The 72089-nt window shown below is 37.5% G+C and overlaps 4 protein-coding genes and 1 non-coding gene across 8 annotated transcripts in view; 2 read left to right on the forward strand and 3 right to left on the reverse strand.

Annotated features, from left to right (window-relative positions):
• Positions 1 to 2337: 2337 nt before the first annotated feature.
• On the reverse strand, positions 2338 to 13554 carry LOC136240092 (histone demethylase UTY-like). The gene is made up of 32 exons (XM_066030938.1): positions 13051 to 13554; positions 12627 to 12711; positions 12466 to 12577; positions 12368 to 12417; positions 12210 to 12268; positions 12020 to 12140; positions 11091 to 11145; positions 10945 to 10979; positions 9954 to 10174; positions 9703 to 9801; positions 9336 to 9467; positions 9222 to 9271; positions 9011 to 9098; positions 8865 to 8952; positions 8163 to 8318; positions 6403 to 8070; positions 6239 to 6344; positions 6118 to 6188; positions 5984 to 6054; positions 5863 to 5929; positions 5392 to 5456; positions 5225 to 5330; positions 4943 to 5045; positions 4583 to 4697; positions 4387 to 4409; positions 4211 to 4332; positions 4057 to 4150; positions 3780 to 3870; positions 3227 to 3353; positions 3056 to 3169; positions 2637 to 2702; positions 2338 to 2576 (listed from the first exon to the last, which is right to left on the reverse strand). Exons 1-32 carry the CDS (start codon positions 13107 to 13109, stop codon positions 2571 to 2573), a joined length of 4425 nt encoding a protein of 1474 aa, XP_065887010.1. The 5' UTR covers positions 13110 to 13554; the 3' UTR covers positions 2338 to 2570.
• LOC136240099 (transmembrane protein 33-like) lies at positions 13533 to 30236 on the forward strand. Its single transcript, XM_066030947.1, has 9 exons — positions 13533 to 13668; positions 13855 to 14053; positions 14775 to 14869; positions 15963 to 16050; positions 18001 to 18103; positions 20437 to 20504; positions 24192 to 24325; positions 29330 to 29413; positions 29988 to 30236. Exons 2-9 carry the CDS (start codon positions 13979 to 13981, stop codon positions 30133 to 30135), a joined length of 795 nt encoding a protein of 264 aa, XP_065887019.1. The 5' UTR covers positions 13533 to 13668; positions 13855 to 13978; the 3' UTR covers positions 30136 to 30236.
• Positions 30237 to 30759: 523 nt separating this feature from the next.
• LOC136240106 (transmembrane protein 33-like) lies at positions 30760 to 49001 on the forward strand. 4 transcript variants are annotated; one of them, XR_010693658.1, is made up of 6 exons: positions 30760 to 30980; positions 33244 to 33377; positions 38582 to 38665; positions 39252 to 40958; positions 45958 to 46041; positions 48753 to 48794. XR_010693658.1 is itself a non-coding variant. In XM_066030959.1 (5 exons), exons 3-5 carry the CDS (start codon positions 40930 to 40932, stop codon positions 48898 to 48900), a joined length of 261 nt encoding a protein of 86 aa, XP_065887031.1. In that variant the 5' UTR covers positions 33199 to 33377; positions 38582 to 38665; positions 39252 to 40929; the 3' UTR covers positions 48901 to 49001. The 4 variants fall into 4 exon arrangements, 2 of the variants coding, with proteins under 2 accessions (XP_065887031.1, XP_065887032.1); XR_010693657.1 differs by lacking the exon at positions 30760 to 30980 and having other exon boundaries at positions 33194 to 33377; positions 39252 to 39630; positions 39681 to 40958; XM_066030959.1 differs by lacking the exon at positions 30760 to 30980 and having other exon boundaries at positions 33199 to 33377; positions 48753 to 49001.
• Positions 49002 to 53202: 4201 nt separating this feature from the next.
• Positions 53203 to 72089, reverse strand: part of LOC136240100 (DNA replication licensing factor mcm7-like) — a 99164-nt gene continuing 80277 nt past the window's right edge. The window contains exons 18-22 of the mRNA XM_066030948.1: positions 71423 to 71547; positions 70129 to 70314; positions 57558 to 57722; positions 54413 to 54604; positions 53203 to 53410 (exon numbers count right to left, since the gene is read on the reverse strand). The gene's annotated coding sequence lies outside the window, so the exon portion shown is untranslated. The remainder of the gene's footprint in view (positions 53411 to 54412; positions 54605 to 57557; positions 57723 to 70128; positions 70315 to 71422; positions 71548 to 72089) is intronic.
• On the reverse strand, positions 70478 to 70550 carry Trnav-aac (transfer RNA valine (anticodon AAC)). Its single transcript has one exon. It is a non-coding gene; the product is annotated as a tRNA-Val (tRNA).

Genomic DNA, 72089 nt, shown 5'->3' on the forward strand with positions numbered 1-72089 from the left:
CATACTGCTTTCTAAATAAACTACATTGAAGTGACAGTCGTGAGCAGACATTTCAGTTAGCCATAATTATTATGGACTTATAAAGACTTGGAATGGCATACACAAGACCATGTGCATTTTATTTGCAAAATATCCTAGACTATAATGTGGGATAGTGCTGCATGCAGATGCTAGGTTCTTCATACTCATGCAGCAACTATGGAGGATTCTCAATATTGTTATATGTAGTGACTGTTCTATTAGAGTATTTGACTGACTGCTCTATAGTATCTCACTCATGTATCTTCTTTTTTGGGGGGAGGGGGTGGCATGTGTCTTCTGTCTCCCTTGGATCCACCACTGAATGAGGTGGTCTTATTAATGAAGTATATATAGCTCCCTTATATGTGACTCAATTTTTGAAAACCATCTTTTCTGCATGTGCAAAAGTTGTAGGAAAACTCAGTGAATTTTGGCAATATTTTAAAATTTTTTGTGCATTAGATGAAGCAACTATTAAACCTTCTTGCTGTGAAGTTTCACACCCAAAGCTTCTTTCTGCTAGGAGATATGGATAATTATATCAGATCATGTAGAAATGTGTGGGACACCATGCAATGAACTCAGTTACAAATGGATGATTTGTTCAGGTGATGGAATGGAAGTCTTTAAACAATGATACGTGTTATTTAATTAAAGAAAAGCACCAAGAACACTTGATTTAATTATCAGAAATCTCTTTCTATATATTTTAGATGGTAGAAATGGAATTAGCGTTTGTCAATAAAGTGATTTGTCACTATTTGTTGCACTTAATCACTCACAGAACTCAATGTATTATTATACTATTAAAAGTTAGTTTGTGCAGGATTGTTTCCCAAAATTAGGTCACAGTTTTGTGTTGACTTGGTCATTGTGAAAAAGTGACCTCTAAGCCAAGAGTGTGCATACAGGTTTAGGATAATGCACTCTTAACATCTTAGCTAACTATGTTTGGATGGTCAAATTTACTGATTAAAGCTTTTCATTTTTTTGCCTTATATACCGTCACACGTAGACTCATAATCTACAATACCCCTAATAGCACTATACAGACTGCTAGTTTTTATTTTATTTATTAGTTACAAAACAAGCCCACTAGGGCCACACAAGAAGGCTTAGTACTGCATTAATATGCTGGCCATCTTGTTTGTTGTAAACCCTGGGAACCTCAATGATAGTTGTGCACCATGGTGACATCATTCAGTACGTGTGAAGTGTAGTGTCTGAATTTCACAATACTGTTGGAGTGTATGGTCACGGTTGGATGATAATATTGCTAGAAATTTGATACAGTGAAACCTCACTTAGTGGCCACCTCAGTAATGAGGTCACCTCATTATAGTGGCCAGGTCTAGCAAGTCCAAACGTATTTTCCATTATATTACTTTTCATTATTAGGGCCACCTCATTATTAAGGCCAGTGGCTACATACTACAGGACCAAACTGGTAAAACTAATACGATGTACCAGTAAAGAGGCCAGTTGAGCAGGCAGCCAAGGTATCACTGCAAAAGTTGCTGCTCTAAAGTGCTATTATTTTAACTACTGAAAGCGGTACCCATTATTCTGGCAGCATACTTCATGCTTTTCCAACCATTATGTCTCAAGTAATGCTGGAATAATTGGTACAATGTATGTTCCTACCTTTTTCTCTGTGATAAACTCTACACAGTGTGTTTAGATCAGTAATATTGTAAATTGCTGCTATGTACAGCAAATAGGCAGTTGCTGGTTTAAAATAAGGCCACTTTGTTTTATGGCCGCATTAATGAGGTTTTTGGTAATAGGGCCACTTATCACAGGTCCCATAGGTGGCCCTATTCACTGAAGTAAAAGTTTTGATATCAACAATGACATGACTATATCGTGTGATCTGCATTAGCTTTGCTGTTTTAAAAAATATATACCTGTATGTATACAAAATTGAGATATACTCTAATAGAACACTCAGCTGTAAAAAACTACATAACCTGTCAATATCCACTTGCCAGTTTGGGCAATAGAGCTACTTTTTGGCTGGCACTGTACCCGTCTATAATCTATGACTGTAGTGTTGTATACTTCATAATTGTGTGGAGGTCATGATTGTAATTGGTGTACAATGGTAAGAAAATTTCATCAACAGCTTTTTTAAAATTATAAATACTCTAATAACATCTGCCTAAAGCAGCAGCCACCTATCTAAAGTTCTTACTTTAGTCAGTGTATGGATCTTTATATGAATGCTCTATTAGAGTACATGAAAATGTCATCTGTGTATTAATCCTACCCTGTAAAATATTGTACCCACCAAGTGTCGTTTTGTTGTTGATAGAATCATAACACACACCATAAATGTAGTATAATAAAATAACAGTACAATAATAAATATACACAAACAATACTAAGACTTTGTGGTATAATAAAATAAAGCACCTGTATATTCCTGCTGTGAACTATTTGACATATATATATACAATAATAATAAAACACTACTAAACATCTCAATACTAAACTAAATGATATCTGCTAACACTAAATAGTTCTGAATCACTGAGCCAACCTGTGTCCTAACACTGAAATAGAAAAGAAAAAGGAGTTAATATAGTTTACTGGTATTAAGGGAAGTTGCATACCTCTTTTGTGGTGTCTGAATTAAGTTTAAAGTTTTCGATGATTTCTTCAAGCTCCCAAAGAGCATACTACAAGAAAAGTAGTAGTAATGTAAACATCATACACTGCTGTATGTAAACACTTAGTAGTGACATGGTAAGGGCCACCCCTTTAATGGACCACTTTAGGCCTAAAGTGTACTTCATAATTTCATTTATAAGACCACCTCATTATAGTGACCATGTCAAGTAGGTCCCAAACATAGCTAAGGTGTACTTCGACCTCATAATAAGACCACCTCATTGTAGTAACCATGTCAAGTAGGTCCCAAATGAAGCAAAGGTGTACTTCATGACCTCAGTAATAAGACCACCTCATTATTTGGGCCGTACGAGTTCAATATGTGATCATCCACACATGTGATTCTATTGTAATCCCTAACTTGTTGAAGCACAACGTAGCGTCGCTTCTTGCTAAACTGTGAAGCACAATTGTAGCAGTAGACATGATGGACGTTCTTCTTCTTCACAACAAAAAGAATATTAAATACTTCATCCTACACAGGAAAACCAGCAGTTAGCATAGTAGTATTAGTATAATAGTGCTAACTTACAGAGCATGAGTTGCAGTAAGGAGCTGGTTCATTCTCCTCTCGTCCATGCCAGTGTATGGGGACCTTGTTACTGATCAGCTCCCCTAATAACTGCTTGCTCTGGTCATAAGTGCTCTCCAGAATTGACCTAAAAAGAACATAACAATGTATTTATAATTGTTGCCACACAATAAGTGAACTTCATGACCTCTTCATGACCACCTCAATGTCAAAAACAAATCAAGGTGTACTTCAACCTCATGGTAAGATACATCAAGTAGGTTTCAAATATAACAAACACCCACATATTGAGGCCATATTTTTGGTGGCAAGGTTTATAGAAACAGATTAGTAGTTCATCCCATTTACACCATTCATATCAGATTTCCTGTTATTTTTGGTTATAGGCACTGCAGCATACACAAAATCTCATTTACCTAACACAAAATGAAAATAAAATTCCTGTCCCAACTTTGTATTATTACGACAATACAAGTAAAACACAGCAAAAAGTCAGTTATTAAGTTGGTAAGAGGTGCCTGGGTCACATAGAGCCACTATTATGTGTACTTACAGTATAGGTAAGTGTAACTCAGGATCAGTGATCTTTAATGCCTTGGCTAAATTCCACGCCATCAGAACTGCTGGGACAATGGACTGCTCCTCTGTAAAAGATAATGCCAGATCATTACCTTATAGAGCAGAAAAAGACATATACAACTATGAGTTACACCATTGCCTGCAAATAAATACTCTAGAACATTCACAGACAACAAAATAACATTTGAATGTTCAATTTGAATCTTACACCTCCACATAATTTCATTGTCTAAAAAAACAGTTTTACTTACTCTGCACTTTATTCCACTCGTATCGCTCCCAGCACATTCTAAATTGGTGGGGAGTTATGGGGCCTACGTTCCAAGCAATGTTGTTACAAACCTCCTGTATCAAAAGATAACGATAACACAGCACATGCACATACTAATGTACGGATTTACATACATTGGCCTGTACCCAGTGTACACTTCCTGGGTTAATCCATACAATATCACCCGGCAGTTGATCAAACCGGTACACTGGAATGTTGTGGGACTCCAGTTCTTTAAGAATTGGCCACCATGATCCTGTATAAAGTGGATTATAATGAACAAGCTCTTCAAAAAACACTAAACACTTACCTCTCAAGAATGTAACTCTGTGCCTAAATTAACAGAAAACAAAAATGATTATATAACAGTATTACATACAAGTACTGCATATGTGCTTAAGCACATCTAAATTTCTAAGTAATACTAGGCCTGGCATAGACTTAAAATTGACATTTTAAAAGCACAAACACACAGCTTGTGGAACACGCGGAACTTGTGAACTTACTTTTCACACAGCTTGTGGAACATGCCCCAGTACTGGCTGGCAGTACAGTACCATTCACATTTGCCAGGCCCAATATTGATGTTGACTGAACAGAAATTGTTGTTCTCTTGGTGACCTGCGATAGAAGCACTAATAATTCACTTTAACACTCTATAATATTTTAAATTCTATACTATAATATTTCTATACAATGAAGCCTTACTAAATTACATGACTAAGACTACCTCAATATAGTGACCAAATCAAGTAGGTCCCAAACACAGCTAATATCTTATTGTGACCATAACAATGCTTTGGTCAAGATTAACAAATATAAGGTTTCACCATACTCTTGTAATCTTACTCTACACAACTACTTACCTGTAGTACGTGAGCCGGGTACCTTCAGGTACAGTTGGACAGTGTTCATCCCAAGTACTGTATGACCAATGTGGTTAAGAAGGTTAGCCTCAGGGCAGTTCACCTACAGTAACACATAAAATTTTAATGGTTGATAATAAACTTCAAACAAAACAAAAATATTTTATCCTTATAATTAGGTATTAGAATGCATAAAGAATTCATGAGCTTTATTCCCAAGAGTCCAATATATACTATTGCCATTACAAAACAATCTATTTCTAACCAAATGCACATACTTACTCGTAAAAACTTGGGCAGTTTCTCAATCTCTGCCAACTGTGTGTACCATCGTGTAGCATCAGACAAGTCACCGTTTGTGGCAAACCTCAAAATCCTACGACTTTTGCTGTTAAAAAGAAACACTCATTAATACAGCCATCTCACAACTCCCCAATGATAGAAAACACCTTTTCTTAGAGCAAGATGATACATAACCTGCATCTTCATCTTGTGGAGGTGAATTAATAACATCCTACAATATGAAATTAAAATAAATTGCACAGTTATACACAAATACACACACAGTAAAGCAAAAAAAGCTGTAAAGAACACATACAGTCAACCAGCACTGGGATACCTGTGCACTGTTCAGGTACTAGAGTCAGTAGATACAATTTCACACACACGCACACAAAGCAAGGTCTATAGCACCTGTGCAAACACAGCTATTGCCACCCAGCAAACCAGTATTGGGTTGCCTGTACACTACTCAGGCACTCGAGTCATGTGCAGGCAAATTCTACTGGGGCAGGACTAGGAGGTCTCGTGGAGAGAAGGTGCAGTCCCCAACAACCCCAACACCGCCAAGACAAGGATGCACGCACGCACGCACACACACACACAATATCAAAACAAAGCTATATTCACAAATTTCTTACAGTATCAGTGACATTCCAATCAGCATTCTCTTGGTATGCAGCATACTCCTCAATGGTTGTACTAGACCTGTACAGCAACATGTAGTGACCAATTGTGACTGTTACACTTTATTCTGCTTACCTTGAACTCTCACATCTCCAAATTTGTCTTTTACCTGAACCATCCCAATTTTCATCAGAAGTCTGCAACATCTAAAGCAAACAAAATGAAACAGCAAAAAGATCATTATAAGTAAAACTTTTGTAACTTAGTACCTGTTCTCGAACCTCCATTGGTTGCTCTCCAAAAGTCTTTACTAATGTCTTGGAAGAAAATTGAGTGAGATCTGTACACATTTGTAACAGTAAACAAACATATTGGTTTTTATTCACTAACCAAATCCTACGGCATCAGTAACACCTCTGATAAGACATATCGGTATCCTCGGGTCAAGACAACGATTATGAAGCCCTTGAGACAATGCTTCTTCAAATGACGATGCCTAGATACAAGGAATAAAGAGGTATAAACTAGAAAATGGTACAGTATTATATATGTACCTCTATTATAGGAACTTCAGGAAACAGGTTGATTTCAATATCAACAGGAGGCGGGGATGGTGGAGAAAGAGGGTTTGGCTTCATGTACTCAGGAGCCACAATTTCTGCTGGTATGTCTGGTACAGTTATGGGAATAATTTTGTCATTGATTCGACCACTCTCTGAAGGGCATGAGAAGCGACTTGAAACTGACAGTGGAGTTGGGAGGTGTTCAAATGCATCGCTGCACTGAGATGAGAGAAATCTGGCACGAGAAATCGGTTGACTGCCTGAAGATGACAAAACAGAGCCTCTGATTTTAATCGGTGAACTATCTGACATGCTTTCTGCTGATTCCTGGGTTGACTGCTGCAAATCAGCAGCATCTTGACTACTTTGATCCGTGTCTTCCACTAGAGGGAACACATTGTCATCAGTCAAGTCAAAGTTCTCAATACTCTCAACTGGAAAAGACTCAGAGCATCTATTGATCTGGAAAGGTGAGCTGGCAACAAGAGACCCGCTGTTATCCTTCTGAGATGCAACATCTGTAAGAGTGGAGACATCTGTTGTAGGAGGACTAACAATGGAATTATCTTTATCACCGTCTGAACCAAGCAGTAAACCTTTAGAACCAATAGACAATGCACCATTCTTCCCTGGGCCTATACTGGTACTGCTGCCTTCGTTTCCAGGAACAAAAGGAGTGATAGAATTATTTTCATTTAGCAAGTCATCAGAGCTAATTGAAGGATCAATGCCATCAAAGTTATCCCAATACTCTACACTAGAGTAGGAGGCACCACTGAGTATGTCCAAAGCCTCACAATTAGACTTTAGTAAGTGATCATACGGGACTGAAGAATTTCCTATTGGAGGGATAATGCAAGAATCTGGAGTGCTGGAACTAGCAGCCGTGCTGGTAGAAGACTGCGGTGTTGTCTGTGCAGAAAATATATCAATTCCACTATTCATTTCCTGAGAACACGGAGTGGGGATTTTCCTAGCTACTTGTCTATGCTTTGCATTTGGCAAGACATCTAAACAGTTGGGTCTCTTCCGATTGCCATCAATACTTGAAGGCCCACAATCAGACATCGGTGTGAATGGTGACTGTGAATTAGCCAGGTCAGTGCTTGGTGAGAAGAAGCCATGCATGACATTATGGCTGTACGAAGCATCTGAGAATAGAGGTGAATTAAGTTGGCCAAGATCAGGCAGCTCTTTATCAAGGGTGGCTTGATCCAGTGAAGCATTACTCAAGTACTTGTTGAAATGAGAATCATTAAGGTGCATTGCCATACGATTTGAAGGAAACTCATTTGGCAGTGGAGCAGAAGTTGGATTTGTAGGAATTGGATGCTGGTTGTGGTTGTATCTGCTATCATAGAATTGGTTTCCATAGTGAATTGTATTAGTGCTGGTACCGGAGTAGCTACCATTGCCACCAGAGAAACTAGCAAACGAAGGAGAATCTGATTGCAGTTGTCCGTATGGAGGTAGAGCTGTCGGCTGCGGTGGTGGTATTGGAACGGGATTCAGATTCTGTGGAACAGGACTTGAGTTTGGGAGTTGTATGTCAGGGATGGAAGTTGGCTGTACTCCACACATAGGGCCCATAGGCATCCCCATCAATCCAGGGTCTTGCATTCCCATCACACTTGGTAAAATGATTGGCTCCTTAGGTACCTGCAAACAGTAAAGACAGGCAAATCACCTAGAGCTACACTACATTATACACAGCACACAAAACACACACACTTCAAGGAAATAACACTAACCTTTCCCTTTCCATTCTTACACTTGCGTCCTGGAGATCCAATGCCATACTTGGCAAGATTGTAGCAACCAAACCAAGTGCTTGGCATATAGGATGCAACTGCCACCCCTGAATGATAGGGACTAAATCCTGGTAGATGATCCAGTCCTGGTATGTACTACAAAAGAGAACACAATGTAATTGACAGTATATTCACTAATTATCCACTCACAAGTACAAAGAAAGCCTTATTCAAAACATCAAATACTATAATATGGGGTGTATTTACAGCTGGATAAAGTTATTTGACACATACCAGAAAAAAACCTATTTAAAACAATGGAAAAACAAGCAAACATACAGAACAGTTGGCAAGCTACAACTCAATTCCCAGACAGTGGAATTTTCAAAATTTGTTTGCTCTGTTGCTTACAGGATATACATGATTTGTTTAAAGCAGATTTGGACTTGGCGCTGTTATCACTTGAGGGGATGATCACTGACGAAGAAACCAGGCAGGCGCATCAACTTGTAAGTTACTATGTTTGTTACACCTGAATTGGTGCGAAAACCTGTGCTAAACATCGTTTTAGCAGCTTTATTTTGTTGTTGATGTTTGCAGCTGTAACAAAGTAGCGTTTTGCTTGTAGCAGCAGCCAGCGCCTTATCGCCCCCTCCTTTATCTCTATAACACGAACATGTACAAACAAACTTATGGCTTTACCAGCAAAGGAATCTCCTTGTGAGAGACTTTCGACTTTACACTGTTGGGGACAAGATCCATCCAAGCTTGCTTAACAGAAGGTAAAAATCTGAATAATAGTTACAATGTTAACATGCATACATCAATATAATTGAATTCTTTCTTACCTTTGTGCACAAGTCAATTGCTGTCTGTTGGAAGAAATGAAACAGTGAAGGTGCTGGGCTTTGGGTAACACCAACTTCATGGCTTTATCTGTAAAAGGAGTTGAATAACCACCTTTGTACCCACAAGCACACAACAAACAATGGCCCCAACTTTGAACCAATGAAACTATTCCTTTATAGACAAACACTGAAAGGGGAAGACAAGAGTTACCTGAAAGGGCTCTTGTGTTCACAGCATTTTGATAACAGATGTAAGCATCACTAAATGGCATCACAAAAGGCAGTGTTAAGTACAAGAAAGGTTGTACAGTACAATAAAACTGACATTGGCTGTTCCATTGCTTCATAAAGCAGACCCATGTCAGTCCAGGAAGCTATGTGTTTAGGGTCCAGGTAGACTGCACTGATGTATGCTTGGAGACTGTCAACAGGTTGTCCCTGCTGCTGGTATAGAACACTAGAAAAGGAAGAAAGAACAGGTATGATTTATATGTGTATACAAAACAAGTGAAGACTTTATCACATCTCTTTGTTAAACAATGAAAGCATTTCTGCAAGTAGCAATTGATTTAAGTGGATAAACTATACATGCTACAAGTGTTTCAGTTTAAATTTAAGGTGTTTCTCTTTTGTTTTAGAAGTAATTGCTATACTGCAAGAATGGTAGTGTGAATGGTGCTGCTTGTACTTACCCTATGGCACACCAAGTGTCAGCTTGAGCTCCAGGACGGGCCACAGCTTTTCTGTACGCCATGAAAGCATCATGGATACAACAGACTGAAGCTAGAACACTGTAGGAGAGACCAAAACACAAAGGTAATCTGTACACTTACTCTATCAGTATTACGTAAATAATTTAATGTAATAGTACATCATACAGGGCTAGGTTAGTCTCTCTATATATAAAAAACACGATTTGGAAATAGAATATTTAGATACTTACCGTCCAAGATAATACCACGTTTTTCCACAACTTTCGTTTATGCTCAGTGATTTTCTTAGTAATTCGATGGCCTTCATCTCGTGGTATTCACCCTGTGCCAAATCAGGGACATTGTGAATCAGCCATCCCATTTCTCTAAGTGTCATTGATTTTACAGAGCTTGATAGGTTTTTTGATGCCAAAATAAGATCGTACACTTCCTTAGCAAACTTGTACCGTCCCTAAAATAGAATACATGCATTTATGACAAATATTATACAAGTGCCATATAAACCATCAGGAGTTTGAAAAGAATGTTTTTGTATGAAACAGAATTTGGTTCACTACAGTTTGAAAACAAGTAAGTGTGCAAAATCCCTCCCAAATAATCACCCCTATTTGTTGGCTTCATCAGAAAATTGATAAACAACATAAATTAACAGCCAAAACTGTTACAATCATTGGGTAACCACAAAACATTACAACTTCAGTGATGTTGAGGATGGCATGGAAGGTAATATTACATGCTACAGTATTTGACCAATGCTTATCACTAACTGTACAAATAACAACACCAAGTCTTCAATTATGGACTACAATAAACCACAGCCTAAGCCAGTGACTTAACAACAAACATATTAAAATATACAGCTTTACCACATATCTATTTCAGACTACAAACTCAATAACATTTAGCCACTTTCCCACTTTACTTCCTACCTTACCATGAAGCTGTATGGCTACTGTTTGCCAACTTTGTTTAGGGATAATGTCAATTATTAAATCATTAATGCTTTTTACTGGTTACTAGATTAACATTTTACAATTTGGTACTATTATGCAAACATATGTACAACTGCCTAGCTACCCAGTGGGATGGATGTCTAAAGCATTTAGTAGTGCTTTGTTAAAACATACATTGTGTGCACATGCGTGTATAAGTGTATGTGCATATTGTGTATGTGTGTCTTATACGTACTTGAAAGGCACAAAAACCAACATCAAAACATACCTGAATAGAATGTATATGTCCAATATGATATTGAACTAAAAAGAAAAAAACAAGAAACATCTGAAATCACAACCACGCAGTTACACTTACGCACTACTAAATAATAAATGGATCCACAAGACATATACATAGAAATCTCAACTCACTGTTAGGAGATGGCATGGTACAATTTGTAGTGTCAGACAATGCCTCCATGAAACACTGTAATAATAATAATAAGATCATTAACTTTATTACAATACTGTACCATCCAGTCAGCAATACCTTTGTGATGTCTAATGACAAAACTAATTACCATACAAGATTGAGGAAATCCATATAAATGTTATCATAGGATATTATTGCCAGTATAATACAATTTTTGTATACTCTATAACAAAGAAGTCCCAACAGATCTGACTTGTACATTTTTACTTCTGAAAGAGGAATACCTCTAGCTGTATTACAGTAAATATATTTTGGTTCCCAAAGTGCCCACCATACATGATGCACTACACATATTGACCTTTCAGATGCTACTTCAAAACCTGTTTGTATCTCCTCTGAGCATGTTTCCTTTCCAGGTTTAAAGGTTATGTGTGTGTTTTTATAAGGGAATGGAAGGCCTAACCTGGGTCTTTTATTCTGTAACCACAAAAGGTTTCAGCTATGAAAGTCCATCCACATCCTTAGGCTGGCCACTGCCGGAAAAATAAATCAAATCGAATGGTTAATACTCCCTCTAGCTTTATGTGAGATTCAAAAATTCTGTTATTTCAACAATGTTTACTTGCAAGCTAAGTAGATTATGTTAATAAGAGAAGAAAGACTACAAGCCTATTGTAACATGGATTAAGTGATTCCATTTTTACTTTGAAGTCACCTTTATACTATTCTTTGATCTTTCCATACGCTATAGCGATTGCACTGTACATAACTCTAACCTCCTTTGTTACAGATTTATTGTTCATTTCAAAAGTTGATAAAAAGAAAGGCAAAATGTTGTGCATTGTATAAATACAATCTAGCTAACTACACGTTTAGTTATATGAAAACCAGCTTGATTAACTGGAATGTTATGATCTGTAAAACTTACCTCCAGGCTGGCAGCAAACTCCCCCTTCCATTTATACATGACACCCAAACGGACGTTCACTTCTTTCGCTTGTGGGAACTTTGGGTCAAACAGTAGTAGTCGCTTGAAGGATTCCTGTGACCTAGATATTATCACAATAACACAGCAATGTTGAGGATAGACAATTAATTCAGTAATCTTAATTACTCACCACTGGAATGCATTATAATGGAAATAAACCAAACCACTGCCATATAAGTACAAGGAATCCTATTGAATAACACATAGGGAGATTACCACACAGTCAAAAACGGTACTTAAACTTCCTGGAAATGCTATAGCACAGCCCATTTCAACCAGCAAACATACCTGTGCAAGTTCTGGAGTAGCTTTTGCATAATGCTGGTAAGCTGACAGAGCTGGAGTGAAAAATGTCTTAGTAAATGGTTGAACTAATTAGCTTTTACCATCAGAGAATTCTCCCAGCAGTAAATGCAGGTGACCGAGCATGTTAAATACGCCAGGGCTAACATCTGTACTGCACGAATCATTTGCCAGCATCTGATAATGCTTGATGCCCTGCAGAGCAGTAGCAATATACACAAACTCAATACTTATAACTGCATACCTTTCGCAGCAACTCCTGTACAGTCATTGCAAGATCTTCATCAACTGTGACTGTGGCATCCAGGTCAATAAGACCATAACTGGAGCTAGGGAAACACAGGACAAGTTAGAGACAAGGAAACGGTGCATGTGAACAGGCGGCGCTGTTCCCATTAAAGACTGTTTACTGTAGCCAAATTAAAGTATAGCTGTTATTCTGTCAACCACTTGTAACAAGTATACAGATTTAGGGTGCACAAAAAACAAACGGCATCGCTTTAAGGCGTAACCTTGCTTAAGGTGACAAAGGCGCCGCTGAGACACAAATTGCTGAGAAAATTGGGTTTTGGTGCCATAGTTAACAAGTATATACACGTCGGCTGCATATCTTGAGTGTCCTTCTCTGCTTCGCCTTTGTCACGATTACACCCCCGCTATCTCTTTACCTCGAGTATTTCTTTAGCTCTTCAATATGCTGAGGTGTTAATCTCGTAGAATCATCCATTATACCTATAGTAAATCAGCTTGACATATAGCGAAGCTAAACTTCCATGGAACTAAGTTTCGACCGAGGCTAAAGCGGCTCTATATATTCTTTCACATAATTTCCTGCTTATTATACTGGGTTACAGCCGCGGCGCTTTGTTTGTGTGGGTACTTGAAAGGATGCCTTTCTTTTATTATTTAATTGAGGCCATAATTCTTGTGAGCGCATTACACGCCGTTGTATTACACTATTTTACATAATAAAGGTTCCCTTTGTGAACAGTTGTACTTGCAAACAGGAATAGATTAGATATTCACTTTGATACAAACAAAATATACAAATACATAAGCAGTTCAGTAAGATAGCGACATCTAGTAGCATTCCACTAAGCCCAAGACAAAGCCTAGCCAGATCGCATGGGGCCGCTCCTTTGCCATGGCGTTTTTTTTCACAAAAAAATATTGCTTAATGGCGCGTAATTTAGAACAAGACGCAGACGGAAGTGAGGCTAGACTGATTCGTATTGCTAAGTCCGCTTGCCTGAAAGAAACTTGCGCCATTCAGTATTGTCTCCAAGGTATTGTGAATTGCCTGGCAGTACATTTTAGTTATGAAATGGCTTTAATTGTATGTTTTTCTAAATTAAGCGCACTAGTGAAATAAACATCTAAGCACTATCACTCTTGTACTAAACGTCTTGTGTTTGCTCATCTTGTGTAGGTAAAGTGTGTGTGTATATTTATATGTTTATTTATATTGTTAGCTAACAATTACCAGGAGAAACGGTGTGAGGCAACGATCAAGGCTTGGGAGAAGTGCTGTGAACGGCTAAATCCAGAAGTGTCAAAGTTTTCTGATAATTGTCAAACGATATTACGGAACAAAGAATGAGCAGTGAACCAACTTCTACCACAGAAGAGCCTCACAGTACAAGTGAACCTACTCCACCGAAAACCCTAAAGGTAACAACTACTTATACTATCAACCTAACACAGCAAAGGTGCATTTCATGACCTTTAACAAGAGTACCTCATTATAGTGACCATGACAGTCACGAACATATCTAAGATGCACTTTATGACCCGACCACCTCAATGTAATGAGCCAAATAGGTCCCAAACATAGCTGAGGTGTGCTTCATGACCTCAGTAATACTCGTTATTAAATCCATAGTTTCAGTGAGGATACATAGACTTTACATATACCCTTTAATGTGGCCACCATGATAATAAGAGCACCTGTCCATTGTCCCAAAAGCTGTATCATGCATTTTTGAACCCTGATGTCAGGGTGCATGCCTTCTTACATTAAGTAAAAGTTGCAGAGTTGTCTACAATAGAGAAAGGGGGCAGTGTAATATAAACCAGTCACTGAATATTGCTGATTTTGTTCTATATGGAACTAAAAAGTGAATCATAGACATGCATGATATATTGAGCCAGACATGCAACATTATCTCTTCCTTTTGTAACGAAAAGTCCTCAGCACCTACCGTAAGTATCAATTTGATAATGACATTAATTATAAGATACATAACATTGTTAATACAGTATGTATTGTGTGTCTTTTGATGTATGTATGTTATGTGTTGATCACCAGGAAATAGTGATCATGCTATGTTCCCATTTGTGTGGGGATTTTGTTGTTGTGTTTGGTGTGATGCTTTCTTGTAAACTTTTAAAGGAGTATGCTCTGAGGGATCCTTCTGCTGCGATTTGTTGTGTGGCCAGACTGACAGTGATTGTGTTTACCTTGTCTACTGTTATTCCGATATTTGTGTGAGCGTGTGTATTGTAGTGTAGTGTAGTGTGTGTGTGTGTGTGTGTGTGTGTGTGTGTGTGTGTGTGTGTGTGTGTGTGTGTGTGTGTGTGTGTGTGTGTGTGTGTGTGTGTGTGTGTGTGTGTGTGTGTGTGTGTGTGTGTGTGTGTGCAGTGTGTCGGTCTGTGCGTGTGCATCAGTATGTGTGTGTCTGTGCGTCAGTATGTGTGGGTGTATTAGCACATGTGTTTGTGTGGGCTGCCAAGCCAATGTCTTTCTTTCATGGCCACAGTTCAATTGTTCCATTGCGATGGCATTCAGTATTATTGGTGCTGAAAGCAAGTGTTAAACAGCGTGTTAACTGTTTATTTGAATTGCATGAGTGTTTGTGTACCACAGGCCCCGCCTATTCATTGTTTAAATGTCCTTTATTTATATTGGCTAAACTATTGGATGTTTGCCAGAGTGCTAACTGACATTGTTTTGTGAGTTTTTGTTTCTTGCATGCCAGGGTGAATTTTTTTAGATGTACTAGTTCTAAAAATTCTTTAAGCAATTAAGTGTACCTCCTTGATAAATAAAGCCAGAAGCTTCCACAGTTGCTTAAAGACATGTGTTCTTAAAAGCAGATGTTTCCTATGGTACTAATGATAATCAATGGTCCATTACAAGGAGACATCCAGATATGAAAGTGATGTTTGGAAGCTATCCTGTAGTTCTGCATGGCATTTTACAATTTTCTAAAGTTTATTTGGAGTTTTAATGTACGTTCTATGCTAGTTTGCTGCATTGCTTCATTACTTCTAGTGATTGTGTGACCAGTGACAGTGGTGTAGTTGTATGTTAGAATTTTGTGTGTGCGTGTGCAGTGTGCTGTACATTTTTGCACTTAGATCTAACACGTGTGGTTGCAGCTAAGTATATTAGATCTTTCTTATGTACATATGTAGTGTGTGTGTGTTTTAGTGTTGTGTGCCCATACATGTAGTGTATTTGTGTGTATGTGTGCGTGTCCATGCATGCATGTGTGCATGTAGTGTGGTGTGTAGTGTCAGTGTGTGTGTAGGGTAGAGTGTATAGTTGTGCTTATGTAGGCGATGTGTACGTACACAGGTCCGTGATAACTTCATACAAGGTAGCATTACAAGCATCACTGATAGTGTTCAGCACAAGGCTAGCAGAGAGACGTAGACGACAACAGGCAAGTAAACAAAGCATCCTACAATGAGGGGTCAAAATATTGTAAGGTCATTCACCTTCAAAGTGTGTCATTTGTGTACAAAGTAGCATCCCAAATGTAATCAACTGTGGTGAGATAATATATCTTAGCATTTTTTTTTAATAGAGCAAGAAAGTAGTAAGTATTGTCTGTCACAATGTGAATGGCTTGTTATCCTTAAGGTCATGTTATGCCTGCAGGGATGTGCCCACAATGGTCGGCAGTGGTCGGGACCAACCACCACTCAGATAAAATAGCCACCACTCAACCAAAAATAACCACCACTATTACTCACCATTCAGTACAAATGCACCACTAACTTTTGTAATTATAGCCATCCTAAACCTCAAGTCTGTTTTATAGCCACCACTATTCTAAACATGGGCACATCCCTGTGCCTGTTAATACTTGCATAGTTTGTGTACAGACACACTCACACACACACACACACACACACATGCATGCACACACACACTAATACTTACATGGCTTGTGTAATGTATGCTACACACACGCACAGACACACACGCACCAAACACACACATTAAAATACTTACATAGTTTGTGTAATGTATGCCACACATACACACATAAAACACACATACACACACACACACACACACACACACACACACACACACACACACACACACTACAGCTGTACGTGCAACATTAACACTCACCACTGCATGTTCAGCAGTCCCATGGAAGTTATCCACCTAGCTAGGAGATACTTGGTACCTAGGCCAAGTGACGGGGGAGTGGACAAATCTCTTGTAGGGCTAAGTCATTGACCTGGTCTGAATCCCCCTGCAAAAAGAATATTTGAATGTATGTATGTATAATTTGCATGTACTATACCAGTGTATGTAATGTCATGTTGTTGGTGTGCAAGGCCACCCAGACCCTGACTGGTCTCCATTACATGTCAGGGATGGTGATGCTGCCATTAACATGAGACCACATGCCCACATATGATCACAACCATACGCTTGAGTGTGCCTTAGCTTATAATTATTAATTTGGGAAAAGCACTGACAATTTTCAGTTGCGTGCTTCCACTATGGTTTCCTAATCAGTCTTATGGCAATCCAACATGTCAATATGCTTGTAATCACTTTTCTGGCTTGCCATTGCTGATGTAAAATTACCTCACTACCTGACTGAGATTATTAGTGGAGTGATATGGAAAATACTTTAGAAGGCGTTTGTCATATATTTTTCGTGTGTCCCTCTGATCTCAAAGAAATGTTTAACTTGCAGTGTACAGTCAACCCCTAACAACTCAAATGTCTGTCCCTGATACACCCCATAATTCTCACCAGACTTGCTTTGGTTACCTTCACTACAATACATGGTTTGGCTGGCTAAGAGGTAACTCAAGCGGGAGCCATGTAGCAAATATCGGTGTCAATACCAGGCACAATGTTTGATTGTACCATCAAGCATGTTAGTGTGGCTTGAGGCTGCATTGCTTAACTGAAGGTCAAGGTGAACCTCAAGCACATCAAGTGTGTGGAATTTGTGCCATTTGGAGGGTTTCAGTTTTCAAAATGTGATGAAACGTACTGTAACTGGCTGTCTTTAGAAATCAAGAAAATTCTCTGACTATAATATAACTCTATTTTAAATGAGGTACAGTTGACTCTCCTTTACAATGAACATTTTGGTACTAAGAATGTTTAGGTAGCGGTTGACATCTTTTTGAGGTAAAAACACAAACACAGGGCTGGCTAGCCCTTTTTAAGGAGGTTGCTCTTTTTTTCAGAGGTAAAATGGTATTGGTAGAGGTGTTTAGGGATCTCAAATCTGTCCTTTATAGAGAGGTGACTATAAATGTATAGTATCATTTGTTTATAGAGTATGTGTATTGGAAAGGGACCAAGGAAGAGATCACTACTGTCATGTCAGTGTATTTTATTTCTTGTGCAGGTTTCATTCTTTAGCCGACAATTTCTGACTTTCATGTTTGCCGAAGACAGTGGCCACTATTTGTTCTATTGTGGTTTCTACTATCAGTACTACCCTACTCCGTGTATCCTTCATTGTGTAATGTGTATATGTGTGTGTGCGTGCGTGTGTGTGTGTGTCTGGTGTGTGTAGTGTAGTGTGTAGCACATTTGTGTTTAGTGTGCCTGTATGTGTTTTTAGTGTGTGTGCATGTTTGTGTTAGTGTGTGTGTATGTTTGTGTTAGTGTGTGCGCGTGTGTGTCTATCTATAATGTGTGGTGCAGTGCGTGTAAGTGTGTGCGTACAGTGTGTGTTTTAGCGTGTGCGCATGAATGATTTATCAAATTAATATTCAAACCTTGGCAATATTTCTTTGATAGGTTTTTTCTTCGTCCATCATCCCTGGCATCTGTGCTATGTTGTAGCTTTGTTTCAGGAGTGTGTGATAGCCAAATAAGGACCATCTTTGTTTTGAGCTAAACATGTTTTTGCTTTGCTGTAAGTTGAAAGGACACTCTTAACATTATTCATCAGCCTGGCTTTGTCTGGAAGATGTATTAGTGGTGAGAATTTGAGCTGCCTAACATTCTAACCTAATCTTGTTGCAATCCAATTGTTTTCTTGTTTTGGCACTTATATATAGCCCACTTGAAATGGGACCCAATTATCTGGTTTGTTTGTACTGGATAGCCTTGTCTCTCAGTCTGAGACTTGGCAACCAGTTTGATTTTAAATTTTTTTACAAGCTATATACATCAACAAGTAAATAAAGTTTTCTATTGGATGGTGTGTACGTCTGTATGTTTGGCTTGGCTGACTGTGTAAATGTTTTACAGACTATGTAACTGGTTCTGCCCATACTGTGTAGCAATGGTGTAATGACAAATACTGACCAATACCAATACAAACAACCATGTGTGCACATAGCATTGTACAATCCAGACACTTAGTTAAGGTCACGAAAGTACATAACCTGAACTGGAGCCCTGACAGTCAGGCTGGTCCCAAGCTAGGCACAGGTTCCACTTGATGTGTATTCTTTAGTACTGTAACTTCAGTACACCACTCAAGAATTTTAGACTCATCTATATGTATGTTCCATTAGTGATCTATTTCATGAATATCATTTCTTTTATCAGTGGCACTATTATAATCTTTGCTGGGTTGTTAGGCAGCTGGTACTGATTTGTCATAGTGCATAGACACATGGAATAGTATAAACAGTCAAATTGGGTTAAACTAATGAATAATACCATGGCAACATGACATTTGAATGTATGCATGCTATTATCACTCAATAGATCAACTGTCAAAAACATTTTATTCTCATTTTTTATTTGGAGTTTTATGATTTCATGTACAAAGCATCAGCTATCATTAAAGCATTCATTAGCTATCATTGTTAAACAAATTTGATTTGTCTTGCGTTTCTCAGTACAACTTTACTTGTCTAGAATTTTAAACTGTCTCTGACCCAGCCTAGTTTATTCACTTGTACGTTTCTCCATGGTATCCACAGGGTAGACGTCTCTTTCACACAGTAGTTCACTCATGTGTGAAATTACTTTTGATATCACTAAGGTTTGTCACCATAAATGCCTTTGAGCTTGTCCACCATTGCTTGATCTCTGTCATACTACGTGGGACATTTGTAGCCATAGAGATTGTTGCTATAGATTTACATGTTTCGATCTGCATAGCATTTCTTGTATGTGTAAGATGAAATGTGGTGGATGTATTTCATATGTACAGACTAGTGTACGGTAGTATGCAGGTGCACAGTGTACTAACACACTACCTACACACAACGTTGTGTGTGTCATATTTTAAAAGAATCCACCTGCAATCTTTAATGGATTTTCCAGTTTGCACAGTGGCTTGTGGATTCTCTATTGGAATTAGCAATTATTGAAAAAGAAGCGATAGCTAGCAGTAACATTATCCGCATGATGTAACTCAAAGAACCCATTCCTTATGCGTGCTTTTAATTGAGATAAGTGTGCCTTAACTGAGATACGCGTGCCTTTATTTGAGATGTGTGTGATTTTAATTGAGGCTGGATGTTGCTTAGTTAAGGAGTAAATGTTTGTGGCCATTAAATCAACTGGTGGTTATTCTCTGAAATTGTTGCAACATCAAAATTTGTTAGTGCACTTTCTATGTGGTTTGTATTGTGGTTGAGAATAGGTTCTTGGAATAGTGGCAAAGATCAAACCATTTACCATTTTTGTAGCATTGTTGTGTGTGGGTGTGTACTGAGTTTATGTATTTTAGTGCGTGTGTGTGTGTGTGCACGCATATGTGTGCGGGTGCATGTTTGTGTGTGCGCATGTGTGTGTGTGTGTAAACACCCTGTGGCACTTTTACATTCTGGGTATGTGTAGCAGGTAAGATCACATCCTTAACAACAATGTCTAGTCATTTTAATACCACTTGTGATTTATGCTGTTATTCAGTCATCCAAATACTTGTACAATGCAAGAGAGGTGAGTTGTGTGTTGTGTAACTCTATCCCTTCACCAAAACTATTGCTGGAAATAACAAAGCAATTAGGAAGTTTAGCATCCTTAAAAGCTGTGGTGTCCAGTGAATAGTTAGTCAATAATCTGACACCCCTGTAATCTGACACTATTTGTTGTGTAAGATCTCTCTAACACATTTTGGCACCACCGAATATATTGGATTGTAGTGGTTTCACTGTACTGCCTAGGTTACAACTAGTGCTGAGCAATAGTAAAAATTTTACTATCACAATAGTTACTCATTAAATATCACGATAGTGAATACTATCCCGATAGTTTATGAAACACTTTGCTCTTAACAAGGTCTTAGTTGTATAGCCATGATTTGCAATCATGCACAGTACATTTGTTAATTAACTGCGTGGGCGGCCGATGAATATGGACTTTTGGTATAGCTTTTACGGGCCACTCCTTTGTAAGAAAGCTGGTAATACCAACTGTAAAACAGTATAGAAAGGTTGCTAATACCATTTTAATTCAGATCTCAGCTTATCATAACTATCACGATAGTGATATCCCTACTATCGCGATAACGATAGTGATTTACTATCGCGATATATCGCACTATCGATACTATTGCTCAGCCCTAGTTACAACCTGTATCATAAAATTTTTAAGTTTCGTAGTATATCATGTGATTTGTCTAATGGTAGCATTAACACACACACACACGCATGCATGCACACACCATGGCTTCTGTAATTTTAGCCGTCCTTCAGGTTTCTGTGTACTAACATCATTACCCTGAAGTGGAGTGATATTCAACAGCAAACACAAGTGGTGTTTTTAGAAACCTCTTGTACATAGCTTGCATAAATCTTTGGTAATTTTTTGCAATAAGACTTCTTAGTTGCATCTACTATGAAACATATTTTAACAACAGGACTTAACTGAATGACACCTATATTAGGACAAAGCTTTTATCCCAACCATCCACAAAAGAAAAAAGTCTTGTAGCAAAAACGTACAACAAATTTTTGGTCCCAAGGTGTTACAGAGGCTTTGTTGTAAGGTAGTTTGGCATTGACAAATCCAATAGTCTTGAGGACACTAGAAATGCATTGTTTGTGTGTAATGATATATTCATCCTCTGTAGCACGATACAGTAATGTACCGTATAGCCTAAACATTTTGAGGAAGAAAATTTTCACTGATTTCGGGATTGTCAGTGAAAATTTTATCCTTAAAATGTTTAGACCTCCATATAGTCTAATACATTTTGGGGAGTGTTTGGAAATCCGCGAAAAATTTATGTTTAGCAGCATTGCTCAATCTCGAAAGTTTACCCCTCTAAGTATTTAGGCTATACGATATTGCATGATACAAAGAGGAATATAAAAGCATGAGTATTTTTTATTTTTAGACAGAATGACTATCAGTCATCCTAGAATTGTTGCCCATTAGTTCCACAAATACAACACTACATACATACATACTATTGATTTATCAACCACTTGAATGTCTAAACACTGATTCTCAATATAATTATTTTACAGATGCAGCAATGTAATAGTATTATTGTCACTGTACTATGATACATCAAGGCCATGATAAATTCAATATAAGTGGAGTGTATTTGATAGCTCCCAGCAAAATTAGCTATCTTGTGTGGTCGTTTGTTATTAAGTAAAGGATACATTTTGTCGTAGATGTACAACCATTAATAGGGATTGGAAATGACCTTCAGAAATAACCATGTTTTGAATGTGGATGTGGCTTTCATACAGTGTAATTTGTATTGCATACCTCATCACGTACTACCTTTTATTGGCCCTTGATTTGAGAGCGATTTATAACTTGTGAGTGAAATGTGCTGCCATCCTATTAGATTTGCTTTGTTTTAAACAGAAACACCATGGTGTAACAACTTTGAGCCAAGGTGTAACCTAGGAAATATGCAGCGTTTAGACTAGGGGTATGACTTGCACGTGTAGACCATACTGTTAAACTCTAATGACTAAAGGGTCCTGTATTGCTTATTCCAGAAGTGTGTACAGAGGGGCTACAAGAGATGAAATGTACCTTGGTGTTAGTCTCGCGTAGCCAGACCCATCTAATGTGCAGGTCGCTTATTGATTAGAGATTATAAGCGCCCATGCTGGATGGGTCTGGTGAACTGAACATATAAAATCTGTCCAGGCTTGCCACACCTATCAATTCACCAAGAATCTGGTGCATTGATAGGTGTAAAATGCCAAACTGACCGAGGTGACTAATTCCACAGAGTGCGCACGCTAAACCTGATGAAGATACAGCCGGATGTCCATTCGACTGTTGTGCATGGTGTTGTACGCAACAGCGATGGAAGCACAGGAGTTACTTTGTCCACTTTTTTTATCTTCCAAAGACTTGCTAAAGGCTAGAATCAGAGGACAATAGCACGTGCACTCAGTGGAATTAGTCACCTCGGTCAGTTTGGCATTTTACACCTATCAATGCACCAGATTCTTGGTGCAAGCCTGAACAGATTTTATACATTCAGTTCACCAGACCCATCCAGCACGGGCGCTTATAATCTCTAATCGATAAGCGACCTGCGTGTTAGATGGGTCTGGCTACGCGAGACTACCTCGGTGTAGAAGTATTACTGAAACAGCACAATGTGAGAAGTTTCTTGTGTGGGAAAGTCCAGTCAGTAGGGGTGTTCGCACTGTTGCTATAAACCGCTTTTAAATCGGTTACAAACCAGTTTAATTCGTTCACACTTAAAGTGCTTTATTATAAATTATTTTCAACTCGCCTTCTGATGTGATTTGAACCACCTCAAACCGCTTTGAAACAATCCACTTTACTCAGCTATAAACTAAACATCTATTTAAGTGTTATCCCACTAGGGACTCAGTCGTGGCGTGTCCTGTACCTGATTAGTCTCGCTCGCCTTTGTCTCAGGTAGTGCAAAACACACTTCTTCCTTGCTAGTTCCTTTTGTTTTAAACTTCTAGATTCTTCGCTGCTTTCCAATGCATTCTTAAGCAGAAAAACATCGCCAAAATTAACAACTCCATTCCGCTAAAGTCGCTTAACTATTAGAATAAATAATTATTATAAGCGCTTTCTGTTTGAAAGTAGTTTATCTTTTTGCTGGTGTGAACGCGTGAAGAATGTGAAGCGGTTTGAAAACGGTTTGGATCAAACCGATTTGATGAAAGCGGTTCAAGTGCGAACACCACTAGTGGCTTCCACCAAAACAGCTTGTATCACTCAACCTTAGAGAACTTCATATTATACAGAACATACAATAATAGTTTATGGTTAGTAGAGGTGCTAATCTTTTTATGCTCTTCAAAGCGGTAGCACATAAGCTCGTATTTAACCAGTGATGTCACTTGTACAGTTAGTACACTGGGCGTGTAATGCCATTTCCAATCTTTATTAAAAGTTGCATATCTATGATGTCATGAAGCCTCTAGTTATGTAGTACACCTGTATCCTCCTGTAGCGTCACTTGTATGTGTCGCGTTCACTGTAGAAACCCCACAGACAACCAAATACAATACATTTGTATCATAAGTTATTTAACTTTATGTAAGAAAGCTTGTAGTCCCATGGATACCTTTTAAATGAAGCCAAACATGGTTTGATGTAATCTTATATTAAATGTATTTAATTGTTGAACAACATGTACACTCAGTTTAATGTTTTCTTCTGTAGTTTTTGTCACTTGGGATACAATCGTTTGTCATTGCTACTTATCAGAAGGTCGCTGCTAGTCAGGATAGCTTGTATCGGTTTGTTGCTGCCTCAGAGATCTTCCTAATGATCATTGTATTCCTCAACACCACACTGTAAGTGATGTGTGTGTTATCTGTAACATCTCTTGGACTTTATGAATTGTACTGGACAATGAAACCTTACTTAGTGGCCATCCCTTCAATACAATGTTTTACGGTATTTACTTCTTGTGTATATTGTCCTAGCAACTCCTGACCACTAGAATGTACTTTGTTACCTCTCTAATTAGACCACCTTAATATGGTGACCATGACAAGTGGGTCCCAAAATCATGACCTCATTATAGTGACCATGTCAAGTAGGTCCCAAATATAATTCATGATCTCATTAATAGGATTACAGCCATGTCCCAATCATAATGAAAGTATAAACAGGAGAAGTGAAAATACATGTTCTTCTATAGTCAGAAGCACCGTTTTCTTTGCCGTACAAATAGCTGTAAGCTGTATTAGTCTCAAGACCTCACTCATGTTTTATCAGAGTACCATGAAGAATTTAGTAAAAGCTTTCCCCTCCTAAATACTTATGTTATAAGGTAACCCCATTGGTTGGTTACCACTCAGTACATTAACATTCAGTGATGGATGAGGTAGTGAAGCCGAAAGTAGATCATAACATATCAATACATGTAGTTGGGTCACCTGTGGGTACAACACCTAGGATACACTATTCCCCTTTTACAAGAGTGTACACAGACCAGCCAGCCTTGTTTCCTCTACAGTGTAGGACTACTACAATGAAGAAATTGCAGTGTTAGTCTGTTATGGAGGGTGTAGAAATGCTGGCACTAAAAATCGATGTACAATCTCTATTAATTATCTCTCCAAATTAAGTTTAGGACAATGTCCATATAAAAGAGTTCAGGTCTGTCATTATATGTAAATTGCCTCTGAAAGAGGAAGAAGATGTCTTTCTGATACAGAGAGGTTCCACTGTACAATGTGTTTAGTGAACTGGTTCCTTCAAGTACAGCTGATGCTACCAAGACTTCATAAAATTAATAATGTTGTTGATACCATATTATTTAAATCTTTAGTATTCTTCCAAAAAGAATTTTAGGATGCTTAGCCCACATGAGATGTGGGGGAACATGTCTGATTCAAACAGGGTGTTTGTGTTACATGTTCCTACACAGAAACCTGTTATAGGCCACTGTGTGGTACAGTGTATATTAAGCCAGCCAATGGATAACTGAAAACATGACATTTAAATTTATTTTGTATAATGGCTATGTGCTTGCCCTAATCCATTGTAGTAATAAAGTACACACTAGTTTTCTTAATAAGAGAAGTGCAGGTTTCTCCATAGAATAGATTTCCTTTAGCTCTTATCAGTATCTGCATTACGGTTTATATAATTAGAAGAAAAAATTAGGAATTTTAAGCTAGTGTAGAGATCAAAGAACCAAAGTAGTGAAACAAGGGAAGAGCTAAAAAGTAGCGAAACAAGAGAGGTTGTTTGTGCATGGAGATGTACTAATGGACATAATTCAGTTTATAAACAATGACTGAATTAGGGATTAAATAATGCCCATTAGTATATTTGCAGGTAATGTGTTTGACCGGTTAATAGCCGCGGCTACTATAACTTTCAGCAAACAAAACCCTGTGGCTACTATCCGAGGGCGGCTACTGTGAGTTTGTGTGGCAGCAGCCCATGGTGCTTATACGGATTCACAAGTGACTGGCCTTGTTTAATCATCTATCAATACTGTCATTCCTTTTAACTTCTCTTGAAAATGCTATTTCCTGGCTTAAAACAACTCCTTTGCCTGGTTTCTGCTTCAAACATGTCTAGTCAACACTTGCAACAGTATGTTCAAATACAAGCTGCGGCTCTTATGACAATGATTCTAGGCTGTGGAGCGGCTACTATTCAGGGGCAACTATTATACGAGCCACAGCTATTAACCGGTCAAATACGGTGTAGACAACCTCTCTTGTTTTTAAACTACACTTTAGCTATTCCTTTGCTTCACTTTTTTTCTTTTGATCCCTAATTATGAACCCATGCATACCCCAAGAATGCACCATGCATGCAATAAAGTTAATTTTACATCTGAATGTGTGCCCCAACAATCCATTACTGAGAAGTGAAGTGTTCATTACACTTCACTTTCAACTACAGTATGTTCTGCTCATAACACAGTGTTACAAATGTAGAACAGTACAAGAAGCATCTCCACTATCAATCCAGTTGCTATTTAAATTACGGGCAATAAGCACGATATCTAGCTATGGCAGTCACAGAGAAGCCACATCATGGTATCGTAAATTGCATTTGTCAGTGAAAAAAACTGAGACACAAAGGAGGACAATCGTGATGCATGTTGTATGTACTGCGGTTGAAAAGGCACATTCCGACATCAAACAGTGAAGAAATCGAGCTTGTAGCCTTATTCATTGTCGAGTTATGCTTGGCTGGAGGGATCAGTTAGTCAGGAAGTAGAAAATTAAGATTAAAATAAAAGTTTCATAGAAACTTGTTGGAAGGGTTTGCAGGTCACTCTGAAGACATTTATGTGCTTAACCAATACTGCCAAGCTATCATAGGAAAAGTGAGGCTGATTTTTGGGCAATATTTTTGGACAAGAAAGCCTAATTCTCTATGATCCCTAATATACAGTACTACCGTTGGTAATTGTAATGGCTTTAGTGCTTGGCCATATTATGTAATGGATCATAAGTCATGCAGTTTCCCAGTCTGTATGTTGTGTCATGTAAAAATGTTTCTACTATCTTCTGATCCTATTTGATGGGCAGTGAGTTGTGTGAAACTTGGCATCTCATCGTTAAACATAGTATAGAGCTGAATATAGGCTGGGGTAACTACTGTGTCACAAACTAAGTATCATTATCAGTGCTAAGGTTTTCAGATCATGAACACTACAGCTTAAACATTACTTACTAAACAGTAGATATCACTCTGTCTAATATTTTTGGTTAGTGCTTGGTTGTTTGAAGTGCTTTGTAACACGCAGAGCAGTGGTTATTACCTTCAGATTTATTAAGTGCCACTCTGTAGTCATGGGGAACAGATCAGGCAGTACTGAACATTAGCCCTTGCATGTATCAAGTGTGAATTATGTCACCAATCATACAACAATATTATGAATGGTTATGTAAAAATTGTGTGACTGACTTTCAATCCCTAACACCATGAATCACAGATCTTGTACATGTGTAATTTATATTGATCTCATTACATTTAAAGGTGGCCCATTTTTTACCACATTTACACATGTCCCTTGGTAACAGTTTGTATGCATGATCACAATTTGTTTGACAAGTTTCTGCTCTCATCCACACCTTGGACAGCTCTGTACAAATGATACATTTTAACCAATGAGTAAAGTGTATCACTAAATTAAAAAGATTCCTTACTTATCAACTGCTGGTATGCCAAGTATACGTACATGTGTAAGCTACAGGCTTCCATTGGGAAAATTGTTCAAACTTGAATAATAGTTGAAACCATTATAAGTTCTTATTGTTGAGAGATAAGAAGACAAGTCTTTCACTGAAAACATATGTACAGTTCTGATTGGTATGTTGCTTTCCAAAGATCAGGAAAGTTGCATTTCTTTATTGTTAAAAATCACCATCATACCAAGAAACTTCAGTAATGGGTGCGATGCACAGAAGTGTCCTTGTACAGCCAGTTTGGTTTAGTTTCAAATCACACCTGCTATAAAGACTTGTATTCCAGCCAGTTACAAGCATATGGGAGTAAAAGTACACAGGTGTAATGGATGGCGAAAACACTTGAGAACATCCTATGAAAGAGGCTGTTGGCTACAATCTGTTTCTTGGCTGTTTTGAGAGTGTTTAAGGGCGTATCCTTCCCAATATGGTGGGTAGAGGGGTAGAGGTAGAGAAGTGATTGTGGTAGGACCATTAATTCTCACTAGATTTTTAGGCCATATACTACAGGATATTGGGTTGCCTGCAATTCAATTCCTGTGGTTGGAGGGATTTTTTGCCCTTTCTTTGGCTCATTTTTAGTTTCACCTTATTGGACATGTTAAAGTGTTCAAATCGTGTTTAGGTAACTCAAAGGTTGCAGCACAAATTGCTGTCAGACCCTCAGTGTTGGTCACTGTAAAGCAGTAAATAGTATACACGAGGATATTGGCCTTGATGAGCAGACCAGGTAAATCTGACGATGGTGCCATCATTTGTGCACATGGTAGTGCTATCCCAGCTTTGTAACTAAATTGGCCTGAGAAGTGCCAAGGAGAAGGTGAGCTTTGATAGTGCCAAATGCTACAGCTTACACTGATGTGAAAAGAAATACTTGGTATCGCCACCCACAGTGTAGATTTTCACATTTTATCCAACCTTTCCATGAAGTGTATAATAATAGCACTTCCAGTTATTGGTCTTGTGTCACGTTGTGACAAGACTTTGTGGCTTAATATCTGAGTACAAATATATAATTGGATTATTTTGAAAGGTGTTTTGAAGCATTGCATGGTACAAACTGGTTATTTGTTCAATAAAATGGCAAGTGGACTTACCTTTAATTTGACCCACATGGCACAAGTGGCAAGTGTTTACGTTTAATACATGAATTATATGTCATGCTAAAATTTTTTTGTATCAGTATTTTGCTTTGGTCTACATTTTTGAACACTCATTGAATAGAACCTGTTAATCAAAACACTTGAAAATGAGGACACCTGCATAATCCGGACACTTGGTAATTTTCCCAAAGTATTCCATAGCATGTAAATTGGCCCAGAAAATCAGAACACCTTGATAATCAGGACACTTGGTCAGTCCCAAGGTGTTCTTAATACACAAATTTTGCTGTTGTACCATGTTCTGAGAAGTACCATATTAGCTGTTTTTAAAAGGAAATTTTCTACCATCTGCACACGTATCTTATTTACCTTCAGTGCTTATGTAGTTGTGTAACTATAGTACATACAGTAACAGGTGGTAAAAAGCTTATAATTTTTATTGTATTTCTGAATATGTATGTCAGTTATTACACTCTCAGTGCTGTACGTGCATGGTGTATTATATTATACTGTTGATGTCACTCCCTTTTAGATTTGGTGGAGGACTCTTAGCACCATTCTTCCACTATTTCTTTCTCAAGTGGAGATACAGTTCATCTAGGAACAAATATGTTAAGTGAGTTATGTAAGAACATGGAACCTGTTAATCAGGACACTAGACACTTGGTAATGGTGCCGAAGTATCCCATAGCATGTAAATTGACCTAGAAATCAGTACACTTGATAATCAGGACACTGTTTGTCAGTCCGGATGTGTCCTCCATATGCAAGATTTGTTGTATGAGGTATAAGTTATTTCAAATATGTTTTCTAAATGTTTATTTTGAGCAAGTATGTTACTACCTCAGTTGTGGAGTGCTGTCCATACTTCATAAAATATTAGCTCTAATTTATTAAGTGTCAACATGCAAGTTGTTGGGTGTCCAATACAACAGGCTATGTAGAGCAATGAAAAACAATAGGTTTGAAATGTGGTACATATCTAAAGTTAATTAATTGTATTTATCCTAAATAAAGCCCAGACACCTTGGTTCCATCCCAAGTTATAGAATTCGTAGGTCCAAAATCATTTATAGGGAAGAACACACCTGGCCAGGTTGATGATATATTTGGTATTTTCATTCAGTTGCACTGTGTAATGGTGTCCCCAGTCAGTATTAAATGTGTGAACTAAGTCTTTTCTTTTACAGGTTAGTGTTTTATGAGTTGAGGATGACAGCTCAGATGTTGACACAACGTCCATCTTGTCCAGTATTCATCAGAAACATAACCACAAGGATCATTGACTCTCTCTCATATTTAGCACCTACTGAACAACCACAGACCACACAACAATAATTTTTTTTTATTAATATAGGTTATGTAAACTGAATACCACAAGTCATTATTCATATGGTTGGTTAGGTTTTAAATACAAAATGATTACTTGATATACTTGAGCACATGCTCATATAACTCAATATCAAATATCAATATCAAATAACTACTTGTCTGTGATGTGTAGTGGAAGCCCCATCACCCTTGGAGCTCTTCCTCATCAATACTCAGCTCACTTAGGAGTGAAGCTGGTATTGTAAGTGGGTTCTGGATGGGGTGATGGGCATTTTTTTTAATGTCATACAGAATTTTGGGGGACTATAGCAAACTACTCTATTAAAGCATACAGCCACTACTGTATTGTGTGTATGCTCTATTGGAGTATTTTACCAACTCTATACATTGGCAATGGACATGATGATGATTATCAAGACCTTCTTACAACCATTCCTCTTTATCATGTCCTAGTGATAATGTTCTTTATTTTACAGTACTTCACAGATGAATCAATGGTATTGCTCTGTTCCCATGCATTTCCAAAGGCAATAGTCCTGGAACTTCACTTGATGCAGTTGCTGGTAGCACTGCTACAGCTGCCAGAGAGTGTCTACTCTCTCTTACTTGCTTCATGAATCAATTTTTGTTTGGTAAGGCCCTAGTTCTGTAGTTATGTGGTGCTCCTTTGCTTTAGGAAGCTTATGGTGGTAGTGGTCCCCTATTCTTGTTGCTGAAGTCCTGCATTGGTTGGCAAGCTATCTTTGCTGTCTTGCAGTCCACTCCTCCTCACCTCACACACTATCACCCTATGGTCAAGTTGGGGTTGGCATTTCTGGGAAGGTACTACCCACATCACTCTCTTGAAATAAGTAAGTGCATTCAAAACATTTTTCATGTCCACTTTCTACAAAGCGCGAGTGAGCACCACAAAGTGAGAAAAAAAGGATTTCTGCTTTAGTAAAGTGGGTTATTCTGAGTTACCTTAGATGTTTTCTCTTCTACTCAAGGACATGAATTCATTTGAATGGATGAAAATAATAATGTGTTATTTTGGCCTTCTGCGGGGAACTCCTTTCCTGAATAGAGCTACAGTATTGGGTTCTCCACTGTATGGTTCCAAAAAATGTGTCCAAATTGTGGTACCTTATTCACAAGTTAACTGATGGGTTGCTAGGTTCCAATTGTATGTATGTGGCAATGGCTGTCACATATTATACACAATTGGTAGACCCCATTTTGTAGATCTGGTCTTATGCACTTTGTTTCGTGTTTCATTGTTGCAAGTGAAGGATGATTATTACAATATTGTAAAGTCAATAATGTATATAGACGCTCATACTATCAGTGTAAGTAACCATTCCTGGTGAACACTAAAACCAAAAGGTGAATAAATTCCATAACATTAAGTCAAAAGTATATAAATTTTCATACTATTATTTCATTACAAATGTGTGAACTGTTGTTTTAATAATTCTAAATGGTTGACAAATCTATGTAAAGGAGAAAAACTGTCTTCCTGCATTCGATTTGGATCCACACTGCATTCTTGTCAGCTGTTGCACATATCCAAGTATTTTTTTGCACAAAGTAAAACGTTCATCATCTAGGAATAAACTAGTGTTTAAATTAAGCTTTTAATTGCCATCGTTAGTTACAGAGTAACACAGTTTTAGACATCTACAAGTATATTTGAGACATTTAGCTTAGTGGTCAGGGCACACATTTGTTATAGCTACGGGGGATTCTAAGTTTGACTTCAACTTCTTTTTCATTCTATATAGCAACTGTTTTGTACTAATTCTGAACCTTTGTTTTCTTTGTACATTACATACTTTTACATCAACTCATAATGTTTTTTTGTATGCAAATAAGGATAATTTGGTGAGATACAATTGAAAATACCTGTCTATAGCCTAAACTTTGTTTTAGAGTATTAGATCCTTACTAATTAAAGTAGCTAGTGTAAGGTAATGAAGTCATGCACATATAGGACAGGCTTAATAACTGTCACTTTTAGGTACAGGGGTTAGCACTGCAAGAGCATAGGTGTACATGTTTACAGTAAATTGTGCACACAACTTTTGCAAAGTGTAGTTGGAAATGATAATTATGTGTTTGCATAGTATTTTGCACTGTATCTTATAGCCTGCATGACAGACATTATTGCTTCAGAATGAATGAGTCAGAAGTTATATGTATAATGACATAATTATATAATGATTATAATGTAGCCACTAATATAAAGTTCTGCATGTAAGGTAGGTAATTGACAAAATATTCTAATTGAACAGTCAGATAGTTTGGTGTTAAATTAAAAACTGATGTTGAGATAATGGACTTCTCTCTGCTGCAGGGTAATACACCAGTTCAATACCCTTGGTTTCTGTTATATACTCTTGGTGAGAATGATTTATAACTTGTGAGTGAAATGTGCTGCCATTCTATTAGTTTTAAACAGAAACACCTTTGAGCCAAGTTGTAACCTATGAAATATGCAGCATTTAGACTAGAGGTGTAATTTACATGTATAAACCATAATGACTAAAGGGTCCTGTATTGCTGATTCCGGAAGTGTGTACAGAGGCTACAAGAGATTGGTGCAGAAGCAATACTAAAACAGCACAGTGTGTTTCTTGTCTAGTCAGTGGCTTCCACCAAACAGCTTGTATCACTCAACCTTAGAGAACTTTGTATTATACAGAACATACAATAATAATTAGAAGTGTTAATCTTTACATGCTCTTCACTATAAGAGTTGTATATCTATGATGTCATGAAGCCTCTAGTTATGTAGTACACCTGTATCCTCCTGTAGTGTTGCTTGTATGTGTATTGTTCACTGTAGAAATCCCACAGACAAACCAAATACAATACATTTGTATCATAAGTCATTTAACTTTATGTAAGAAAGCTTGTAGTCCCATGGATACCTTTTAAATGAAGCCAAACATGGTTTGATGTAATCTTATATTAAATGTATTTAATTGTTGAACAACATACTACATGTATACTCAGTTTCATATTAAATGTATTTAATTGTTGAACAACATACTACATGTATACTCAGTTTCATATTAAATGTATTTAATTGTTGAACTACATGTACACTCAGTTTGATGTTTTCTACTGTAGTTTTTGTCACTTGGGGTACAATCATTTGTCATTGCTACTTATCAGAAGGTCGCTGCTAGTCAGGATAGCTTGTATCGGTTTGTTGCTGCCTCAGAGATCTTCCTAATGATCACTGTATTCCTCAACAACACACTGTAAGTGATGTGTGTGTTATCTGTAACATCTCTTGGACTTAATGAATTGTACTGGACAGTGAAACCTTACTTAGTGGCCATCCCTTCAATACAATGTTTTATGATATTTACTTCTTGTGTATAATGTCCTAGCAACTCCTGACCACTAGAATGTACTTTGTTACCTCTCTAATTAGACCACCTTAATATGGTGACCATGACAAGTGGGTCCCAAAATCATGACCTCATTAATAGGACCACCTCATTATAGTGACCATGTCAAGTGGGTCCCAAACATAATATTCATGATCTCATTAATAAGATTACAGCCATGTCCCAATCATAATGAAAGTATAAACAAGAGAAGTGAAAATACATGTTCTTCTATAGTCAGAAGCACCGTTTTCTTTGCTGTACAAATAGCTGTAAGCTGGATTAGTCTCAAGACCTCACTCAATGATGTTTTATTAGAGTACCATGGAGAATTTAGTAAAGCTTTCCCCTCCTAAATACTTATGTTATAAGGTAACCCCATTGGTTGGTTACCACTCAGTACATTAACATTCAGTGATGGATGAGATAGTGAAGCTGAAAGTAGATCATAACATATCAATACATGTAGTTGGGTCACCTGTGGGTACAATACCTAGGATACACTATTCCCCTTTTACAAGAGTGTACACAGACCAGCCAGTCTTGTTTCCTCTACAATGTAGGACTACTACAATGAAGAAATTGCAGTATTAGACTGTTATGGAGGATGTAGAAATGCTGGCACTAAAAATCGATGTACGGTCTCTCTTAATTAACTCTCCAAATTAAGTTAAGGACAATGTCCACATGAAAGAATTCAGGTCTTTCATTATATGTAAATTACCTCTGAAAGAGGAGGATGTCTTTCTGATACAGAGAGGTTCCACTGTACAATGTGTTTAGTGAACTGGTCCCTTCAAGTACAGTTGATGCTACCAAGACTTCATAAAATTAGTAATGTTGATACCATATTATTTAAATCCTTAGTGTTCTTACAAAAAGCATTTTAGGATGCTTAGCCCACATGAGATGTGGGGGAACATGTCTGATTCAAGCAGGGTGCTTGTGTTACATGTTCCTACACAGAAACCTGTTATAGGCCACTGTGTGGTACAGTGTATATTAAGCCAGCCAATGGATATCTGAAAACATGTCATTTAAATTTATTTTGTATATTGGCTATGTGCTTGCCCTAATCCATTGTAATAAAGTACATATTAGAGTTTTCTTAATAAGAGAAGTGCAGGTTTCTCCGTAGAATAGATTTCCTTTAGCTCTTATCAGTATCTACAGTACGGTTTATATAATTAGAAGAAAAACTTGAGAATTTTAAGCTACTGTAGTTTAGAGATCAAAGAACAAAAGTAGTGAAACAAAGGATAGCTAAAAAGTAGCGAAACAAGAGAGGTTGTTTGTGCATGGAGATGGTATGATGGACATAATTCAGTTTATAAACAATGACTGAATTAGGGATTAAATAATGTCCATTAGTATATCTGCAGGTACTGTGTTTGACCGGTTAATAGCTGCGGCTACTATAACTTTCAACGAGCAAAACCCTGTGGCTACTATCCAAGGGCGGCTACTGTGAGTTTGTGTTGCAGCAGCCCATGGTGCTTATACGGATTCACAAGTGACTGGCCTTGTTTAATCATCTATCAATACTGTCATTTCTTCTAACTTCTCTTGAAAATGCTATTTCCTGGCTTAAAACAACTCCTTTGCCTGGTTTCTGCTTCAAACACGTCTGGTCAACACTTGCAACAGTACAGTGAAACCTCACTTAGTGGCCACCTCTTTAATAAGACCACCTCATTATATTGGCTACCTATAGAAGGTTCCAAATATAGATAAACAGTACTTTATGACCTCATGAATAAGGCCACCTTGTTATTCAGGCCATTTTTTTTGTCTCAGAGCTGGCCCTATTAATGAGGTTTCACTGTATGTTCAAATACAAGCTGTGGTTCTTATCCGAGGGCAGCTCTTATGACAATAATTCTAGGCTGTGGAGCGGCTACTATTTTGGGGAAACTATTATACGAGCCACGGCTATTAACTGGTCAAATACGGTGTAGACAACAACCTTTGCTGTTTTTAAACTTCTTTTTAGCTATTCCTTTATTTCACTTTTTTTCTTTTGATCCCTAATTATGAACCCATGCATACCGCAAGAATGCACCACACATACAATAAAGTTAATTTTACATCTGAACATGTGCCCCAACAATCCATTACTGAGAAGTGAAGTGTTCATTACACTTCACTTTCAACTACAGTATGTTCTACTCATAACACAGTGTTACAAATGAAGAACAGTGCAAGAAGCATCTCCACTATCAATCCAGTTGCTATTTAAATTACGGGCAATAAGCATGATATCTAGCTACGCCAGTCACAGGGAAGCCACATCATGGTATCATAAATTGCATTTGTCAGTGAAAAAAACTGAGACACAAAGGAGGACAACCATGATGCATGTTGTATGTACTGCGGTTGGTGAAAAGGCACATTCTGACATCAAACAGTGAAGAAATCAAACTTGTAGCCCTATTCATTGTCGAGTTATGCTTGGCTGGAGGGATCAGTTAGTCAGGAAGTAGAAAATTAAGAATAAATTAAAAGTTTCATAGAAACTTGTTGGAAGGGTTTGCAGGTCACTTTGAAGACATTTATGTGCTTAACCAATATTGCCAAGCTATCAGAAAAGTGAGGCTGTTTTTTGAACAATATTTTTGGACAAGAAAGCCTAATTCTCTATGATCCCTAATATACAGTCTACCGTTGGTAATTGTAATGGCTTTTGGTGCTTGACCATATTATGTAATGGATCGTAAGTCATGCAGTTTCCCAGTCTGTATATTGTGTCCCATCAAAACATGTACAAATGTTTTTATTATCTTCTGATCCTGTTTGATGGGCAGTGAGTTATGTGAAACTTGGCATCTCATCGTTAAACACAATATAGAGCTGAATATAGGCTGGGGTAACTACTGTGTCACAAACTAAGTATCATTATCAGTGCTAAGGTTTTCAGATCATGAACACTACAGCTTAAACATTACTTACTAAACAGTGGATATCACTCTGTCTAATATTTTTAGGTAGTGCTTGGTTGTTTGAAGTGCTTTGTAACATGCAGAGTCGTGGTTCTTGCCTTCAGATTTATTAAGTGCCACTCTGTAGTCATGGGGAACAGATCGGGCAGTACTGAACATTAGCCCTTGCATGTACCAAGTGTGAATTATGTCACCAATCATACAACATTGTTATGAATGGTGATGCAAAAATTGTGTGACTGACTTTCAATCCCTAACACCATGAATCACAGATCTTGTACATGTGTAATTTATATTGATCTCGTTACATTTAAAGGTGGCCCATTTTTTACCCACATTTACACATGTCCCTTGGTAACAGTTGTATGCATGATCACAATTTGTTTGACAGGTTGTTGCTCTCATCCACACCTTTAACAGCTTTGTACAAATGATACATTTTAACCAACAAGTAAAATGTATCACTAAATTAAAAGGATTCCTTACTTTTCAACTGCTGGTATGCCAAGTATACGTACATATGTAAGCTACAGGCTTCCATTGGGAAAATTGTTCAAACTTGAATAATAGTTGGAACCATAAGTTATTGTTGAGAGATAAGAAGACAAGTCTTTCACTGAAAACATACAATTCTGATTGGTATGTTGCTTTCCAAAGATCAGGAAAGTCACATTTCTTTATTGTTAAAAATCACCATCATACCAAGAAACTTCAGTAATGGGTGCGATGCACAGAAGTGTCCTTGTACAGCCAGTTTGATTTAGTTTCAAATCACACCTGCTATACTGACTTGTACTGCAGCCAGTTACAAGCACACAGGAGTAAAAGTACGCAGGTGTAATGGATGGTGAAAACACTTGAGAACATTCTGTGAAAGAGACTGTTGGCTACAGTCTGTTTCTTGGCTGTTTTGAGAGTGCTTAAGGGCGTATCCTTCCCAATATGGTGGGTAGAAGTGATTGTGATAGGGCCACTAGCTCTCGCTAGATTTTTAGGCCATATACTACAGGATATTGGGTTGCCTGCAGTTCAAATCCTATGGTTGGAGGGATTTTTTTCGCCCTTTCTTTAGCTCATTTTTTGTTTCATCTTTTTGGACATTTCAAAGTGTTGAAGTTGTGTTTAGGTAACTCAAAGCCTGCAGCACAAGTTGCTGTCAGACCCTCAGTGCTGGTCACTGTAAAGCAGTAAATAGTATACACGAGGATATTGGCCTTGATGAGCAAATCAGGTAAATCTGACGATGGTGCCATCATTTGTGCACATGGTAGTGCTATCCCAGCTTTGTAACTAAATTGGCCTGAGAAGTGCCAAGGAGAAGGTAAGCTTCGGTAGTGTCAAATGCTACAGCTTACACTCTGATGTTGAAAAGAAATGTTTGGTATCACCACCCATAGTGTAGATCTTCACATTTCATCCAACTTCATCAGCCTTTCCATAAAGTGTGTAATAACAGTACTTCTGGTTCTTGGTCTTATGTCACAATGTGACAAGACTTTGTAGCTTAACATCTGGGTACAAAAATGTAATTGGATTATTTTAAAAGGTGTTTTGAAGCATTGCATGGTACTAACTGCTTATTTATTCAATAAAATGGCAAGTGAACTTAACCTTTAATTTAACCTACAAGGCACAAGTGACAAGTGTTTACATTTAATACATGAATTTTATATATGCCATGCTAAAATTTTTTTACGTCAGGGTATTTTGCTTTGGTCTACATTTTTGAACATTCATTGAATAGAACCTGTTAATAAGGACACTTGAAAATGAGGACACCTGCATAATCTGGACACTTGGTAATGGTCCCAAAGTATTCCGTAACATGTAAATTGGCCCAGAAATCAGAACACCTTCATAATCAGGACACTTGGTCAGTCCCAAGGTGTCCTCAATACACAAAATTCACTGTTGTACCATGTTCTGAGAAGTACCATATTAGCTGTTTTTAAAAGGAAATTTTCTCCGCGTATCTTATTTACCTTCAGTGCTTATGTAGTTATGTAATTACAGTACATACAGTAACAGACCTGTGGTAAAAAGCTTATAATTTTTATAATATTTATGTCAGTTATTCACTCTCAGTACTGTATGTGCATGGTATATCATACTGTTGATGTCACTCCCTTTTAGATTTGGTGGAGGACTCCTGGCACCATTCTTCCACTATTTCTTTCTCAAGTGGAGATACAGTTCATCTAGGAACAAATATGTTAAGTGAGTTATGTAAGAACCTGTTAATCAGGACACTGGATACCTGTGTAATCTGGACACTTGGTATTGGTCCTAAAGTATCCTTTAGCATGACTAAGTTGATCTAGAAAATTAGTACACTAAATAATCAGGACTCTGTTCGTCAGTCCAGATGTATCCTCAATATGCAGGTTTCGTTGTATGAGGTATAAGCTATTTCAAATATGTTTACTGAATGTTTATTTTGAGTAAGTATGTTACTACCTCAGTTGTGGAGTGCTGTCTGTACTTCATAAAGTATTAGCTCTATTTTATTAAGTGTCAACGTACAAGCTTTTGGGTGTCCAATACAACAGGCTATGTAGAGCAATGAAAAACAATTGGTTTGAAATGTGGTACATATCTTGAGTTAATTAATTGTATTTATCCTAAATAAAACCTAGACACCTTGGTTCCATCCCAAGTTATAGAATCCATAGGTCCAAAATCATTTATAGGGAAGAACACACCTGGCCAGGTTGATGATATATTTGGAATTTCATTCAGTTACACTGTGTAATGGTGTCCCCAGTCAGTATTAATTGTGTGAACTAAGTATTTTCTTTTACAGATTAGTGTTTTATGAGTTGAGGATGACAGCTCAGATGTTGACACAACGTCCATCTTGTCCAGTATTCATCAGAAACATAACCACAAGGATCATTGACTCTCTCTCATATTTGGCACCTACTGAACAACCACAGACCACACAACAATAAACTTTTTTTATTAATATAGGTTATGTAAACTGAATACCACAAGTCATTGTTCATGTGGTTGGTTAGGTTTTAAATACAAAATGATTACTTGATATACTTGAGCACATGCTCATGTAACGCAAAATAGCAAATATCAAATAACTACTTGTCTGTGATGTGTAGTGGAAGCCCCATCACCCTTGGAGCTCTTCCTCATCAATACTCAGCTCACTTAGGAGTGAAGCCGGTGTTGTAAGTGGGTTCTGGATGGGGTGATGAGCATTTTTTTTTATTTCATACAGAATTTTTGAGGACTATGGCAAACTACTCTATTAAAGCATACAGCCACTACTGTATTGTGTGTATGCTCTATTGGAGTGTTTTACCAACTCTATAACATTGGCAATGGACATGATGATGCTTATGAAGACCTTCTTACAACAATTCCTCTTTATCATGTCCTAATGATAATGTTCTTTATTGTACAGTACTTCATCTTTTACCACAGATGAATCAGTGGTATTGTTCTTTTCCCATACATTTCCAAAGGCAATAGCCCAAAGCTTCACTTGATGCAGTTGCTGGTAGCACTGCTACAACTGCCAGAGAGTGTCTACTCTCTCTTACTTGCTTCATGAATCAATTTTTGTTTGGTAAGGCCCTAGAGCATAGGTGTATGCATGTGTTTACAGTAAATTGTGCACACAACTTTTGCAAAGTGTAGTTGGAAATGATAATTATGTGTATGCATAGTATTTTGTGCTGTATCTTATAGCCTGCATGACAGACATTATTGCTTCAGAATGAATGAGTCAGAAGTTACATGTATAATGACATAACTATATAATGATTATAGTGTAGCCACTAATATAAAGTTCTGCTAGTAATTAAGGCAGGTAATTGACAAAATACTCTGATTGAACAGTCAGATAGTTTAGTGTTAAATTAAAATAAACCATATTAAATGCTAATGACCAAAGGGTCCTGTATTGCCGATTCTGGAAGTGTGTACAGAGGCTACAAGAGATTGGTGCAGAAGCAATACTAAAACAGCACAGTGTGTTTCTTGTCTAGTCAGTGGCTTCCACCAAACAGCTTGTATCACTCAACCTTAGAGAACTTTTTATTATACAGAACATACAATAATAATTAGAAGTGTTAATCTTTACATGCTCTTCACTGCATATCTATGATGTCATGAAGCCTCTAGTTATGTAGTACATCTACATCCTCCTGTAGTATTGCTTGTACGTGTATTGTTCACTGTAAAAACCCCACAGAAAAACCAAATACAATACATTTATATCATAAGTTATTTAACTTTATGTAAGAAAGCTTGTAGTCCCATGGATACCTTTTAAATGAAGCCAAACATGGTTTGATGTAATCTTATATTAAATGTATTTAATTGTTGAACGTTACACTCAGTTTGATGTTTTCTTCTATAGTTTTTGTCACCTAGGGTACGATTGTTTGTCATTGCTTCTTATCAGAAGGTCGCTGCTAGCCAGGATAGTTTGCATCGGTTTGTAGCTGCCTCAGAGATTCCTAATGATCATTGTATTCCTCAACAACACACTGTAAGTGATGTGTGTGTTATCTGTAACATCTCTTGGACTTTATGAATTGTACTGGACAGTGAAACCTTACTTAGTGGCCATCCCTTCAATACAATGTTTTATGGCATTTATTTCTTGTGTATATTGTCCTAGCAACTCCTGACCACTAGAATGTACTTTGTTACCTCTCTAATTAGACCACCTTAATATGGTGACCATGACAAGTAGGTCCCAAAATCATGACCTCATTATAGTGACCATGTCAAGTAGGTCCCAAATATAATTCATGATTTCATTAATAGGATTACAGCCATGTCCCAATCATAATGAAAGTATAAACAGGAGAAGTGAAAATACATGTTCTTCTATAGTCAGAAGCACTGTTTTCTTTGCTGTACAAATAGCTGTGAGCTGTATTAGTCTCAAAACCTCACTCATGTTTTATCAGAGTACCATGGAGAATTTAGTAAAAGCTTTCCCCTCCTAAATACTTATGTTATAAGGTAACCCCATTGGTTGGTTACCACTCAGTACATTAACATTCAGTGATGGATGAGATAGTGAAGCTGAAAGTAGATCATAACATATCAATACATGTAGTTGGGTCACCTGTGGGTACAACACCTAGGATACACTATTCCCCTTTTACAAGAGTGTACACAGACCAGCCAGCCTTGTTTCCTCTACAGTGTAGGACTACTACAATGAAGAAATTGCAGTGTTAGTCTGTTATGGAGGGTGTAGAAATGCTGGCACTAAAAATCGATGTACAATCTCTCTTAACTAAATCTCCAAATTAAGTTTAGGACAATGTCCATATAAAAGAGTTCAGGTCTGTCATTATATGTAAATTGCCTCTGAAAGAGGAAGAAGATGTCTTTCTGATACAGAGAGGTTCCACTGTACAATGTGTTTAGTGAACTGGTTCCTTCAAGTACAGCTGATGCTACCAAGACTTCATAAAATTAATAATGTTGTTGATACCATATTATTTAAATCCTTAGTATTCTTCCAAAAAGAATTTTAGGATGCTTAGCCCACATGAGATGTGGGGGAACATGTCTGATTCAAACAGGGTGTTTGTGTTACATGTTCCTACACAGAAACCTGTTATAGGCCACTGTGTGGTACAGTGTATATTAAGCCAGCCAATGGATAACTGAAAACATGACATTTAAATTTATTTTGTATAATGGCTATGTGCTTGCCCTAATCCATTGTAGTAAATAAAGTACACACTAAAGTTTTCTTAATAAGAGAAGTGCAGGTTTCTCCATAGAATAGATTTCCTTTAGCTCTTATCAGTATCTGCATTACGGTTTATATAATTAGAAGAAAAAATTAGGAATTTTAAGCTAGTGTAGAGATCAAAGAACCAAAGTAGTGAAACAAGGGAATAGCTAAAAAGTAGCGAAACAAGAGAGGTTGTTTGTGCATGGAGATGTACTAATGGACATAATTCAGTTTATAAACAATGACTGAATTAGGGATTAAATAATGCCCATTAGTATATTTGCAGGTAATGTGTTTGACCGGTTAATAGCCGCGGCTACTATAACTTTCAGCAAGCAAAACCCTGTGGCTACTATCCGAGGGCGGCTACTGTGAGTTTGTGTGGCAGCAGCCCATGGTGCTTATACGATTCACAAGTGACTGGCCTTGTTTAATCATCTATCAATACTGTCATTCCTTTTAACTTCTCTTGAAAATGCTATTTCCTGGCTTAAAACAACTCCTTTGCCTGGTTTCTGCTTCAAACATGTCTAGTCAACACTTGCAACAGTATGTTCAAATACAAGCTGTGGCTCTTATGACAATGATTCTAGGCTGTGGAGCGGCTACTATTCAGGGGCAACTATTATACGAGCCACAGCTATTAACCGGTCAAATACGGTGTAGACAACCTCTCTTGTTTTTAAACTACACTTTAGCTATTCCTTTGCTTCACTTTTTTTCTTTTGATCCCTAATTATGAACCCATGCATACCTCAAGAATGCACCATGCATGCAATAAAGTTAATTTTACATCTGAATGTGTGCCCCAACAATCCATTACTGAGAAGTGAAGTGTTCATTACACTTCACTTTCAACTACAGTATGTTCTGCTCATAACACAGTGTTACAAATACAAGAAGCATCTCCACTATCAATCCAGTTGCTATTTAAATTACGGGCAATAAGCACGATATCTAGCTATGGCAGTCACAGAGAAGCCACATCATGGTATCATAAATTGCATTTGTCAGTGAAAAAGACTGAGACACAAAGGAGGACAAACGTGATGCATGTTGTATGTACTGCAGTTGGTGAAAAGGCACATTCCGACATCAAACAGTGAAGAAATCAAGCTTGTAGCCTTATTCATTGTCGAGTTATGCTTGGCTGGAGGGATCAGTTAGTCAGGCAGTAGAAAATTAAGAATAAAATAAAAGTTTCATAGAAACTTGTTGGAAGGGTTTGCAGGTCACTCTGAAGACATTTATGTGCTTAACCAATACTGCCAAGCTATCATAGGAAAAGTGAGGCTGATTTTTGGGCAATATTTTTGGACAAGAAAGCCTAATTCTCTATGATCCCTAATATACAGTACTACCGTTGGTAATTGTAATGGCTTTAGTGCTTGGCCATATTATGTAATGGATCATAAGTCATGCAGTTTCCCAGTCTGTATGTTGTATCATGTAAAAATGTTTCTACTATCTTCTGATCCTATTTGATGGGCAGTGAGTTGTGTGAAACTTGGCATCTCATCGTTAAACACAGTATAGAGCTGAATATAGGCTGGGGTAACTACTGTGTCACAAACTAAGTATCATTATCAGTGCTAAGGTTTTCAGATCATGAACACTACAGCTTAAACATTACTTACTAAACAGTAGATATCACTCTGTCTAATATTTTTGGTTAGTGCTTGGTTGTTTGAAGTGCTTTGTAACACGCAGAGCAGTGGTTATTACCTTCAGATTTATTAAGTGCCACTCTGTAGTCATGGGGAACAGATCAGGCAGTACTGAACATTAGCCCTTGCATGTATCAAGTGTGAATTATGTCACCAATCATACAACATTGTTATGAATGGTTATGTAAAAATTGTGTGACTGACTTTCAATCCCTAACACCATGAATCACAGATCTTGTACATGTGTAATTTATATTGATCTCATAACATTTAAAGGTGGCCCATTTTTTACCACATTTACACATGTCCCTTGGTAACAGTTTGTATGCATGATCACAATTTGTTTGACAAGTTGCTGCTCTCATCCACACCTTGGACAGCTCTGTACAAACGATACATTTTAACCAACGAGTAAAGTGCATCACTAAATTAAAAAGATTCCTTACTTATCAACTGCTGGTATGCCAAGTATACGTACATATGTAAGCTACAGGCTTCCATTGGGAAAATTGTTCAAACTTGAATAATAGTTGAAACCATTATAAGTTCTTATTGTTGGGAGATAAGAAGACAAGTCTTTCACTGAAAACATATGTACAGTTCTGATTGGTATGTTGCTTTCCAAAGATCAGGAAAGTTGCATTTCTTTATTGTTAAAAATCACCATCATACCAAGAAACTTCAGTAATGGGTGTGATGCACAGAAGTGTCCTTGTACAGCCAGTTTGGTTTAGTTTCAAATCACACCTGCTATGACTTGTACTGCAGCCAGTTACAAGCATATGGGAGTAAAAGTACACAGGTGTAATGGATGGCGAAAACACTTGAGAACATCCTATGAAAGAGGCTGTTGGCTACAATCTGTTTCTTGGCTGTTTTGAGAGTGTTTAAGGGCGTATCCTTCCCAATATGGTGGGTAGAGGGGTAGAGGTAGAGAAGTGATTGTGGTAGGGCCATTAATTCTCACTAGATTTTTAGGCCATATACTACAGGATATTGGGTTGCCTGCAATTCAAATTCTGTGGTTGGAGGGATTTTTTGCCCTTTCTTTGGCTCATTTTTAGTTTCACCTTATTGGACATGTTAAAGTGTTCAAATCGTGTTTAGGTAACTCAAAGGTTGCAGCACAAATTGCTGTCAGACCCTCAGTGTTGGTCACTGTAAAGCAGTAAATAGTATACACGAGGATATTGGCCTTGATGAGCAGACCAGGTAAATCTGACGATGGTGCCATCATTTGTGCACATGGTAGTGCTATCCCAGCTTTGTAACTAAATTGGCCTGAGAAGTGCCAAGGAGAAGGTGAGCTTTGATAGTGCCAAATGCTACAGCTTACACTGATGTGAAAAGAAATACTTGGTATCGCCACCCACAGTGTAGATTTTCACATTTGATCCAACCTTTCCATCAAGTGTATAATAACAGTACTTCCAGTTATTGGTCTTGTGTCACGTTGTGACAAGACTTTGTGGCTTAATATCTGAGTATAAATATATAATTGGATTATTTTAAAAGGTGTTTTGAAGCATTGCATGGTACAAACTGGTTATTTGTTCAATAAAATGGCAAGTGGACTTACCTTTAATTTAACCCACATGGCACAAGTGGCAAGTGTTTATGTTTAATACATGAATTATATGTCATGCTAAAATTTTTTTGTATCAGGGTATTTTGCTTTGGCCTACATTTTTGAACACTCATTGAATAGAACCTGTTAATCAAAACACTTGAAAATGAGGACACCTGCATAATCTGGACACTTGGTAATTTTCCCAAAGTATTCCATAGCATGTAAATAGGCCCAGAAAATCAGAACACCTTGATAATCAGGACACTTGGGTCAGTCCCGAGGTGTCCTTAATGCACAAATTTTGCTGTTGTACCATGTTCTGAGAAGTACCATGTTAGCTGTTTTTAAAAGGAAATTTTCTACCATCTGCACACGTATCTTATTTACCTTCAGTGCTTATGTAGTTTTGTAATTATAGTACATACAGTAACAGGTGGTAAAAAGCTTATAATTTTTATTGTATTTCTGAATATTTATGTAAGTTATTACACTCTCAGTGCTGTATGTGCATGGTGTATTATATTATACTGTTGATGTCACTCCCTTTTAGATTTGGTGGAGGACTCCTAGCACCTTTCTTCCACTATTTCTTTCTCAAGTGGAGATACAGTTCATCTAGGAACAGATATGTTAAGTGAGTTATGTAAGAACTTGTTAATCAGGACACCGGACACCTGTGTAATTTGGACCAGCGTTGAAACCGGGTCGGGTCATCCGGGTCACATTTTCTCTGGGTCATCCGGGTCTGACCCAGTTTACAATTTATCCGGGTCTGACCCAGATTGGATCACGTGAGAAACGAAATTGTTCGTTTGACGACATGGAAACTTATAAACACTATCGCGTAGCTCTTTAGTGAGCCATGCCCACTTATCGCATTACCAACAGACGCTCAGCCACGCTCATTTGTTAGTAAGTGTAGTATGTAGCACAAAATTGAGGGTATCTATGGTGAGGGGTAGCTATTGTCAGTAGGTGAAGACCTTTTTTTTTTTTCTTTTTTTTTTGGTCTTCAACCTACAGCTAGGCTGAAGTTGCAATATTTACTCAACACGAATCGAACGCTCAAAATGTAGACTCGTTTGCTTGCTCGAGACTAGCCGAAACACGTCTCGGCTTTAATTAATCCGGGTCACATCCAGGTCAGTGGGTCATCCGGGTCAGCAGTAGTGACCCGGTTTCAACGTTGATTTGGACACTTGTTATTGGTCCTAAAGTATCCTTTAGCATGTAAATTGACCTAGAAAATCGTACACTTGATAATCAGGACATTGTTAGTCAGTCCGGATGTGTCCTCCATATGCAAGTTTCGTTGTATGAGGTGTAAGCTATTTCAAATATGTTTTCTAAATGTTTATTTGAGTAAGTACCGTATAGTAAAAAACTTTGGCAAATTTGGCAAATAGCATTCAATTCGCCAAAGTTTTTTCGCCAATTATTTTAGATGATCACAAGAGCACATCATTGAGTAACTTGAGATGAAGGTCAGCTCGTACCACCACGCAATAAAGATCGAACTGACTGGAGATCTTCGAAATGTGTCCCAGCCACAGTTGCAAGCACTACTTGGGATAACATTTCCAACCGGCTTCCCGTTCGCATGTCAGTTAGCTAGTTCATTGTCTCACGATGGATTTGGCCAAATACTTTGATATACGTGATAACCTCTGCTACTGAAAAGGTAAATATGGTTGCTCTTGGCATCGCAGGAGATAGAACATGCCTTTGCTAGTACGTCGTTAGATCAGTAGCTACAAAACTACTGCTACAAAAAACAACGCTATCTACCTATACACTTACTACACTACTTATCTGATGAGTTGACACCTTGTTATTATCCTATAACGTACCATACAGTAAAAACTTTGGCGGTAAAAACTTTGGCGAATATTATTTCAATCGCCAAAGTTTTTTCTGCGAATTTTTTCAACAGAGGGGTTTCGTCACACCTTTTTACTGCCAAAGTTTTTACTATACAGTATATGTGACTGGATTTTGGAAAAACGATCCAAATCGCACATTGGAAGTTCCGAGATAAACGGTTTTAAAGAATTGAAGCCAGCATAACTCTCCAAGGATAGCAAGCACGCGTATGAAATTTACACAAAAGATGCATCAATCTGTTACCTTTCAAGCCACTTCCAGTACTTGTAGCTGCTTGTACAGTTTCCCGCCAAATAAGATAGAAAATCTGAGCAGTTGGACGAGCGAAGTAGTATCACGAGTGCTCACAAAGGGGTGGGGTGGTGGGGAGGGCAAAAGTTAGACCTCAAAATGGAGGCAGACCACGAGTGGAGTCCAGACACGAGATTACAGGGCTGTGCTGGCTCCTTAGTGGCTGATATGTAGCAAAATCAACAGAGAACACGTCTGGCCAACATTATAAGGCTGTCCACCAGTAAACCACTGACTCTTGCCAAGCCAGGTCCTTCACAAGGCCTGAAACCGCCATTTGAGCACTCCACACCACCCAGAAAAGACGTGTGTAAAAACCAGCCTCGTGTAGTTTGAGTAGTGCTGAGGGTCAGAACTTGTAGTACGATGGTGTAGCTATCCACTGGTGGTGTTAGTTTGATTTTGCCTGATGTGCGATTTGGATCGGTTCTGTAAAATCTGGTCACATATAAATTAAGTTAGACCTCAAAATGGAGGCAGACCACGAGTGGAGTCCAGACACGAGATTACAGGGCTGTGCTGGCTCCTTAGTGGCTGATATGTAGCAAAATCAACAGAGAACACGTCTGGCCAACATTATAAGGCTGTCCACCAGTAAACCACTGACTCTTGCCAAGCCAGGTCCTTCACAAGGCCTGAAACCGCCATTTGAGCACTCCACACCACCCAGAAAAGACGTGTGTAAAAACCAGCCTCGTGTAGTTTGAGTAGTGCTGAGGGTCAGAACTTGTAGTACGATGGTGTAGCTATCCACTGGTGGTGTTAGTTTGATTTTGCCTGATGTGCGATTTGGATCGGTTCTGTAAAATCTGGTCACATATTACTACCTAGGTTGTGGAGTGCTGTCCGTAATTCATAAAGTATTAGCTCTAGTTTATTAAGTGTCAACATGCAAGTTTTGGGTGTCCAATACAACAGGCTGTGTAGAGCAATGAAAAACTATTGGTTTGAAATGTAGTACATATCTTGAGTGAATTAATCGTATTTATCCTAAATAAAGCCCAGACACCTTGGTTTCATCCCAAGCTATAGAATTCGTAGGTCCAAAATCATTTATAGGGAAGAACACACCTGGCCAGGTTGATATATTTGGTATTTTCATTCAGTTGCACTGTGTAATGGTGTCCCCAGTCAGTATTAAATGTGTGAACTAAGTCTTTTCTTTTACAGGTTAGTGTTTTATGAGTTGAGGATGACAGCTCAGATGTTGACACAACGTCCATCTTGTCCAGTATTCATCAGAAACATAACCACAAGGATCATTGACTCTCTCTCATATTTGGCACCTACTGAACAACCACAGACCACACAACAATAAACATTTTTTATTAATATAGGTTATGTAAACTGAATACCACAAGTCATTGTTCATATGGTTGGTTAGGTTTTAAATACAAAATGATTACTTTATAAACTTGAGCACATGCTCATATAACTCAATATCAAATATCAATATCAAATAACTACTTGTCTGTGATGTGTAGTGGAAGCCCCATCACCCTTGGAGCTCTTCCTCATCAATACTCAGCTCACTTAGGAGTGAAGCTGGTATTGTAAGTGGGTTCTGGATGGGGTGATGGGCATTTTTTTTAATGTCATACAGAATTTTGGGGGACTATGGCAAACTACTCTATTAAAGCATACAGCCACTACTGTATTGTGTGTATGCTCTATTGGAGTGTTTTACCAACTCTATAACATTGGCAATGGACATGATGATTATCAAGACCTTCTTACAACCATTCCTCTTTATCATGTCCTAGTGATAATGTTCTTTATTTTACAGTACTTCACAGATGAATCAATCGTATTGTTCTGTTCCCATACATTTCCAAAGGCAATAGTACTGGAGCTTCACTTGATGCAGTTGCTGGTAGCACTGCTACAGCTGCCAGAGAGTGTCTACTCTCTCTTACTTGCTTCATGAATCAATTTTTGTTTGGTAAGGCTCTAGTTCTGTAGTTTTGTGGTGCTCCTTTGCTTTAGGAAGCTTATGGTGGTAGTGCTCCCCTATTCTTGTTGCTGAAGTCCTGCATTGGTTGGCAAGCTATCTTTGCTGTCTTGCAGTCCACTCCTCCTTACCTCACACACTATCACCCTATGGTCAAGTTGGGGTTGGCATTTCTGGGAAGGTACTACCCACATCACTCTCTTGAAATAAGTAAGTGCATTCAAAACATTTTTCATGTCCATTTTCTACAAAGCGTGAGTGAGCACGACAAAGTGAGAAAAAAAAGGATTTCTGCTTTAGTAAAGTGGGTTATTCTGAGTTACCTTAGATGTTTTCTCTTCTACTCAAGGACATGAATTCATTTGAATGGGTGAAAATAATTATGTGTTATTTTGGCCTTCTGCGGGGAACTCCTTTCCTGAATAGAGCTACGGTATTGGGTTCTCCACTGTATGGTTCCAAAAAATGTGTCCAAATTGTGGTACCTTATTCACAAGTTAACTGATGGGTTGCTAGGTTCCAATTGTATGTATGTGGCAATGGTTGTCACATATTATACACAATTGGTAGACCCCATTTTGTAGATCTGGTCTTATGCACTTTGTTTCGTGTTTCATTGTTGCAAGTGAAGAATGATTATTATAATATTGTAAAGTCAATAATGTATATAGACACTCATACTATCATTGTAAGAAACCATTCCTGGTGAGCACTAAAATCAAAAGGTGAATAAATTCCATAACATTAAGTCAAAAGTATATAAATTTTCATACTATTATTTCATTACAAATGTGTGAACTGTTGTTTTAATAATTCTACATGGTTGACAAATCTATACAAAGGAGAAAAACTGTCTTCCTGCATTCGATTTGGATCCACACTGCATTCTTGTCAGCTGTTGCACATATCCAAGTATTTTTTTGCACAAAGTAAAGCGTTCATCATCTAGGAATAAACTAGTGTTTAAATGAAGCTTTTAATTGCCATCGTTAGTTACAGAGCAACACAGTTTTTAGACATCTACAAGTATATTTGAGACATTTAGCTTAGTGGTCAGGACACACATTTGTTATAGCTACAGGGGATTCTAAGTTTGACTTCAACTTCTTTTTCATTCTATATAGCAACTGTTTTCTGTTATTAAGTACTAATTCTGAACCTTTGTTCTCTTTCGTATGTTACATACTTTTACATCAACTCATAATGTTTTTTGTATGCAAATAAGGATAATTTGGTGAGATACAATTGAAAATACCTGTCTATAGCCTAAACTTTGTTTTAGAGTATTAGATCCTTACTAATTAAAGTAGCTAGTGTAAGGCAATGAAGTCATGCACATATAGGACAGGCTTAATAACTGTCGCTTTTAGGTACAGGGGTTAGCACTGCAAGAGCATAGGTGTACATGTTTACAGTAAACTGTACACACAACTTTTGCAAAATGTAGTTGGAAATGATAATTATGTGTTTGCATAGTATTTTGCACTGTATCTTATAGCCTGCATGACAGACATTATTGCTTCAGAATGAATGAGTCAGAAGTTACATGTATAATGACATAACTATATAATGATTATAGTGTAGCCACTAATATAAAGTTCTGCATGTAAGGTAGGTAATTGACAAAATATTCTAATTGAACAGTCAGATAGTTTGGTGTTAAATTAAAACAATTGAATAACTGATGTTCAGATAATTAATGGACTTCTCTCTGCTGTAGGGTAATACATCGGTTCAATACCCTTGGTGTCTGTTATATACTCTTGGTGAGAATGATTTATAACTTGTGAGTGAAATGTGCTGCCATTCTATTAGTTTTAAAAAGAAAGAATGCTAATGACCAAAGGATCCTGTATTGCTGATTCCGGAAGTGTATACAGAGGCTACAAGAGATTGGTGCAGAAGCAATACTAAAACAGCACAGTGTGTTTCTTGTCTAGTTAGTGGCTTCCACCAAACAGCTTGTATCACTCAACCTTAGAGAACTTTGTATTATACAGAACATACAATAATAATTAGAAGTGTTAATCTTTACATGCTCTTCACTGCATATCTCACTGCTTGAAGGTTCTTAGTTTACTAATTTGTTAAGCTGCTTTACTGTAGTTGTGCCCAGTTATACTGATAGTAAAATGTCAGTAACTTTAAGTATATGGAACATAATTGTTTTACTAAGTTTTAAACTCTCAGTAAACATCAGTGAATGCAGGTTTACTGAAAAGCTACTAAAATTCCAAACAATTAACTGTTCCATATACTGGGAATATACCACTCTAGTAAACTAAGAAACTTCAAGCAGTGTCTATGATGTCATGAAGCCTCTAGTTATGTAGTACACCTGTATCCTCCTGTAGTGTTGCTTGTATGTGTATTTTTCACTGTAGAAATCCCACAGACAAACCAAATACAATACATTTATATCATGTTATTTAACTTTATGTAAGAAAGCTTGTAGTCCCATGGATACCTTTTAAATGAAGCCAAACATGGTTTGATGTAATCTTATATTAAATGTATTTAATTGTTGAACAACATTGAGCAAAGCTGAAATTGCATATTTTGCATGATGCAGGTGTCTAGTCTATTAAAATAGGCAAACATACTAAAAAAAAATATTGCCTGTATACTGTGCATGTACATGCATAGGCACATAAGTTTGTGTTTATTTTCACATTTTCATCACTAATAAGTGCACACAGATGTCCGAAAATTAAATTCCAGAGTGCATTTATATGTAATAAAAGATTATTACAAATTTATATAGAACAATCATTGCAGCCTTTTATTGGGACCATGCTACGGTAGATCAAATCTATATTACCAACCAAGCTACAACTTCTATGCATAATGTATAATATACACATGCAGTTACAAATTGATGAACAAGTTTATCAGACAGTTCAAGCAGATAAATGTTATGATACATTGTTGGTACTAAAAGTTCTTGAAGAGATCATGACACTTGTTAATTTCTTGTTTTTGTCAACAAACAAACAGGAGTTATATACACAAAAGGTATGAGCAGTGACAATTCTAGACTTGACCTACAGTACGGGGGGGAGGCAAGTAGGGAACAGCATGACTATTGTTGTATGGCTGCAATATAAAGTAGAATTTCAGGGGGATCTGGGGGTCGCTAAGCTGCAGGATTTTTGCAATTTATAGACTTGAAAACAGCCTAAAATTTATGTTAAAAATATGAAAACAAATGCCAATCTATATACTGCAACTTTTCCCCAAGATTTTTCAAGACTTAGTTTTCAGCAGGGGGGACATGGCCCCCCTCCCCCCTCATAGTTGCCTCTTGGTATGAGCCTGTACAGGGTGCTTTATCATGTTAATTTTATTTAACAGAACTCTAAATCTTGGATTATACTTGAAAAACTGAACTAAGAAATTAACTTTGTTGTGGAGTAAATTGACTTTTAACTGATGAATTGACTAATTATTGTGTAATTAGACTACAGCTAATTATTATGTTGTTTATTGTTCTTATTCTGGAACTATCTCCAGACTTCTAGAATTGTAGTCTATAAAAGAGCATATTGTTGTACAATTTGTCAGTCCGCTTGAAATCAGTCATTAAAGTTGCTCTGTGAAAACCTTTCTATTACAACAAACTTCATAAAATGTATTATCTTTAGAAAAATAGCTTGTAGTGTACGAATGAATACATTTTATTGATAAGTACCAAAAATTCAGCTGACTATATATATGCCTGTAGATATGATTTAACTGAATGCATGCATGATAACAAAATATCCTATTAAGTAAAGTTGTGAATGTATGAAAGGTTTATTAAACTCAGTAGCTGCTTCTACTTTTTCTTTGCACTTTGCTGCCTGTAATAATTTATGACAGCCAAAACTCATAGGATCTAAATAAAAACATAATTATTATGAATAATTAAATCTTATGTTAAAAGGTTAGCATTACTAAAGCTAGCTGAGGTTGCACATACAACATGGACATCTGTTACCCCATTAAAAATTTATATGTTACAGTACAACAACAGTTATGCATATAATATTATCCACTGATTCATGCAATGATCCACAGACTATACAGTTAATCACTTAAAGCAATTTATTCCAGGATTTGTACATTTAAATAAATAGTAATAATTCTGTGTAATATACCAAGAAAGCAATTGCTGTACACGTACAGATGTTGAAAACTGCACCAATCATATTTAGCAGGTGGCTGCATTATGCAAGTCACTATGCACCTAAATTACATGACATGCAGATTTGGGATTATTTACGGTGACCATGCAGCTTAGACAGCTCATGTTATTATACAGTGACCTATACATGTAATAGACCAGCTTTACTAGCAACTTGTATATGTAATCACACACACGTTTGAGAATAATTAATTGTACGAGTAACAGTTAAATCTAATGTAAAAACCAATTATGAGTTTGACATTATCATAGTAATCAATATGTACATTTTGTGGGTCACTCTGTTGTTCGGGGTATACATAACACTTGTCACAGTTATTTAGCCAATATACAGTGTATGAACTGTAGAGTATATAGCTCACTGTTTGCAACTACTGTATTAATGTGGCACACGCTAACAAAGTATATTATATGTGCTGTTAGATTATTACGATTTAATTCACCTATAATCATGCTACTTTCTTTTCCTGTACTCTGTTATACTATTTCTCATGTGGAATTGCCCTAAGAAATTTACATGGTAAGCATCTTTCTGTGAAGTTGGAAACCAGCTGTCAAAATTTCTGGTTAGGAGCAGCTTGATATATAAATCTCATGGTACACCAAAGGCATTCATGCAGTGAGTAATGTATGTAGGCTGTATGCTCCATAACTGTGTAATTTTCAATAGCTGATCATGACACACATACATACTTTGTCTCTTGTGATCTTTTTGACCAGAAATGTGCCAGAGTATTTCATTGAATTTACTCCCATAATTTTAAGGACCTTCCTCACATCCTCCTCGATGAAGACCAACTATCATTAACCCATCTTTAGTAGCCTTCAGTATAGGACCACCAGATGAACCAGGCGCTGTCTCACTTGGATAAAGCAGCAAGTATTCTGTGAAATATATAGGACAACTCTAAAGTTACTGTGTTATTGATTGCAAGGGCATTGATATGCAGCATGAATTACATAGTTGTGCTGTGACTTGTGCTAAATGTCCATATATACAGTAACTGATTGTCAACTCCTATAAAATTGGCAGGTTATACTATTTGATTGATCGGTTTTGTACTTTGTATTGCATTAGACATTATCAAGCTGAATATTACGTTGCATCAGTACCCACCCTTTGTGTAGTTTGAAACAAGTGCAATTAATTAGCTTGCATAGTACATGAATTATGTTAGACGTATAGTTATATCACAACAGGTGTATGATATCTTTTATTGATGCGAGTCTAAGGCAATGCCAAGGATGGGTCTCAATAGCTAAATTAGTGATACAACAAAATTCTATTAAACGGAAGACTTGCAGGTGTATACTGTAGTAAATGGCTTCATAATGTAAAGAAGGTTTACAAAGGAACTTGATTACAAAGAGAAGTAAAGCCAAGGTGGTACGCAGGCTAGAAGCCCTATAGCTATATCACGCATGTACACATAGCATGGTTTTGTTTCTACATGTACATGACATCTATGATATAAAAAAAGAAATGATTTTGTTTACAATATAGATACTGTACAACAATCAAAGCTTATATAGAGCAAAATTAACCCCATACTCCAGGTGTACATTTTTGGCACCCAGGTAAATTGTTTTAATAATGTAGGAAATTAATAGTGTTAAGAACTAAAGATATGAAAGATTATTAACTTAATTTTACTTTAATAGAACACATGAGACAAACTCAAAGACAGATGAATATATAACTACCAGATGGGTTATATACTTTTCCAAGACTATGCCATATGCTTTTAAGCCTTATCAGCAGTTAGAAAATGTGTACACAAAAATTATGCTAGAAGAAAAACTATATATGCCAGTATCTGGATTTGAACCCACGACTTATAATCATAGCAATGGCACTCTGTCAGCTGAACAGTTCACCAACATATTGAATTACAAACCATAAAATATACAGGCACGAATGACATACGTGACCACAAAATGATTAGTCAAAATTACTTGCGAATTGTAATTTAATTATTGTGCCAGTTTTCAAGTGTTCTCTGTTTCTGTTTCAATGCAGTGCAAGATATCAATGAGAATTGAACAGAGTGCATGGGTTATGGCAATATTTCAACTCATCTTATTTGAAGTGGTATTCAATCCTACAACACAAAAATTGTATGTTTCTGTTTAAGCATAACTGAGCCTTAAATGTGAGAGATAATTTAGTTCTTGTATACTACACATAATGCTATGATGCTATACAGATATACCATCCTTGATTTATAATCATACATGTTATTTTTGCAAATCCACAATGATGGCAAGGTCAGCAACGTTGCTATAACCAAAAACCAGAAGTGTCTTGCTGGTAATGCCTACAGTCTTCGTAAATAATTAAGAAAACAGAAGAGCATATAAGCACTTTGTTATAATTGTGACCGGATTTTGAAAAATCAGTCTTAATGTCACATTTTACACCTAGAATAAATTTTATGATAGCGTCTACTTAGCTATATAGTAATTAGATCAGTAGTCAATACCCTGAATTACAAGAAATTCTGTGAAATATTTTACTAAGTGCTTTAGTGCACTGTAGATTCCTATGTATTTCAAATGTGACATTAAGAATGATTCTCCAAAATCGGGTTACAAATACACAAAAAATCTACGTAAACTCTATATCAAAACAGCCAAGCTGTGAAAAGGTGCAACCTTCCCAAAACAAAGGTGGCAGAATTAACAGGCTGCAGTGTGTAGTTTAATGGCTACGTATGCATGCAGGGGCATAGCCAGGATTATTTTGAAGGGGGTTCAGATTTAAAGTGGCCGAAATGTCTTAAGGGAAGGCCTGGGTGCTTCCCCTAGACCATGTTTGAACGAAAATGATGCTTACACAAAATGTGCCCTTAGGTAGTAACATTAAAAGGTGTTTGTGCATCTAACTAGCTAAAACCTACACACTGCTGTTTATGCAGCTTATAGAAACCATGAACCTATTGTAAAACTAACTAATCTTCACTCCCAGACAGCATACTGACAGCCAACTTCAATTTCCTAGCACACGGAAGTCCTCCACACTCGAGTCCCTTAGTTGGCAATACTTCTTTCCAGCTATATACATTATTCTCGGCCGGTCCTCCTGTTGATGGTCAATAACTTTAGACTTGGCTTGTACTCCAATATGTTCGAGACATCACGTGACTACAACATGTAATAAATAAATCAGGTAAATATACATCAACAATTCACAGTTCGTGCTAACCTGACACATGTATAACACGACCATTCAAGTTTAGCAGCTGCTGCCAACCACTGAACAGTCCTTCGCCATTTCACCCGCGCCATTCATCACGTGCGCGATTGATCACATGATGTAATAGATATGATTTGCAGGGTTCAGCATTAATGTGATGTGACCCTCAAGAGTAGTACAGAGGAGCGCCAGTTGGAAAGTAGCTACCGGAGAGCTCCAGGGCTGTAAGATTTGGTATAATTTTTAATCTTAAAAAATTCTGCTTCTGAAAGGGGGGTTCGTCCGAACCATCCGAACCCTCCCTGCCTATGCCCTTGGCATGCTGAGACTAACTGCCCTCCACTAACTATATAATAATATCACTAATTAAGTACATAAAAATCCTTATTTATATCTACATAGCTTGCTACATTGCTGCTCTGAATACTGTGACTGCTTTGTTAGAGTAATTGACTGCTCTATTAGAGTATCTCAATCTTAACGTGACTGGTTTCTGGAAATCTCAGAAGCCCCCCTAGATCCACCCCTGGTATACTTATTAATGGGTAATGGGTGTGGTATGCCAGTCTCTTGGGCTGCACAACACATGTACACTGTCATGTGTCTCAATATAAACATTACCACATGCCCATATCTGCTTACCATGCAAGATACAAGTGGAAAAGGATAATGATAGTTCTTCACCACCCGGGTGTTGGATAATTGTAATATAATCATCATTTCTAATGAGTGCTGGTTTACGAGATCTATGTTTTCAGCAAATGATGCACTCTCCTCTCCTTTAACTTCTATCATGGCAAAGTCCAGCTGCATAGGAGAGATAAAAATATTTAGGAACAGATTTTGGGTAGCAACAGTCACTCTGAATTAGAGGGAGGTGTAAAGAGCTTGTTTCTAGTAATTAACGATACATTTCTCATTTACAAGTATAGCTGTCAACTCAAGGTACAATAATAATGAGTTGCGGTCTAAATAAGTTAGACAACAAGAACCAATGGGTTCTACCAAGAGTTCAAACCCCTGTAGAAGGGGGTCTTGTGAAGTTATGATGTAACGACAAGATGTTGTGGTTTGTGACGTATGAGCAGCCACAAAAGTGCAAGAATTGTTAGCACCATTTCACACTCATGACGCTCAGGATAGCCGTATTTGCAAATCACCTAGCAAAACTGCCTATGAAGCTGTCTTAACCCATGAAGGAATAATTGTAGTTTGGTGAGAAACTCTTAGAGCTGGAGTTAGTTTGGTTGCTAGCAACATTGTTAAGCATGTGTTCAATCAATATCATGTTCAACTAATGACATCATTAATTATACACAGAAGAATGGGAGAACTCGAAAGTTCTACGTCATACGCCCTTCTATAGGGGCATATGAGAGTAGGATACTCTCCTCAGTATATATAAACTCTTGGTTCTACGAGATTTGGAAAACCCTCAGGTCCTTAGTAGTGCCCTCACTGCGCTCGGGCGCTACAGCCCAGGGCCTTCAAGTTTTCTAAATCCCATAGAACCCTAGTTCTTGACGTCTAACTATTATATTGGATATCAATACAACTTAAAAATCCTTATTGGTACACCTTTAGTAGCTACATCATCAGACACTTTTACTTCATTTCAAAAGCCATGCATCTACTAAAGTTATTGAGATTTAAGATAACAAATTTTAATGATGTTTGGAATACAAATACGTAATAAGAAATAACACACATACACTGTATTTCAGTATTATACTGTATATAGAATATTTGATTATTCGTTCTTGATTAAAAACATTCGTTCTTTTTCATTTAGAATATTCGTTTTAGCCCTAAAGTAAATGAATGTTCGAATTATTTGTTTCTTACATTTCATATAACAAAACACTTTTAACACTGTTTCAAAGCTGTAAGTGAGTCAAGGGTACTATACAGAACTATATAATTAAAACTTAAAAGAACTTGAAGAATACAGTTAACTAGTAGTAATTACTGCCGACTGCTAATGTTATGATTCCTGTACCATTTTCAGAGCCCTCTGAGTCATTGTCATCTCCTAACAATATATCCAATGCTGTTTATTTTTTTTATTTTTTGTAGGTGGGTTCCTTCTCTTTGACAGCAACACACTGAAAGGTGGGGTTTCCATAATCAGTATCCTTCCACTATGACAGCTCTTCTCTGACTGATTGTTAGAAGTCATCTGTAAGAAATTTCAGGCTCTAAGACTTGAATTGAGGATCTAATGTAGCAGCTAACACAAGTGGTGAATCTGGTTCAATTCCATCCAAGCTCCACCTTCTCATGATGGATTCTCTAACAGTTGTCTTGAATGCAACGATACTTGTTGAATCACCTTCCTCACTATCCATGTTAGTAAACACATTATGCATTATTGGCATTATATGCAAGATATTGACACCTTTCTTTCTGTACAAAAAAAACCGGTTGCTACTTCCAATGACTCAAGCAATTTAGCTAACTCTTCCAGTAAAACCCACTGATGAGCTGCGAGATCGAGGGTACAGTCTTGCCGTTTTGTGGTGGTAGTATTTGAAAGTACAGCAGTGACTGGCCACCTGCATGTAGCTACTAAACGCTGAATCATATATAGGGTACTATATATTCCATTTCGTTGCACAATCTATTTTGAGTTTTTGTTGATTCATATTCATTTGAGACTGTTGCTTGTATAATTCAGCCATTGCCATTGTGCTGTGATGGAAATGACCTACTAATTTACAGGCAGCACCAAGAGCTCTATTAATAGATGCATTATTTCTTAAATCATCACTAATACAAAGTTGCAGGATGTGAGCTGAACAGTTCACTCCGGCCCATCCCTTTTCAATTCTCAACAGATCAGTGGCTCGTCTCATGTTTGATCCTGGATCATGTACAATACTACTGACTGTACAGTCAGCAATTTCATAAGATTCTAATACAGTACCTCCTTTATTGTAGAAGAAATGTTCTCTCCCATGTGGTGGTCTGGAAATGATCTTGTAGCAAGTACGCAATCAACGAATTCCCACTGTGAAATAGGGAAGAGACAAGTAAGTAAAATATAAACTTCTGTAGAACTGCTCATCCATATATCAGTGGTGAGGGAGAGTAAGAATGCATATGATTGAAGTTTGTCAATACGTAATGCTTTTCCACTTGTATATCAATTTAAAATAAGCTTACTGATGTGTTTCATTGATGGTACAGTGTATCCTGGCTCACACTACACCATTAGCTCTTGAAATCCTCGTCCTTCAACCATTCTTGCTGGTCGTAAATCGTGAACGGTTAGTCCAACTATCAGATTGTCTAGAATCTTTGCATGAGCTGGGCTACACTTCTGTACTTTCATTATCAAATCAATCTTGGGCTGTCCAGAATCACAAGCAATAAAGATTCTTGAAGTACTGCCACAATCCTCTGTTACACTGGGAAGTCGCCTAAATCCATGCTGGCGCCTGAACCAATGTTTACTTGGTTATAAAGGATGCGCATGTGACTCATAATGAATTCGAATCACATATATCTCTATTTGAATTACATAACATTCATATGAACCTTTGAATATTTCACATTTACCCCAGCACTAATTGTCTACTTCACCTTATACAGTATATCTCTTGAGAATAATCAAGAACTATAGATTCATATAATACGTAGACTTGGTATTTATTCAAGAGTAGAATTTATTATTACAAGTACAGTACTGCAAGTATATAAGGTGCAGGGTATAATCAAGAAATACATGTAATTTATATAGTTCTTAATTTAGCAGAGAATAGAATGTATTGGGCACTTGCAGTCTGGTTATATAAACTTGTTAGTGTTATATACACTGTACACCACATATCATATGTAAATATGTTTTCAATTATGTTCCAGGTACAATTGCAAACATCAGCCAAAAATGTCTGAAATGAAAACCAAACAGCCTTACTCTTTGCAAGAAGACTTTAGCTCATAAATAAGACACACCTTCTGGTGAGGATTATAGTGCTTCTCAACTTCTTTTGCCATACTTCCATAGGTGTATATAGTAGAATTAGATGATTCTCCAGTGAGCCCAGTAACGTACTGGCTGTCTGAACTCAAACTGTAGGATATTCAGAAGACAGAACTCATTGCAGGAGCTGCTCTAACAGATAGACATATCAACAGAGTGTCTATTTTGTTGACTGAACAAATTCCTGACATGCCACCTCCGCAGTGCTGACTCTGTGAGTTCAATTAGATATTATGAAGAAAGCTAAAAATGGATCACCTTTTCACAATTTTATCCACCATTGGGCATTATCTCAGATTAGAGATAGTACTGTTTATTTGTACAACTCACTGCAGCCAAAGTTTGAACAGCCAGACCTTCGTAAGCATATACATGCCCTGTATGGAGATTTTACAGTACAAATACCCAATGTTTAGCTACAAAAAGGTGAAAAAGACTGTGACTGCTTTGCTATTGCATTCTGTATAACAATGATGTTAGGAGATGACCCAGCCATACTATGTTATGACCAGAAGAAATTGCACCGTTTCCTTCAAATCCAAGAAAATCTAGGATACCACTAGCCAGCATTGCCCTATAAAACTGTTGTCTGTGAACTAAATGACTCCTACCAATATGATTTAATCTATTGCCTATTACGGTTGTCAGTCGGTGTTGTCATTTGGCACAATCCTAACTTAATCATTACTTTAATCTTGGTATCATCAAATATAATCAATATCATCATTGATCATGTGTATGTATGAAAGAATGTCTGAGTGTCTTGTAAACTACATAGCTAAAAGAAGACTATATATGTTGTGTACCTGGGTAGTAAAGCAACCATATGCAATACAACTTTGTTTGGTTACTATGAAGTTGATATTAGGCAATGGTAAACCACAATTAGCTGTGAACAATTGTTTCTCAATTGTTTTATACTTCCTCTGTATAATGCACTCTACAGTGTGAATACTTTAGTTAGTGGCCATGACAACCACTTGAACATTTTTCATTACAGCCAAGTAAATGACAAGGTGCTTGCCATATACGTATGGTATAACATAAACAAATTCCACAAAACTATCAGCTATTGGAAACCACTTTAACATAATTGACTTACTACGTATCATGATCTTAATATATAGTGTGCATCTGTAAACATCACACTCAATGCCTTCTTCCCTTTGGCATGTGTGTTTCTGAATTCTAAGTGGTACACAATCATCATTGAAGAGTCCTGAATGCCAATTTGGATGAATCAACCATTTCCCATCATTAAAGGGCACTGTTTCACCATATCTAGGAATGTTTCATCTACCGGGAAGCAACATTTCTAACACTATTCGGATATGACTGAAATATACACATTTCCTCTCAAGCTTTCAGCCCTTGTGGGAGCCATGCAAATACTCTTATCGCTCACAAGCGTGTTAGGACTATTTAATGTGAGTAAGGTCAAAGGGCTCCTTGTGGTCAAACTCAAAGATTAACATGGGCAATCTGGTAGCTTCTACCACAATGCTACTGTACTGTATTCTCAGAAAAGTTTAGTGCTACTAAATTATATAAGGCCTACACTAATGAAGGGGAGATTTAGTGCTTGGTTAATATGTTTGGTTAATGCCTACACCAATGTAGGGATGATTTAGTGTCACCTGGCACTAAATCTCCCTTAAATAGTGTAGGCAGAAAAGTCCATTTAATGACATATTGTATGGAACCATCCAAAACAGTCAGTTCGTAAGACTCCAGTAAACTGCTACTGCTACCAAACTTAACGCAAGTCAGCATTCAGTTAAACAGTGGACTAAAGCAAGATGATGCTGTTAATTATTGGGTCCAAGCCAACATGATCGGATTAAAACGGTGTGCTTCGGTGAACTCTGGTGAACAATATAGGACTACCAATGAAATGAGGCTTTGCTATATGCTGATGGGAAAACAAAGATAAAGCCCATTGAATCATTTTTCAAACTACAGATGAGACTGTTATAACATACAGGCTTTATAATTTTGTCTTAACAGTACTTAGTTTCTTTCTCTTTAGTCTTACTCCAGCAACATCAATACATGAATACTACCAGTTGTTGCTTTTGTTTTCTACCTGCAGAAGGTGTTTTTATGGGTTTAGGAATAATTAGGTATGGGAGGCTGGATTATGTTTTATTTGTTTTTTAAACCCGGGCTTGATGGACTGCCCTTGCCTACCACCCCCAGCACAAAGAAAGGCACGTGCTGGACAACTGTAAAAGACAATAGAAAAACAGAGTAACGCAGCCAGCATGTTATTCTGACAAGCGGGACTCCACTAGCACTAAATCCATTGGTGGTGGAGCCCTAGTGTAAGCACCAATGGATGAACGCGCACCTCGAATGCATTGAATAGCCGAACGTAGCAGAGAAAAACCAAGACAACACCGAAACCAACCCAGGACTACAGAGTATTCATCACCCCACTTAGCCAATAGGAGGGAAGCCAGACACTTGTAGAAAACTGTGGTTTTGTGATCCAACCCCCCTGTTGCCGGCATGACGATAGGTGTAAAAGAAGCATGCTCAGCCTCACGAATTCTCTGACCATAAGCTTGACGCTTGATATTCTCATGCTTCTTAAAGGTAGAAGAAAGCGATGAAGAACTGTCAGATGGGGCAAGCGGATTAAAAACATGAACATCAACAGTGTTGGGAGTAACGCGTTACATAAGTAACCCGTTACATAAGTAACGCGTTACGTAATATTATTACTATTCTTGGTAACTAAGTAATATAACGAAATACACTATAAAACCTAGTAATATAACGCAAGTTACTTCACTCACAACTATAACGCGCTACATAGTAACGAATATTACATAATAATATTACTATTAAAGTAGCGAAGTAACTGTAACGTGTATTATTACTAGTCAAGCTACTGTTTTAATAATAACATTATAACAATCTAAGTAGTAAACCAGGTAGCTAACGATTTGGTAACTACTTATGGAGCAAATTAAACACCCAGACGTAACAAATTAATGGTGGCAGTAACGAAATTATCAACTATCCCTGCAACTCACCTCAAAATAATCATATTCAAACTAATGAATCTAAGTTACTGATCATGCAGGAAATGGTTTTACCCCCACTTGAATACGATTATAATCTCTATCACATGGCTAGCTACACACACTTGACAGTTATTTGAGACACGCGTACATTGTTTACTCCTTTTGTTTACTCCACGTGGCTGACGATTTTCGACAATGGCAGAGGAGCTACAAGATTCTGATGATGGTGATGACAGTGCAAGTGTAGAGGAGGGAAAGAAAGCAACGTTCTACCAATGGAGGCTTAGGCACTACTTTACCGTGGTGGAAGAAGGTGACAAAAACATGCGAGTTCGGTGTAGGTTGTGTGCACCAAGTAACAAAACACTCTCCAGTGCTCGTAACACTACTTCAAACCTTAGGAAGCATTTAAATGCAGTACACAAAACTACACAATTAGTGCCATTGACAACAGAGAACGAAGTTAGGAAACGAAAATCGGTCGATGATGATGACCCACAAAGCCAGACAAAGAGGCAGTGCACACTGTCATTGATGAGCTCTTCAATTAATCCTTCAAGGCTGCGAGGTTTGGTTGCTGAATATATTATTGAAGATATGTTGCCAATATCAACAATTGAGTCTCCAGCTTTTAGTAAATTGGTGTGTGGTGTATCTTCAAGCAATGTGCAACTGCCCAGCAGAAAGTCTATCACTACGTTCTTGGACAAGATTTATGACTATGATAGTGAAAGTGAAGGGTACATTGGAAACGGTGGGAAGAGTATGCACAACTGCACATGTGTGGTCAGCTAACAGAAGAAGTTACCTAGGGATGACCGTGCACTGGATAGATCCCCGTACATTAAAACGCCACAAAGTTGCTATTGCTTGTGCACGAGTCATGGGTCGTCACACATACGATGTTCTTGCAGCTAAAATTGAAAGTCTCCATGAGTCCTTCGGGCTTTCTGGTAAAGTATGCTCCACAGTTACTGACAACTGGTCTAATTTTGTCAAAGCCTTTGCCACTTATGCACTACCAGTTCTAGATGTTCCAGAATCATCAGATACTGAAGACAACATTGAGCTTGAAGAAGAAGTGACTTTTTTAGATGTAGCAGAGTTGATGGTGCCTGATCAAGTAGATGCACAAGATGATTCAACACAAATTGATTATGAACTACCACCTCACCAGAGATGTGCAGCTCACACTCTCAACTTAGTTGCCAGCACTGACGTAGACAAATTCCTTTCGTCATCTCCAGCATCTAGGAGCTTATACAGAAGCGCTTTTAGTAAATGCATGGCTCTTTGGAACAAGGCCAGCCAGTCAACTGTTGCTTCAGATCAACTGCAAGAAAAGCTGAAAAGAAAGCTTTTAGTTCCATGTCCGACTCATTGGAACTCTTATTATGATACCATAGAAAGAGTGGTTGAGAATTCCCTTGCAGATCTGAATGATTTATGTGCTAAACTTGTTTTACGTGGCTTTAATGAGAGAGAGATCATGTTTTTGAAAGAATACTGCACTGTACTGAAGCCACTGTCACGAGGATTGGATATACTCCAAGGTGAAGATAACTGTTACTATGGCACTTTACTGCCAACACTGGAAACCATAATTAAGAAAATGAAGACAAAGAAGTCTGAGCTTTCACCAACAATAGTTGGACTTGTTGATTCCATAGATAGTGCAATCAGGCAACGTTTTAGTGCACTATTTGACAGCCATGATGCAATCATTGCAGCTGTAGCTTCACCAAAGTTTAAACTGAAATGGGTAGAAGCCCAGGAGAGAAAGGATCGGTACAAACAAATGCTGCTTGATGAAATGCGTCTTTTTAGAAATGAGGAAATTCAGGTGGTAGAGGTTAGATCAGAATCCCAAGAAAAAAAGGAAAAGGGCAGACTTTTATGATTTTGATAGCGATGATGAAAGTTCTATCAACAACGTAGATGCAGAAGCCAATGGATACCTTACTGATGCAAAAAAGCTTGAATGCTTAAGAAAATATCCTACTGTAAAGGAAATTTTTTAAAAATACAACACAACACTTCCCTCGAGTGCTCCAGTGGAGCGACTCTTCAGCATGGGAGCACTTGTATTAACACCAAAATGAAATCGATTAATGGATGCCCGGTTTGAGAGACTTCTGCTCATGAGATTGAACAAAGACTTTATTGACTTGAGTAACTAGCCATAGTGACTTAGCAGTGACTAGGAATATGCAACTCTGTTGTGTAAGTGATTTATTTTTAAACAGGTATTTGTAAATCATTGAACGTCGTTATGTCAATAATGAACTTTATTAACTTTTAATTATTTTGGGTTACTAACAAAAGTAATATAATATGTAATATTATTACAGTTACTTTATTTTATCGGTAATATGTAACTGTAACTAAATAGTTCAGTTGCAAGAAATATGTAATATGTAACTAGTTACTTTTAAAAAGTAACTTGCCCAACACTGAACATCAATAAAACATCTCTCAGAACGACTACCCCAAAAACCATTCATGGCAATGTCCAAGCGAGCCCCTTCTTGAGTATTTGAGGTGGAAAGATGGAACTCATCAGGATTGTGGACGGGCTGCAGTTCTGGTTCAGTACACACCTGGGAGCACACCTCTGTCAAAAGGGTAGCAGTGAGATCCCTTATCTCATTGTGGCGAAGGGAAGATAGTCCCCTCTTCAGACAAGAGAGCACATGATCCACAGAGAATGAAGCCCCACAAGCACAAAGAGTTGGAGTACGGAGGGGAGGCCAACCGTAATGCAAAGCCAGGACATCCTGAAAGGTGGACTTATGTAGAGCAAAACCATGCTCATTCAAGGGGAGAGTTGTAAGCCAATTCAAAGCTCCCCTCACAGATGCTAGCTCCACTGCACACTGCAGTATGGGTTCCAACTGCTGACGCAATTCAGAAGAAGTATTAGAGTAGGTGTCTAACTTTGCTTTGTGTACAGAAGATTTTCTAGACTGTTGGAAAGAAATAGCCTCAATAAAGCTCTTAGAATGGTCATGAATGCACAAACAAAGAGGCTCAGCAATATGACGGGAAGCAGCCAACTCATTGTTACTTGTGATAGTTGGACTAAAAATACCCAGGTCTCCCCAATGAGCAAGAAGAGCAAACAATTTCCGTAAATTATCACAAGGCGGTGGACAGCCTGATAAGGTAGGAATAAACAGTTGACGAATCACGTCCTCAAGAGGTTGAAAGATCGCACTGTCAAAGGGGACAGTCTGAGAAACAAACATCCAATGGCTTGACAAACCATGTGTAAAAGCACAGTAAGCAGCATGGGGCTGACTCTCCACAAATCTAGCCAAAACAGTAATCTCTTCAGACCAGCCCTTGACCTTGTCAGCAACAAAGGATTGTATGTAACTCTCTGAACCTATGGCAGCCCCTAAATAAGGATGGCCATTACTGGTAACTCTGATACCAGACCCACTGAAGGAAGAAATAGAGTCTTGAATTATGTGCAAGAAATAGAGCCTTTAAGAAGTATGAGGCTGGATTATGTGGGTACTAGTTTGTTCACACTACAAAGCTGTTGCAGTTGTGGGTTACCCATAGAGAAAGCCTGTCTCTGCAGAGGTACCCACATCTCCTAACTCCAGTCCACCTCAGACTATGATGAATGTCCAACAAACTAATATTACTACTACCAGTGGTGGGATGGCTTTGTACGAGCACATTGAAGATAGCCAAGAATGAGTTGAATGAGTTGTTTTCATGATGTGTACACATTTGCAAACATGCATACAAGAGGATGAAGGTTAATACTAAAATGCCCAGTGTGCATAGGAACCTCTTCTTCGGGGCATATATCAGCTTCAAAAGCATAAGCATAACATATATTTTGCAATATTAAAACTATTCATGTATTTGTTCTGCTATAAAATACACCCATATGTGCCAACATTTATACAGTACGCTTTGGGCTGGGGGAGGGGGTTAGAAACAATAGTACTCTTTGTATGCTTGCAAAAAAGCTAAAAATTGTGGATAATCCCTAAGTTGCATTCATACTGCGGAAAATGTAGTGGTATATTCAAGTTGTCAACAGGGAAATAACAGCTACACCCCGCCCTGTACATATACTGAGGTTGCTGGACTGTTACTGAGCTAAATCTAAGAGGATTAACCACAAAAACCTATCTCTTGTGAATTACTGAGAGTGATTTCAGCAGATTATCAGAATACTATTAAATTTGTTGGACTGTTTTACTTTGGTGACTGCTTTATTAGGATATCTTGGGACTTTTACCAGTGATTTTTTATAGTTTCATAAACATTGTATTGCCTTTTTGAGGTCCTTTAGAGACCTTTGCAAAAATTAGTGAAAAAGAAAACGACAATTCATCATTGCATGTTAGTCAAGGTTTCACAATCTCATATATACACTCACACGTGAGATTTGATTGTGGGTTTTAGTTTATTTTTCAGTTTCTTTGATTGTGGCTTTTGGTTTACTCTACAATTTGTGGTGTGGGTTCTAGTTTATTCCACTCATGCTAGTTAATAGTGATGCCACGATATATCATATATCGCGATAATTGTGATAAAAACATTTCATGATAATCGTGATAGAGAAAAGGCTATATCGTGATATTAAAATTTAGTGAAAACTGACTCGATATTTTCAAAATATGAGAATATTTCTCTGGTGATGTATAAAAACAAGTGTCAACTTTGTCAAATCATAGCTATAAGTTTACTGAATAAAACTTGTCCTGTGAAAACAGTAGCATATTCCATTCATTTAAAATATATCATGACTATCGTGATATAAGTACCATGATATTGTGATTATTGTGATATTAAGATTTTCATATCGTGGCATCTCTACTAGTTAAAGCACCGCTGCAACTGCATTATGGGAAAAAATGCATGAGGATGTGGTATTAGTCTCTCACCCATGCACTTGGTGCTATTTTTTTTCCATATTGCACAAGTGTGGAGGTGATTAAAGTGCTTTCCGTTCTTCTTTGTTCATAGCGTTTAGTTAACTGCATCAGTTTTCAGCCATCACACAATCGCTAAGTGTCTACATAGTACAAGTTTGGTCATAAAACAAACAGATAGCATTGTTTTGGCTACTTTTGGTGATTAAAATGTTACGCAAGTGTTTCCATACACAATGCTGTATTTTTCCTTCAATGGTGTATGGAAATAATTCATTTAATGTTTGCCCACACAAGTGTTTTAAGATATTTTACAGTATGATATACGTGACTAACTACGTACAATTAATAAGAAGACAGTTGTTAAACTAGGCAAGCGTTACAACTGGTTTTAAGCCAGTATGGATGCATGTGTGGTTTTCTAAATTGTTTGTAAAACAACATGTGTGTCTGCCTAAACAAGATTTTGTTAATTAAAAGTAGCCAGTATGTATGCTGTATAGACCATGTACAAACAGGTAAATTAAGAAACTGAACATCCCTTAGGCTTAAAGGTTGAAGGGGGTGTGTCTCTCACATTTGTTCGAAGTGAAGAACAGATTCAAGGCTTTTGTTGATGGAATTTTTTGTAAGAAAAATCATAAACATACAATATATCAGTTAAGTGTTGTTTGTAGTTTTTGTTTGAGGTAGTGTCTTGTATGACAAAGCAACCACAACTAAACCAATTGAGAGACTAAACACATATCAATTAAAACAAACTGGCTATTCTGCTTCATTTCCAATTATGGTCCACAGCATTTCAAATCAAGAACAATATAAAGCATTAATAAATAAACTAGTGTCCATTTGGTTCTACTTTGGGTACTTAGAGATAATGAGTTACTCTCTAGAATTCCTATGGATATAATTACATGAAAATAACAAGGAGAAAACATCCTGACCACCTGGTAGACTCCTGTAAGCATTCGAGCGTAAATCGGATGGCTGCAGGTTCGAGGCTACCTAGGTCCAGTCATGGATTTTTTCTCCCTTCTCCAACTTTTCAAACACACCTAATGTAGCTAAAGTCTTTGAGCAGGCTGTAGGACCACCTCCTACAGACCTTCAGCACTTGTGCTGTAAAGCATTAATAAATAAATAAAAATAAATAAAATAAATAAATATGAGAAGCACCTCTGCAGTCAATCTGTTGAATATGGAAATTCTGTGTGATTCTTGTACAATTAACAACGAAATTGTGCAATTCATATTTCATGATGTTTATCATACAATATGGTAGGACTGTATAGTACCTATCATGAAAGTCTGACCAAAAATATCATTTGAAATCCACCTTCACTTTTCATTCACACCAGCTCAAGTTTGCTGGAATAGTAGAGACTAATACAGCACGAGACCATGTCCTCGTCCATTTTTTTTTCATATTACAGTCGCAGCAGTGCTTTGACTAGCATGAGTGGAATAAAGTAGAACCCACACTACAAATTGCAAAGTAAACTAAAACCCACAATCAAAGAAACTGCAAAATAAACTAAAACTCACAATAAAAAAACTACAGAATAAAGTAAAACCCATGAGAAAATCTCACAGTGCATTAACCATCTTTGTTTTTAAAGTGTTATGAAATTAAAACAAAAAAAGCATTCCTGCCTGGAATTGAACCAGGGACCTTGAATGTGTTAAACTCACGAGATAACCACTACACTACAGGAACAGCACATCACAACAAGTCAATATTTTGTGCTTTAAACTTTGAAGTGTAGAAAATTTGTGCTTCGGTTGTTGCTATAGAAGAAATCAAGCCCACTTGTTGTTTACAATATGCTACACCTATAAACTATTAAATAATGTTTTGGATAATTGAGAATGAAGACAGCAGGCTTTATTGCAAATACTACATGTGACGTGTCATTACACAAATAAATTTGTGATTTGCCATAAAACATCCCAGCCCATTGTATTTAGAATACAACTGCTAAGTGTACTAGAGAGTTGGAGGAGCAGGTACATATTCGGATCAGTCGTTCAATTGGAAAGAGATCGATAATCTTATCAGCAAAGATGCTGTACCTAGCTGTTCATCCTACTCATAACAAGACAAGTCTCTAGTATTAGCCCAAATTGTGAGAGCTTGGAAAAACAGTACAAATTGAAATGTGGGCCTGGCCAAGCCACTCGTTGTGACCTCATTGCTATGGGATCAGGGGAAGATATTGTGAAAATGGTTTTGGTGACCTGAGAGCTGATTTCTGGTATGGCCTCAAGGATATACACGCTATGACACAAACCGGCTAATGGGAGATGAGAACAGACTTCTGCTATGCCAATAACAAGACATGGTTAACTATGATCATTGTAGTGTTGGCTGCGCCAGTGAAGAATACCCACTCAGTGTGGGTGGCTATAAATGAACTGTGTTCAAGGGTCTTTATGATGGGCATGAGGTGCGAAGTTTAGTACATATGATAATGACAATGATAAAGCTCATTTTACATGTGCCATGACAAGCGAGTTTACCTTTGTACTATTGTTCAGTGTATCACATGTACAGTATGCCTATACAATATATATCACTACACTACTTACCTTAGTAATGGATATGGTTTGCTGTTCCATCACGTCATGTATGGCAGATCAGTCCCCATCCATCATCTTGTCAAACTCATCAATACAACACACACCCTGATCAGCAAGCACTAGAGCCCCTTCTCCTAATGAGTTGCAAAATGATATGGCAGGTTTATACAGGATAACAACAAAACCACATACATTTGAACAAAGTGAAATATTGTTCTATTGTATAGGACACAATTTGAGCACAGTATGGATATAACACTTCTTATTGTTTTACTGTGATTTAATATCATGCACTACTCCAGCTTGTTTCAGTATTTTTATCGATGTGCTATGGTCCTTACTCTAGCTGAAAATCCCAATTTTTTTGTGTACTTGTTTGTTAACTTTCTTTTGTAGAATAAATTTATTATGACTGGTGAACCCATGCATACCACATCAAAAGAAAGAAATGGCGCTGGGCACCCCAACTATCAATTATTGCCTGAAAAGTGAAGTATCCATTATGTTTTGTTGTCAGCTATGCTCAACCCGCTACACCACATTATGAATCAAGAACTGTTCGAAAAGCACCTCTGCAATCAAAATAGCCACTAAGAAAAATACGGACAATTTTCGTTACAAAGGGAAGCCATCATGTGCTACTGCCAAATTGACACTTCTGCTGTCAGCAAAGATG

The sequence above is a fragment of the Dysidea avara genome, chromosome 12 (genome assembly GCF_963678975.1).
Source record: "Dysidea avara chromosome 12, odDysAvar1.4, whole genome shotgun sequence".
NCBI classification, from domain to species: domain Eukaryota; kingdom Metazoa; phylum Porifera; class Demospongiae; order Dictyoceratida; family Dysideidae; genus Dysidea; species Dysidea avara.

Bases quoted from the DNA above. Each gene is read 5' to 3' on its own strand.
- LOC136240106 (XM_066030959.1), top strand. From the start codon at position 40,930: ATGATCATTGTATTCCTCAACAACACACT. The intron at 40,959-45,957 runs GTAAGTGATGTG...ACTCCCTTTTAG, and splicing joins GTATTCCTCAACAACACACT to ATTTGGTGGAGGACTCCTAG. The intron at 46,042-48,752 runs GTGAGTTATGTA...TTTCTTTTACAG, and splicing joins TCTAGGAACAGATATGTTAA to GTTAGTGTTTTATGAGTTGA.
- LOC136240092 (XM_066030938.1), bottom strand. From the start codon at position 13,109: ATGGATGATTCTACGAGATTAACACCTCAGCATATTGAAGAGCTAAAG. The intron at 12,269-12,367 runs GTATGTTTGCTG...GTTATTCAATAG, and splicing joins CTACTCCAGAACTTGCACAG to GATTCCTTGTACTTATATGG. The intron at 4,333-4,386 runs GTAAGTGTTTAG...CACTTTATACAG, and splicing joins CAGAGTTACATTCTTGAGAG to GATCATGGTGGCCAATTCTT.
- LOC136240099 (XM_066030947.1), top strand. From the start codon at position 13,979: ATGAGCAGTGAACCAACTTCTACCACAGAAGAGCCTCACAGTACAAGT. The intron at 14,054-14,774 runs GTAACAACTACT...AAACTTTTAAAG, and splicing joins CTCCACCGAAAACCCTAAAG to GAGTATGCTCTGAGGGATCC. The intron at 29,414-29,987 runs GTGAGTTATGTA...TTTCTTTTACAG, and splicing joins TCTAGGAACAAATATGTTAA to GTTAGTGTTTTATGAGTTGA.